This window comes from Prosopis cineraria, unplaced genomic scaffold, assembly GCF_029017545.1.
Source record: "Prosopis cineraria cultivar Desert tree isolate PC_DT_omini unplaced genomic scaffold, ASM2901754v1 PC3, whole genome shotgun sequence".
In the NCBI taxonomy this organism is placed as follows: Eukaryota; Viridiplantae; Streptophyta; class Magnoliopsida; order Fabales; family Fabaceae; genus Prosopis; species Prosopis cineraria.
The window spans coordinates 31,430,374-31,502,462 of NW_026555334.1; the positions used below are offsets into that span (position 1 = coordinate 31,430,374).

The window sequence follows — 72,089 nt, forward strand, 5'->3', positions numbered from 1 at the left end:
GTAGAGAATTAAATCCACGTTGTAAAGCTCATATTCGAGTTCATGGCTTGCCCGAATTGTATATGTACCTATTGTCCTACTTGTTCAATGAGAGACTATCCTACTGGTTCAATGAAAGATTCGAACCTAGCTAGCTAACCATTGGTTCAATAAAGAAGCTAGTTTAGGGAGAATGACATTCCATAGTGTGAGAAAATAGGGAAAATCGTGTTTCACAAGTGAGTTAGTAATCCTCTCACAAGTGTTTATGTTAGGAAAATCTCAAATTATAGACTATCCCATTGTGTTATAGCCCATAATTTCATGTTATAGGAATAAGGAGGGATATAAGGGAAGTATGATCATGAATATAGTGAGTAAAGGCACATGGTTGTTTATATTGTGACCCTAATGATGATAATCATGAATTGAGTCTTAATCACTTTTGAATATATGTCACTTGATTGTGTGAAAAACTCTCCTCTATATGAAAGTTGTTAAAAAGCATTACTTCCCAAATATTTGCTATTATGTCTGAAAATATGAATTTATACTCCTAAACGTTTTATATGGTCTGGATAATTGACTATATTTGCCACTTGCATTTAAATTAATTGACATGCATGAGTATAAGTTAGTTAGACCTTGATTACTGAGTAGTTGTACTCACCCCACTATCTTCAATATTATAGGGAATAACTTAAGAGGATTAGATAAGGAAAGCAACAAGAGGCTTAAGACTATGATCCTATGTAGTTGGCTTCTTTATTTTTGAGTTATTCTGTGTATCTGACAATTGAAATTGCTAACTAGGAGTAATTCATTTTTTATTCTTACTTGCATTATGTGTTTATGAATTATAAGTGTATTTTAAGCCTTAAAGAGTGAGTTTGTGAAGTATGATATTTGTGATAAGACCAAAATATTAATTCAAGTGCGAGTTGGGCATATTATATGTTGACTATGAAATATTTGTTGAAAAGTGATTTGAACTCCCCCTTGTATATTTTTGAGATTAAAGGGTTGAGTAATAAAATTATGATCTATAAGTATTTATGAGATGTGGTGTGTTGCATGAGTTAGTTTTAGTGTTTTGCATGTGGTCTAAGTGGTGTTAATGGCTATTGGCTTTTGGTGATTAAGTTTGACACTTAGTTTTGAAAAAAAATATTGAAAAGTGTAAGTTTTGAAAAGAGTGTTTGAATTTTGATTGTGTAACAATTTAATTATGAAACTAAAGCTATTAGTTAGAGCTCAGAAAGAGCTTTCCTTAAACACCTAATTCGCGTCAATTAGACGTCGGATAGAGGATTAGGGCGCATCAAAAGTTGCCCTAAAAGTTATCAAATTGACAGCAAAATTTGTTATCACAAATCGTGTAAATGCACTTAGCGCATGGCACAGGTGCAAACACATTGCAGCGCATGTTCAACGAGCTGCAGCACACGCCTTAAAATTTTGCAGAATTATTTTGCTTTCAAATTCTTTTGCATCTACACTCCAATTGAAATGATCACATGCTTTTACATGATTGTGAACTTCAATTTGTTTATTTTAAAGACTTTAAAAATGATTTTAGTTTTTGTAAACTTGGAATCCCAACTTTCCTACCTAATTGCAACTTGGTGTTGTGTTAATAATCTTAATCCAATCTCTTTATTAATGGAGAATTGGAGTTAATCAAGGTTAAAAGGAGGAAGATATTATGCATTTGACATTTGAAAAGTACTTCTTAGCTTTTCAAATGTTTAGAGTTGTTTGAAAATTTTTCAGTGGAGTAAAATAACTTTTGAAATGTGGATTGAAAAAGGGTTGGAACAATGTTTTGAAAACTGAATCGATTAATGAATTGAAAAAGTTTGTGGTTCATGGTTCACATAGTCTAATCAATTGAATGGAATGGTCGAACTGGTAATACAATAATTAAATAAAAATATTATATATATATATATATATATGATAAAAATGACAATAAAATCCTTTTAAATTATGTAAATAACATTTTGGTCTCTCAAAATGTCATAATTTTCTTGAAATTTTTGAAGACTTTTTTGTCATTAAGGAATTAATGTGAATGATTAAATTGTCCTTAGTTCAAACTTATAAATTACTGTTGAATTCTTGCGATTTAAAAAAAAGTTATGAATCTTAGAATAAAACTTGTCAATGGTATGATAATTGCTACACTCGAGGAGTATCAAGATTTCAAATGTGAACTTATGAATTGTTGTTGAATTCTTACGATTTTAAGAAGAAAAGTTATAAATTTTAAAACAAAATTTATGAATGATAATTGATATTTAAATTAAGAGCAATTTGATCATTTACATCAGTTTTTAAATAATGGAAAAGTTTGTAGAAACTTTAAAAAAATTATGGCATTTTTAAAGATTAAAATATCATTTATATAATTTAAAGAGATTTTATTATTCTTTTTTTTTATATATATATATATATTTATAATATGTGTATATATATATATATTTAGTAGATTCATGTAACATGTGTGTGTGTTTAATAATTTATTTAATAATAAAAAATCTGGTCATTGGATAATAGACGCTAGGTCTTCAACTTTTATCACTTTCCATGAATTAAAAGGAGACGTGCAAGGGTTAAAAAGGTAAGAAGGTCAAGATTCTTAAATTTATTATAATATATTTTTAATTTGCCCTGACCCTTACGGAAAAGAGTCCCCCGCGAAGGATGTTTCTTCCTCCAGGTTGCCGTCGTTGAGCGAAGGATGTTTCTTTCTCTCCTGTGATGTCCGACTCTTCCATTTTCGGTGATAAGCTTTCATCATTTTTTCAACGTTTATCAGTAAGTTATTTTTCCCTTAATACATAAAAAATCTTCCTCCTCTCCCTGCATATATCTTCCTCATTCTCCTTCTCATCAAAGCTCCGTCTTCTCTTCTCTCTCACAAAAGACAAAAAACAAAAAAAAAATTACAAGAACTGTCCGGTCTGCGTTCCGATCTAATAGCAGTTGTTTTGGCCTATTCCAGACTCAATATGATCTAATCCGGTTCATCACAGGAACTCTTTTTTGAAGAGAATTAGATCGTTGCCTGGCCAATCGGCAATTCAACTAGTCAGATCGTCAAGTCTGGTTCAATTTTTAAAAGTAAATGAGAGTTGAATTTAAAATGTCAAATGAAAATTGAAACTTTTAACGAGGGATCTACTTTTATAAATGGTCATATCACCTTTTTTATGTTTCTCTCTCTTTTTTATTTTTGCACGACAAGCTCTGCTCTCCTTGTATTTTTTTTTTTTCTCCCCTCATCTCTACTCCTCTTTTTGAAGTATAGTTTTAAGCGTGATTTCTAATATATAAGTAAATATAATTTATAATTTAATTTGAGATTAAATTATATATTTTAAATTGAATCGGTAATCATATTAATATTTAATATTAATGAATGTCAAATTATTTACTGCATAATTTTTTTAATATATTAAACTCTATATTTTTTATTCTTATGATTTAACTTATTAAATTTTATGTTATGCTAAAAATTTTACATTTTTAAAACATTTATAATATACTATTATATTTGTATAATAAAAATTATAAATAATCATAAATTAATATTTTTTTATTATTGTATATTTAAAAGTTTATTTTAAAAAGTACAAATCATCATTAATTTAAATAAATTTAATTTAATAAAATTAATTTTTTATAAAAATATATTCAAATACAAATCTTGTTACAACACTGACTTTTATCAAATAAACTTTTAATAAATAAATTTTTAATAAATTAAAAATCAAACATACGCTTAATTTCTTTAATGACGTCTCTTCTCACTTCATTGTTCTTTCATTTTATTTATTTATTTATTTATTTTTTACCAAAATCGTTCTCTAACGTCACAAACCATAGAAAACCAAAACTCGCTCCCCCACAAACACTACCTCACATGAAGGAAGTTCAAGGAAACTTGAAGAGAAAGAGACGGAGAAGGTGAAAAGAATTAATTTGTTTATTTGTATGTATTTTTGAATCAACATTTAAACAAAGAAAAAAGTATAGTAGTTAAGATAAGATTTGAGACAAAGTAGGGGAAAGAGAATACATGAATAGACTATTCAACTTTCCTAACTTGTCCTAAGAAGAATTTCTATCTTAACATCTTTGAACAGGGTATATAAATTCATAATATCCTCTAAGCTAAGAAGTTTAAAAAACAGAAAATTCTTGAGCTTTCTCTAAGTACAATGTTGCTTATTTCGTATAAATAAAGTCCAATGTTAATTAAATTTGAGAATCTTAGGGTCCAAATTCATTCAAGTCTACAATCCATTAACTTTTGTCGAAGATTTTCCAGAAGCGCTGTGTTGGAGATTTAAGATTAACAAAATCTGTTCTCTTATGAAGAAAATGAAAATCATGAAATATTAGGACTCTGCAAAGAAGCATGCGTGATCACTTTTCTAACTATATCTGAGACATGTATTTCCTCGAAAATATGATTTTTTGCAATTCAATGAAGCGAGGCCACCCTGCTCTTGGCGAAGCCTCGTTAAAAGTAATTCATCTACTTTGTATACAGAAAGATTGACTTTTATTCTCAATTTCTTACTGTTGAAGGTTTCAGAGTTTAGGATCCACCTTACTTTTTGATAAGCTTGAGGGGGTGATGAGGTGGAAGTTTGTTGATGCGCTTGAGGTTGTTCCTGCAATTCTAGATTACCTGCAAGACTGTTAGTATCTGTCTAATCATAAATATCCATTGTTGGTCCTCCATGGCTTTATAGCCACCCCGGTAAACAATGAAGTCCTTTAGATGGTGTACTTCATCTGATCTGAGATAAATTGTTGCTGCAAACCAAACTACCTTAACAAAAGAGCAGTTACGAAAGACATGATTGGGAGTCTCTCCTTGTTGATCGAAATGATAAGGGTTAGAAGCTCGTAGACGATGTCTCTAGAGAATGTTCGATGCTGGAATAGCTTGATCAAGGACCTTCCATGCCAAGTGAATAATTCTTTGAGATAGCAGCACTTTCCAAAGAAAGGCCTAGACTTCAGAGGAAATCTGGATGGATTCTGTTGATTTCATGAGGCATAAACTGGGTAAGAGACTTTTATATCTTGAGACCAAATTAACTGATCTTGCAAAGAAGGACGAATATAAAATCTCTTGTTAGAGCTGGTTTATATAAATATTGAGAATTAAGTCTTTATTCCAAGCAGTTATGTTGATTCCGTGAGGCATAGAAAAAACTCATTTTTTTGTTGAATTAAAACGTAACTGTAGCACTCAAAAATGCTACACGGACGGCACGTAAATGGAGGTTCCGGCCTTCAGGATGGAAACCGGCTGAAAGGAAGTCACCACGAACATTTTGAAGAAAATCTTAAAACTAATTAAAGGAGGTAAGGATAGTCTACAAAATCAGAAAATAGGTTAAGGAGTCGATTGAATGTGGAGAAGGTGTTAGGCACCCCATAACCCTCGTTCATGAGAACGATTACCTAAAGTTTGTTGTACAGAATTAATATGATTTTAAAGTTATTTTAATTATCCCTTTCTTATTCATGTGTTTGATAAAAATGATAATAATTAAGTGAGAAATATTTATTTATTAACAAGGGAGAACTTAACTCAGAATTAGACTCTAAGGTCTACGTACCCTGTGATGAAGATTAAAGTTCACGTAGTTTGAGTTTGAAAATTATTGGTGAAAATATTTTTTGAAGAGAAATTAATTAGAAATAATTCACTATTTTATAAATAAAATAATTTTTAAAATTTTGATATATATGTTTTAAATTACAAAAAATAATTTAATTTTAATTATTTTCTTAATTTTTGAATTTTCAAAATAAAGAAAAGAAAAGAGTTTAAAAATATTTTTTTATGATTGAGAATTTAACCGCTATACCTACAGAACCTTATTAGTTCATACGGTAATGCAATTGCTCTAAATATTTGTGAAGATTCTAAAATCTTACATAATAAAAGAATTTAACAACTTAATTTATTTATTTATATTCTTATATATATTTTTAAGTATTAATAATAATTTTTTTAGCATGTATGTACATATACACTTTTTCAAAAAATATTATCATTATACCTGTAAAGCCTTATTGACTTATACAGTAATATGATTATCCTAAATATCTATGGAGATTCCAATATATCACACAATAAAAGATTAAATAATATACACTTAAGTACATTTTTAATTTAATTAATTTAATATATAATTTATATATATTTTAAAAACTTAATTGTTATATCTGTAGAGTTTTATTGACTCATATGATAACATGATTATTTTAGAATTCTACGGAGATTGAAAAATCTTACATGACTAAAAGATATAATCGATAAATATGATTACAATTTAAATACATTAATTTGATTAATTAATTTTTTCTAAATTGTGTATTATATCATTATTTACAAAAATTATTTATTTATTTATTAAATTTCATTTTTTTATTTTTATATTTTTTGGTTATTTTTTAATGAATTGAAAGAAATAAAATTCTAACCAACAAAAGATTATCTAGGTTAAAATAAAATTAAACCTATTAATTAAGGATTTTTTATTTTGAAAATATAATTCTAAAAAGGTTAATTTCATTTTTGTATTTTTATATATTTTTTGGTTGAATTTATTATTATTTTTATTAAATGTAAAAATATGCTCGGATAAAATACAGTGTTCATATTTATTATCTTTGTGATATGGTGTTAAAGTCAACGACGCCCCATTGTGTGCATTGAGAGAAATCATAGTTTGTATTGTGCGTTAAAACATCTTTAGCCAAGTAATTCTACCACTGCAGGTGAGCTTAAGGCCAATGAGAGTGTACATTAGTCTAAGATGAGATTATGGTTTTGTGTTGGGGTGATTTGGTGGTTCGGTTGGTAGAGATCATGTTAGCATGTTATGTGAGATGATGAGATATTGTTTAAGATAACATGAAATCCTATGTGATTGATGAGAAGTTGAAAATGAAATGAAATATGTGATATAAGTGCTATTTTTTGAGGTTTTAATGATATACTATATTTACTTCCATATTATCACATGTGATAATCAATAGAAATAAGTTATTCTGTTATTAAAATTTTTATCTCATCCTATGGTTACATGTTTACAGAACCGAGAAGTGATTAGGGCAAGGAAAGAGATTTTGGTTTGGCTTGAGTTGTGAAGCCATGCACTCTAAGTTTGTATAATGAATTGAACTAAGATTGTATATATATTTGTAAATGAATTGTCATAAGATTGCATGCATGTTTCAAATTAAGATTTTGGGGAATCTAGCCCAATTATGTATATATGTGTTGGTTGAACCAAGGGGCTATGATTTGTGAATCTTGAGTTGAAATGGTTGTTTGTGTTGGTGAATTCTTAGCCAAGAGACAAATTATGATGAAATGAGTAATTTGAGGCTAAGAATGTATTGTGAATATAATTGTATATGAATGTGTTGAGAAATAGTCAAGTGGGCTAAGTTATGTCAAGAAATGGCAAAATGTGTAAAGTTAATGAATTGTGAAAATTGGCCGTAGAAGGGTTAAATTTGATATATGAGTATGGTTGTGTTTAATTATGGTCAATCAGGTGTATTAGATCTTTTTGGACTTGATTCAAGGCCTATATGGTCTAATGAGAGAAAGGAATTGATTTGAGCACTTAGGTACATAAAATTTTTAGAAAAAGTCACTTAGGTACATAAAATTTTTAGAAAAAGTGACTTTTGCACCTATATCTCTAAATTTTGATCAAACTATTAGATCATATTCAGACTTATCTCATTAGTTAGTATATGAGCTAAGCTTCGTGTGGGCGCTTGAATCACTCTAATCGGATGTCGTATGTGAAAACAGTGCATATCAAAAGTTCATCATTTTTACTGTCAAAATAATAGTAGAAAATCAGACAAGCGCACCACAGCACGTGGTGTCACATGCCGCAGTGCATGACACAAAAAGGGTGAGCGTGTGGCTCTATGCTATATGCCAGGATGCACGGACTACACACCTCAACACATAGACCATTTGTCAATTTTATTTTATGATAAAATGCATGCCATTGGGATAGGAATACTAGTGGGTTATGTCCACTACATATTAAAGGAGTGTATGATTTGCTTCTGCTGTATATTTTTCTGATTGTATTGTGAATTGAATGATTTTACAAAATAAGTCTTCAGCCAAAGCTTTTGAAATGAAATTTGATTATTATGATTGATGTAAGGCAGTGGTAACACTTGGATATAAGAGAAGGTTACACATGTTCAGTTCCTTTTGATCCATGAGGTATTTTAAGCTCTTTATGGTCACTGTAGACCTCAAATTCTAATCATGTAAATAGTACCTCTAGATTTTCAAAGCAAACACCACTGCTGCTAATTCCATGTCATGAGTGGGATAATTTTCTTCACGGGGCCTTAATTGTTGGGGGGGCATAAGCAACCACTCGTCCTCTCTGCATTAACACACATCCAAGCCCCTTCAAGGAGGCATCAGTGTATATAGTATAAGATTGGGTAGGATTTGGGATCACTAGTACTGGAGTAGTTTTCAACTTGTTCTTCAAGTCCTAGAATGCTATCTCACATTTATCATTCCATATAAACAGTTCGTCATTCCTAGTTAGTTTGGGTAATGGCATAGCAATTTAGGAAAAGCCTTGAATAAATCACCAGCAATAGCTAGCTAAACCTAAAAAGCTTCTTATCTCAGTGATATTCTGCGGTCTCTCCTACTTGGTTATTGCCTTGATTTTACTTGGGTTTACTACCACACCTTTTATTGATACAATATGTTCCAAAAATCTAACCTCATGGAATTTAAATTCATACTTCGATAACTTTGCATAAAGCTTAGTTTCCTTAGAACTAGAGCCGGTAATTCGGGCGGGCTGGGCTCATTCGGATCAGCTTAAAGAATCTTACTTACTCTAAAAAGCCCATATAGCCAAGCCTAGCCCTAACATTTTCAGGCTTCGGGCTTATTTGGGCTGGCCTAAATACCTAAAAGTTTTTTAAAAAATATTTTTTCTTTATTTTTTAATCAATGTTAATTTTTAAATAATTTTATTAAGCATGAAATATTATTTTAACTTGAAAGGAATAAAAAAAATAATAACTTATTAACTTTGTAGTTAAGTACTTAAGTAGCTCTGTTATTATTTTGTTATATTTTATGTAATTTATTCATGAATGTTTCCTTTATTTATAAATTAATATCTTATTTATTTAAATATTGCCCTTATCATGGTTATATAAAATTCAACGACAGTTAAACCACTAATTTAAAATCATTACCCTAATTAGCTTAAAGTTTTTAATAACTATTGAATAAATTGTACTTTTTGTTTTTAAGAATATAAGAAAAATAGCCATCATTATATTATATAAAAAATCATTTAATTATGGGTAAAACAATATTGTTTTTAAATTTTTTTCTTTAACATTTTATATTGTTTAAGCCTTATATAGTATATACAAAGGGTATTTACTTTAATTCATTCTTAATTTTTAACCAAGTCTAGCATGGATGATAATTAAATGATTACTTAAAAATATTATTTTATTTATTATGTTTGTTTAGTAGTAAAGTTAGGAATTCATACATGCCCAAATTTTATTTTTAAAATTATTTTTAATTTAAAATTAATTATTTTATTTTATAAAAAAATATAAATATAATTTTTTGGACAAGAAAATGGTGTATATGACTTAACTTTTATTTTGAAAAAATTGAGTCTTAAAATATAAAAATTAATATTAAAATATATTTTAATTATTATTTTGAGATATTTTATTTAATTAAAAATAATAAAAATAAGAAAATATAAATATTTTTATTTTTTTAAAATAACTATAGTAATACACTCAAATATATGATATTTTAGAATAAAATGATATAAAACTTTAAAAATAATTAATATTTATTATATTATATATTTTTTAAAAAATTTATTTTTTCCTATTCGAGTATTCAGGCCAAGCCCGAACCCGATCGGGCTTGGCCCCCGAATTTTCTTAGGCCTATTCGAGCTGCCCGAATAGGCCCAAATAATAAAAAATTATTATTTTTTTCAAGCTTGGGTCTAAATTTCTCGTGTGAGTTCGGGTTGGCCCCGTCGGGCTTGGCCTAAATTATCGGCTCTATTTAAAACTTGTAGTACAACTCTAAGATACTCCTTATGCTCCTCCTTATTTTTAGAATAAATGAGGATATCATCTATAAAAATCACTACAAACGTATCTAGATATGGCTTGACAATCTAATTCATATAGTCCATAAAGATTGCAGATACATTAGTAAGCCCAAACAGCATTACCAAGAACTCATAATGTTCATATTTGGTCCTAAATGTAGTTTTTGACACATCTTATGCCCTAACCCTTAATTGATGATATCCGGACTGTAGATCAATCTTAGAAAATACCACTGTACCAGTCAATTAATCAAGCAAGTCATCAATTCATGGTAGAGGGTATTTGTTCTTAATTGTGACCTATTAAGCTGTCTATAATCAATGCACAACCTCAAACTACCATCTTTCTTCTTAACGAATAGTAGCAAGGACCTTTAAGGAGACATACTCGATCTAGTGAATCCTTTCTTTATCAACTTCTCAATTTTCTTTTCAACTTAGCCAATTTTGAGGGTGACATTCGATAAAGATTCTTAGAGATGGGCTCCATCCCAGGTGTCGAATCAATGGATAACTTTACTTCCTATTCTGGTGGCAAGTCGATTATATCCTTGGGAAAAACATCTAAGAATTCTTGTACCACATCAATTAATTCCAAACCTTCTTCCCCATCCACATTAATAAAAACACAATAGCAAATCCCAACACCCTCTTTTAATACACCTATCTGCCTGAGCAGCTGATAGTAATTGGGGTCCATTAGATGTAACTACTAAAGCAATGAATACAAACAGGGACATGAATTTCTTTTTATAATCCAAAATGGCATTATTCATCGAAAGCCAATCCATTCCAATAATTAAATCAATACCTCTTATGGGCAGATAAATTAAATCTATGGTAGAAGTTCTATTCTCAAACTCTACCACATAATTCAAACAAGATTTTGATATCATAACAACAGTATCAAACAGTGTAGAAACTCTCATATCATAAGGCAGATCATACACATTCAAGTTAAATTTCTCCATACAATCATGTGACACAAAAGAATAGGTTGCCCTAGAATCAAACAAAGAAATAAAGCCATGCCCATTAAGTTTTAAATTACCTCAGATTAAGTTCGGGGAGGCATCGGCCTCTTACTAAGACATAGCAAAGACTTGCCCAAGAATAGTGGATTTAGCCTCACTAGCTACCCTAGATCCTTCTTCACAATATTGAGAGATGCAGCTTGGCTTCCCACACTTGAAACAAATGAAACACTGACCTTGATGGAACCTCCCTGTACTTAGCACACTTTTGACTATTGGCAGTGTTAATTGTAGGGATTGTGGAACATCTCTACAAGCTCTGGCCTTTATTTTGACTATTACCTTATCCACACAATACCCATTTCTCTGTCCTCATCATCTCCCTGTCCAAGTGAACCTCGATCTACTACTGGAGCTACTAGAATACCTAAGCCTCTTATTGATTTCACTTATAGGCCTCATGAACTGATTAAGCTTGAAAAAGGTCTCCTTTTTTTGAGCTATCTCCTCCTCTCTCTTCCTTCAGGCTACAATATCCAATTGTTACACATCTCCTCTATGGTGTAAATCTCTAGAAGAGCTCAAGTAGTCCTCAATTCTAGTCTTGCCTTCTCTAACAGCATAGTTACTTTCGAGTGAGAGTCATATACCCCATTTGTATACTGTAATAGCTCAATAAAACAAGCTATAAAATCTTCCTCATTCATATTTCCCTACTATAAGGCATAGAACTCGGCCTCTTTTCAGCTCTTAAAGCAATTGGAAAGTAGTACTTGAAGAACTGCTCCTTAAACTTCTCCCAAGTCACAACTGTAATACCCTACATATTTTTAAACAATTATCACAATCATGGTAAAAAAGTATCTACTGTGGTAAACAAAAATCAACTCCTTAAATTGTCATTTTCAAAATTTATGATCCCATGCATTTATAAAATGAAAACAAGTTTGAAAGGCCTACATGATCCCACTTAAAATTGAAAACATGACAAACAAAATATAATGGGAAAAAAATAGAAATAGTTACACATTTCAAAATCTTATAACCGCCTAATAACCTTTTCAAATAACATAAAATTAATTTTTGTTGTCACTCATATACATCTACAATCAAAGTTGGGTTACAGCCACCCAACACAATTTATATAGAGAAAATCAACATAAATTTATCTAATATTTGGCTTTAGTTTACGCAACATAATATCATTATAAAATTATCCTTTCATATGTCATTTAGGCCAAAATATCATTCTCCCATCTTTATACTCCTTACAATTACGAACCAAAACCAACATTCATAGATAGACCAATTGATCAAACTCAACAAACCAGCCAAAACATATAGCCCAATTACATACTTTTCTCAAAATATTCAATATTATCAAGTATCATCAATGCCTAAATAAATAAATAAAATATTTATCAACAATGCATATTTATAGTCATCCCAAAATATATAATATGCAAAAACTATTTAAAGAGGCACAGTCACAACCATAAATCTATATGTTCAATAAATAACAAAGCCCTAACATTGGTAATAATGCATTATAAAAATCATAAATCCGAACTTAAAGAGAGGAAGTAGTTCCATAGCACTATGCCTTAAGGCTTTTCCAAATGCTACACACTTGACGCTTTTCCTGAAAATTATTTACTATTCAATGAGACTCAAAAGTCTCAATAATCAATGCCAACTTATGATAGTGATACAAACAGTTAAATGTGTGCTTGTTAAGTGGAAAAACAACAATTATTTAATTCGAACAAAAATACAAGAAATATTGTGATGCATGAAAAATAACTATCCTTATTTTCCTCCATTAACGTAAAGCCATAGCCTTTACTCGATGCTAAATTACCTTAACCTGAGCTCTTACAAGTCACCTATTAAGCCTTTAATAGGGGTGTACCATGACACAACAATAAGTCTCCCAACACCTCTCATAAAAATTAAATAATGACATATTAATATTGTACAATTATACAACATTACAACTTTTACAATTTACTTATTTTTAATAATATTATAATATAACATCCCGTTGTCAAAAATATTTAAAAATACATATTTACCATTCCATAATTTTTTTCATGAATATAACAAAATAATTTTTCAATAACAATTCACAAATTTTCTTAATAATTATACAAATAATATGAAGCAACACTAATGACAAGCATTGTTACCTCATGACTTTTTTTAATAAATTATTCCTCACAATTTCTTTTCCACCACAATATTCATCAACAACATAATTTATAAATAATATATTATTTATAAATATTAATTTTAATTATTAAAACTAATAAAATAACTCTAATAATAAAATTAGAGAATATAACATAATTTTTAATCCTATATTAATACAAATATAAAGTTAGTACCCTCAAGTAGAATTTCTAACTCCTCTTTTAGTTATTAATAAACACTAAAAGCTAAAATCAACCTCTAAATCAATTTCTGTTATCAAAATTTTCCTTTTTATTTTATAAATTCGTATATAATAATATCCAAAAATTAAAAATTTAGTCTCAAGTCTAGAATTATCATTCTATAGCCATAATAATCTATTTTTCATCCTAAATAATTATCTAAATCTCAATAAATCAACATATATTTTTAGATTTAATAAAAATCTATCCATAGAAGTCTAGAGTTTAACTCATAAGCGTCAAATTCAAATCCCATCAATAAATCTATACTCTAGAATGTTTATTATACTATTAATAACCTCAACCATCACATTTATTCGTCATAAATTCATCTCTCTTTCAAACTTTAGATTTTTCACAATCACAAAATCAAAAAATAAAGAGAAAGGATGACTAAGTAAATTTTTTAAACACTTATCTAATCTTAAAAAATTTAAAATCTCATTTAAAATATTTTATTATGGAGTTTTGAATCAAATAATCCTCACCGTCTTGTGAGCACTCTGTTTTACTTTTGCTCCTCTATCGCACACTAATAGCAAATGGAAGCAGGAAGGGAAAATGAAAAGGAAAAGTGTGGTTTTAACAAAAAAATGTGGGCCCTACGTTCTCTGTCCCTCTTCTTACTTTTCTTTTTTTTTTTTTTCTTTTTTAATTCATATCTATACACTTGCACGCACAAACGGGCATAGCTTCGTTTCCCAATTTAATTTTTTAATTCTTTCTCCCCCTTTTTTAATAACAATAATAATAGCAATAATTATTATTATATTTTTTTAAGAATCTTAACATAGAATTTTTATCTTAAATTAGTTTAATAATTATCTCCTAAATAGTTTTCTTACCTCTAAATATTTTTTAAAATTTCTATTAACTTAAATTAACTAATAAAATTTAAATTGAGATGTTATAACAACCCTATCCTTAGCTGGACAAATGCCATCCCACCATTTCTTGGCTGCCTTTTGCAACATTACTCAGCCATCATCACTCTTTGTTTAGAAGTACAAACTATGAACTAAGGGGAAGTCCAAGAACATTATTTTCTTTACCAGTCATAATCATATCTCCCTTCTCTCAAATATCACAACAAGAAACATGATTAATAAATATATTAGAGTTAGTATAATCTAAATAAGTCCTAATATATAGGGAAGTGCATGTGTTATATAGTTGCCATGACTACTAAGTGAAATTTTTAATATGCTATCATGCCATAAAATACATATCTCTGATACAAAAAATGTAATAGACCTGATTTTTATCATAAAATTTTTACAAAAGGAAACCTTCCCCCTTTTCCTTTATAAATAAATATTTTTTAAAAAATATATCTGTCCAAACAAAAAAACAAATTAACAATCACCACCGAGCTTAAGGCAAATGAAGCCCAATAAATAATTTGCAGCAAGTCCAGGGTTGAACAACAGTTAATAGATATCATCAATTCTACTAAACACACATTTTTTTATACCATTACTATGTACAATCCAAAATAAATGGGCTTGTCCTAATAGAAAAATACGGTCTAGATTGACATGTTTAAAAGTTATCTAGCTAAAACAAAATGATTAAGAAGTTCTAGTCAAATAACTTATAACAATTATTTAAAATAAAATTTACATAGCGTTCCTAGGCCATGTCAACTATAATTACAAAAAAAAAACCAGAAAACCACATGTCAAGTCAAGAGAAGCAAGCCCAACTCACTTATTCAGTGCCCTTCCTATAACTCCACTTGACTACTCACATAAGAAATGATAAGAAGTAACATGTGAGATCAAAATTTCAGTAATAGTTGGTTATTCTAACATATACCAACATAATTTTTGAAACCAGTTCCCAAATATATCTATAGAAATACATATGTATTTCACAATCAATACACAAAACAGGGAATGCAAGATTCACAATTATATAATAATTTCTAAATCAATATCAAATTGAAACAACAGTGATACATTTTCTAACTTCACTCTTATGACTCTTAACTCCCTTATTACTGCTAGTCTAAGTTTATACCCGGTCGAATGTACATTGCTAACAGAATAGGACTCCCTTCCTTGAAAAAGATATGCCTATCATCTTAAAATGTCAAAAACATTGGGAACTACAAGAAAAAGGGCAATCACTGCGCATATAGTGGAGGCAAACCACGCAACATAAATATTCAATCATCAATCCCAAACAAATAGTCACATTACTAGAAATCTTTATTACCTCTTTTGTGTCACATAAAACAATGTTACATTCCACAATAAAGTCACACAAGTATTAACATATATTTATATATACAATAATAAAAACTAGTATCTTAATATATGAAAGGATATTTGAATGTTACCTCTTTTTCAAGCTATAATTAATTTAGATGTGTAGGAAACTTCTTAACCACAATAATAGATTAATATATGATATCAAATTATATAAATACCATTAGATATACATACATACATACATACATATTATAATTTGTCAATTAATTATAAAATTCAACTAAACTTTTTAAATTTATAACAATATCCTTCCAATCTAAATTCCTCCGATAAAAATTCAAAATTAAATTAAATTAACTTATCTAAATCCCAAAAACACAATTTAATTAATATAAATATACTATACATTAGAAATCACAAATTTTATAGCTAAAACCTTAATTTTAAATTCTCAAATTAGTTAATAGAATAAATCTAAATTAATAAAATTTAAGTACTAATTTATCTTTGCTAATTTATAGTTATTGTTGTTGAAAGTCAATATTACTCAAAGTTTTAACCTTAAAATTTTTGCTACTTATCAAAATATTACTATAATTAGAAAGCTCTAGATAAATAGAAAAATATTTATAAAAGAAGTTTTGGGAATAAAAATAATTTTGAGTATAAAATCTTACCTCAAAATCCCTTCAAACCCTTATCCTTACTCATTTCCTTCTCTCTCTCTCTCTCTCTCACAACTTTTACATACTCCCCTCCACCGCCTCTGCTTCTCATTCATTATTATTATTATTATGTTATAACTTAACATTTAAGTTAACAAGCCTTAACCTTTTTTATTAGTTCCATTTTCTAAAAACATATCTTAACATAAAATTATATTTTAAGTTAAACTAAAAAATTTTCTAATTGATTTATTTATCTTCAAACATTCTTTCTATTTTCTATTAATTCTAATTAACTCTAAAAATTAAATGAGAATGTTACAGCCTTCTTCTCCATGACTTCATCATCCTGTTTGATGAGATCTCTGGCTATGGCTCCTTCTGGGAGGCATCATAGGTAGGCTTCAAGAGAAGATGTTGATAGTGATGAAGTTCTCTCTCTCCTCCTCTTTTAGGCATGCATGCATCTTCTTGAGACTTACCCTTGCTCCATCATGATCTTTGCAGATAATCATAGAGTTTGAAGTATTAGGAAGGAAAAAATTGCCAATAATAATCATGAGTATTGAAACTTGCTACCACAGCTGAAGACGAGGCAAGGAGCGAGAATAACAGGCTGAAGTAAATAGATATGGTGATGCAAACTCCAAGTGCTCTGGGTGAGAACTTGCTACCATTTATACCTATATTCAAATGAGGAGATAGTCAGTAAGCAATTTGGAGAGGGAGGGTGAGAGACAGAGGGAATGAAGGGGAGAAAGAGGGGGAGAGAGGAGAGAGAAGGAGAAATATAAAAAAGTTATTTGAGGTCCACGAGGAATATTTTATAATAAAAAAATAAAAAATCATATGTGGAACCCACATTATGGCTTTGTGTTAGGTAAGTTAATCTTAAAGAGATAGGGTAGTAATTTTTTTAAAGTTGAGAAATATAAATGACCCATAATTTAATTTAAAGTCATTCATAACTTTTTGTATATACTTTAGGGACTTTTTTTTACCATTAACCCTATACTTTTTAAATTTATTTTTTTAAAACAAAAATATAAATTTTAAAAAATGCCTTTCATTTAAGGGAGAATGGCATTAAGGGCCCTAAAAAGTAAGAATTTTACAGATAAGGCCTAATAGATTTTAAAATTATTTTAAGGGCCTAAAGGCCTCATTTGTAATTATTTTTTTTTGGTGAAATGACTAATTTGCCCCTTCTATAACCAGCTTCTTCTTCCTCCGTTTTTCCTCCCTCATCCTTCTCTCTCTTCCTCTTTCAACATTGATACAATAACCAAATTCATTTTCCCCCCATCATGCTTCTTTATTCTCTCTCTTCTTCTTCCTCCTTCTTCCTTCTTTCTCTTATTTGAAGCTTTTTCGTTCAACAGGTATGAGTGGGCGATTCACTTTTATCCAGATGGGTATGGAGAAGATGATTAGGCGTGCCTCTGATTACATTCCTCTCACGCCAACCAGGTTCTTGAAACGATTCGCTATAGTGTGGAAAGAATGGATCAAGTGCTGTATCTGCCATTATCAATTTTATTTTGTCAAAAAAGATATAAAAAGAGTTTGAGCCATATTAGCTTTATCTAACCATGATGTATGCATTCACGTTCATTTAATGAAAATAAGTTATTATTTGTGGACTTTTTGTTGTTTCTGATGCATATTTTTTTGCAACTGATATAAATGTTTTGGTGTAGATGTTGTTTATGAAATTTATGTTGTTATTTATGGAGTTTACGTTGTGCAATGCAATTAACTTGTGCGGATATTTATGTGTATCATAACAACAATGTATTATAAATATATGGATATTGTGTTGTTAGTAAATGGATACTTTCATGTTATATATGGACCTTTTGTTCTTCATTAACTTGAGAAACTTTTTCAAATATTCAATTTAATCACACAAATCATGAGAAATAGATAGACATTGTGTTGTTAATAAATGGACCTTGTCATGTTATATACAGACTTTTTATTTTTCATAAACTTGAGAAACTTTTTGTTAAGTCTAACCAATTGATAAACTGGACACACATGAACTTTCAATTGAGAATATATGAACCTTAAGTTGTGCATTGAGGATATTGTGTTGTGCATTGTTTTCTTACATCTGCATTTTGTCAAGCCTAGCCTACTAATAAAGTAGAATTTTATGGACTTTTAGTTGAGAATAAATGAATCTAATATTATGCATAATGGATGTTGTTATGTATTTTTTGCCTATTTGTGCATTTTGTTAAGTCTAGCCTACTGATAAAGTATAATCGTATGAATTTTTAGTTGAGAATATATAAACCTTAAGTTGTACATAAAAAATATTGTGTTGTGCATTGTTTGTTTACATCTGCATTTTGTCAAGCCTAACCTACTAATAAAGTAGAATCTTATAGACTTTTAGTTAAGAATAAATGAACCTTATATTGTACATAATGAATATTGTGTTATGCATTGTTTTCCTATTTATGCATTTTGTTAAGCCTAACCTACTGATAAAGTAAAATCGTATGGACTTTTAGTTGAGAATATATGAACTTTATGTTGTGCATAGAGGATATTATATTATACATTATTTGCTTACTTCTGCATTTTGTCAAGCCTAGCCTATTGATAAAGTAGAATCTTATGAACTTTTAGTTGAGAATAAATGAACCTTATATTGTGCATAATGGATATTGTGTTATGCATTGTTTGCCTATTTGTGCATTTTATTAAGCCTAGCCTACTGATAAAGTAGAATCGCATGGACTTTTAGTTGAGAATATATGAACCTTATGTTATGCATTGTGAATATTGTGTTGTACATTATTTGCTTACTTGTGCATTTTGCCAAGCCTAGCTTACTGATAAAGTAAAATCTTATAGACTTTTAGTTGAGAATAAATGAACCTTATATTGTGTATAATGAATATTGTATCATGCATTATTTGCCTAACTTCAGTATTTTGTTAAGCTTAGCATAATGATAAATTAAAATTACATGGACTTTCAGGTGAAAATATATCACAAACTTTTTTTCTTACAACTGTCTTTGACTAACCCTCCTCTTGAGAGGCCACGAACAAAGAGGATAGAGTCTTCCAAGATAAGAAGATTTATTATTGTTCAAGATGTGAGAAGGCTGAACACAGTCGCAAGACATACAAGAATCCTAACCCAACATGAGAAGTGGTTACATTATACTTCTTTGGTGTATACAAGCAACTATAATTATGTATATAAAAGAATTTTTAAATAATATTTTTTGAGTAAGTGGGAATCACAAATATTTTTTGTTTATATATGTAGAAGCAACTGTTAGATATTTTAGATATAGTGGCTAACTTTTTGTATATATCAGACTTGAAATATTATATCAAATTTCATATGGGTACTTGTTTTAGTACCCAGGCTAATACTAATATGAAATTATTCATATATGATGTAATTGTCCTTCTTAATATTAGAAATGCATAGACTTTCTGTTGAGTATGCGTGGACATTGTCTTATGCATAGTGGATGTTGTGTCGTGCATGCTCTGCCTAATGCCATTTTGTTATAGCCTAAGCTAGTGAAATATTAAAAATGTATGAATTTTTTGTTAGAACATGTGGACATCGTATTATGTATAGTGGATATTATGTCATATATGGTTTGCCTAATCATTTTTGCTAAAGCTAAGGCTAGTGAAATACTTGAAATGCATAGACTTTTTACTGAAATGCGTGAACATTATCTTGTGCATAATGGATGTTATATCGTGCATAGTCTATTTCATTGTTTTGAGAGTTCACGCAGGTTCTGAATTCAAATCAAACAAAGGGCAAAATCATACTTTTGATCTCAAGAAAATTAACAATAAGGGCTTTAAGGCCTGCAGAGAAATATCAGATTCATTTAGGCCCAAATCATGTGAAAACTCTTAATGTCATTAAAGTCTGTTTTTAAGGCCCTTAATGCCATTCCTCCTTCATTTAATACTCTATAAAAGGATATTAAAGAGAGAGTATAATAGAAAGGGTAATATTGTAAAACTTTTATTAATGAAACTTTATTTTTGTCAAATTGTTTTATATTTTGAAATGTTGAATTATTTTTCTCCAAATTTTTTTATAGTTTCACACGGAGGGAGTAAAATGTATTATTACTGGTAAATTAATTATTAATCACTTAATGAAATTTTAATAAAAAATCGTGCGCATTTTTTAAAAGATTTGGATTTGGAAGATTTTACCATATAATTAAAAAAGGATGGAACAAAAAAATAAAGAATTTAAATTTAGGGAACGGCTTAAGTATATTTACTTAATGAGTGTATCAATAATTTAATTTAATCAAATGGCTGTTAATTATTTTATCATATAAAACTCAAAAAATACTAAATTTCAAATTTTGGGAAGGTTTATCGTAAACAAAGAGCACTCTAATTAAATTGATTGTTTTGAATTTTTTTAAAAATATATTTCAATACTTTTTAAATATTAATAAAATTCATTAATTATTACTATTGCTACTTCTAATCTTCTATTACTATTTACTATTAACAGTAAATACTGTCTGCCAAAAATAAATGGCTGTGTCTCACTCTCGCTCACCTAAGACCGCGATCTCCCTCCCAATTCATAGTCTGTGGGCTTCTATCTTCTTCGACCTCTTGGTTCTGTCTGTCACTTACAATGCCGTCTTGATTAGTTTCATGTCTCTTCCCACCAAACGCTCCAACCCCGCCAACACTTCTGACTCCATCGCCTCTAGCAGCTCCGTCGCTGCCTTCCCCGTCACCCTCTCACCCCTGATGAAGAAGGCCAAGTCACAGGCCGTCGCTTGTTCTCTCGACAACAAGAATGGCCTCCACAACCACCACCAGGGCTTAGCTGCTTCCGACGACCTGGTTTTCGACCCCTCCTCTTTGGGCCTCGATGAGGATCTCAAGACCGACGATCCCACTGCCCTCCCCAGTGCGCGTGGGATCATGGCCGCCAATTTGTCCCGGAAGAAAGCTACGCCTCCTCAACCCCCAAAAAAGCTCCTTATCAAGCTTCATAAAGGTAGGATTCCATTTCTTTCTTTCAGGCCTGTGTTACTTCCACCATTTCTCTCTAAATTTTCCGTTTTGGATGCTCAATTAGTTGAGCAATTTAATCCAATTCTATATCTTTTACTTATCGAGGGTTTAGTGGGTGTGGCTATGTATTGAATATTAATGGCATTTTGCTTCTTTAATTGTAACTCCTTCAGAATTTTGACCAGTACATCATTGTAATCTGTTGTAGGGGCTGTACGCTATTAAGTTTTAGATGTTTATTCCACAGGGAGGGGGGATTATGTGGATGGTTTATGCAATTTTCTGTATGGAATTACGATTAAGTCTTATTAGAGTGTAAATTTCAATTAAAGGCTTATTTTTCAATGGAAATGAGCTGCCTGTGTGGCATTCTAGGGCAGAGCTCGTTGTTGTCATAGCCCTTGGATATGGAAGTTAGTCCTTGCCACTTGCAGTACTGTGGCCATGGATATAGCATGGATGCTATCTTAGTTATTATTGCGTTGGAAACTCATCACAAAGGATCATCTGTGTTAATTTGTCAATTGTAACTTCTTACTTTTAGCTCGTACGTTCAACTTCTTCTGGTCTGTAATGAGCTATGACACTTTTGTTTACTTTAGCTTCACAAGATTTATCTTTCATTCCTGTCGTCACCAGATTAAAGTTAAAGAATAACATAAATTTGCTCAGTTGTTTGTTCCATTTTCTGCATTGTAGCTATATTAGCTAAACAAAACTTCCATCTACAATTTTGAAAATGAAAAACAATTATTGCTCCATAGCGGTGCTATGTTGAATGCTTTTCATATTTATTTATGCTGACCAAGGATTTCTTTTTCGTAAAGCATAATATTTGTTTTATACCTTTTAACATTGATATACTGTTTAATGGATGCCGCCATTTGAGCCTTTCTTAACCTTTTGATGTTACGATTACTGCTCATCACAACTTGCAATGATAATTCTGGTCTCTCCAGCCATTATTTATCTTAACTGTGTCTCTACTGATAGATTACTCCTATGATTCCATCTGCTTCAAGTGTTTCATTGTGTCTGAATTAATGATGTTCAGTTGACCCACAATTAATCTCTTGCTGTTAAATATTTTATGTTGTGAGATATTTGTCAATAGCTTCCTTCAATGTTCTGTGCTCAAACAGTATGATCTTCATGTTTGTCTTGTGATTGCACTAAACATGTCAATAAAGCATGTAATCTAACAAAGCAATAGCCTTAGTACTTCTAACTTTTTTTGTTCCTCTGAGATTTCCTTTTAATTTTATTAGTTTCGGTATGTTTTTTAAATGCATTAACGGCAGTGTTGTTAACAATTTGAAACGTTTATCCTTATTCATTATTCAAACTTTCTGTTTTCCTTGTAAAGCTAAACCAACCCTACCTCCGAATTTTGAGGAGCATACATGGGCTAAGTTGAAGTCAGCCATTTGTGCTATATTCTTGAAGCAACCTGATTCTTGTGACTTAGAGAACCTTTATCAGGTAATCTAAAAAATAATCTTTTTTATTCTTTGTGTTTATACTTTATATGATTAACTTAACTAGGTGAATATTCATCATGCAATAGCTCATTAGAGTTTCATGGAAAACACATAATATTTGTGTATAGGCTGTGAATGATCTTTGCCTTCATAAAATGGGGGGAAGTCTCTATCAACGAATTGAAAAGGAATGTGAATCACACATATCTGCTGCACTCCAGTCTTTGGTTGGCCAAAGCCCAGACTTGGGTGTTTTTCTATCTCTAGTAGAGAGATGTTGGCAGGACCTTTGTGACCAAATGCTGATGATTCGTGGTATAGCCTTGTATTTGGATAGGACATATGTGAAGCAAACAACAAATGTACGCTCATTATGGGACATGGGCTTGCAACTCTTCCGCAAACATCTTTCATTGTCTTTAGAAGTAGAGCACAAAACTGTCACTGGCGTTCTACGAATGATTGAGAGTGAAAGGTAAACCTGCTTTTTGCATGTTCATCCTTGTTTTCATGCATACATGCATAAATATGCTCATTATTATTTTACTTTTTTAAAATATATCTGGAGCTTATGGAATATATTGAGTAAGCCACTTAATAAGAATAATTTGTGAATGATGTTTTGGTTAATTGTTTATCTATATAATGATGTGTGAAAATAGGCAAGGGTTAGGGGCTAGATTGAGGTATTCCATTACATTTGACTAACCTTCTTACCTTCTCTGTCTAGAAGTCTATTCAGTGGTTGATAAGTTTCCTCCTTGCTAGTATTTCTTATGTATATTTTTTTTTCCACTATCTTGCTTGCAATTTTTCATATGGGTTGGGAATAAAGGTTTTATTAATATGGGTAATTTTTTTTGGCCATTCATCAGTGTGTGAATAAGGCAACTGGGTTCTTCAGTTCTTCAATACGCTATGCAGCTCACTTTCTTCAGTTTTCCCCCCGGTTTTTCAGATTAGGTGAAGCAGTGGATAGAACTCTTCTGAAACATCTTTTGAAGATGTTTACTGCTCTGGGAACTTATGCAGAAAGCTTTGAGAAGCCATTCCTTGAAGCTACATCTGAATTTTATGCTGCTGAAGGAGTGAAATACATGCAGCAATCAGATGTTCCAGACTACTTGAAGCATGTTGAGGTTTTTTTCCTCCTACTCACTTGTGTTTTTTTCTTAGCATTAGGTTATGACCTTGCTACATCCTTCCTTTAGTAATTCCTGAATAAATGCATCATGCCATGTCTTGACAGAATGTTATCTGACCGGTTTTTCTCCCCTTTCATGTTCATTGCTATCCCATGTCTCATGATGTTTTTTTTTTTTTTCTGATGGGGTATGTTGCATACCATTGTTGTAGACTAGATTGCATGAAGAAAACGAGAGGTGCTTGATCTACTTAGATGCAAGTACTAGGAAGCCCTTAATAGCAACAGCTGAAAAGCAACTTCTTCAACGTCATATTCCTGCCATTCTTGATAAGGTGCTGTCTAACACTGACTTTTGGGTTATCTTTTTGGGTGAAATCTCTTCTGCAATGACATGTACTTTTTTCCTATAACTTTCAAGTATTTATTTTCTTTGAAATTTACAGGGTTTTATGATGCTTATGGATGCCAATCGTATAGAAGACCTGCAGAGGATGTACTCACTCTTTTCAAGGGTTAATGCACTTGAATCACTAAGACAGGCATTGAGTTCATACATCAAGAGAACTGGGCAGGGAATTGTAATGGATGAGGAGAAAGACAAAGATATGGTTTCTTCCATTCTGGACTTTAAGGTTTCTCTAGACAAAATATTGGAAGAAAGCTTTTTCAAGAATGAAGCATTCTGTAACACGATTAAAGATTCATTTGAGCATCTTATCAATCTTCGTCAGGTACTTTCCATATTCTCTGTTGTCTTCTCTTGTTCTCTTATTGGTTATTCCATCGCCATTTGGAAAGCTTCTGCTGATATAAATTTTAGTTCTGCTTAGTTGGAGCAGCTCTCTTTTTTCTTAGTCTTTCCTTCCTTAGGTCCTCAGTTCCCACTAAGATACTTATGATGCTTATTGCCAAAATTCCCCCTTTTCTGTTCGAAACCATATAATTCAGTGTAGCTGCTGTAGTAGAGCGAAGCAGCAGTGTTATGAGATGTGCTTACTAATATCTACCATAAGCGAAAGAGGAAATGATATCTGAAACCTTGAAAAATCATCAAACCTGAATTATACCTCATAAATTTGAAGGAAATCAAAAGAGGGAACACAGCTGTGTTGAAATATTAAGAAGAAATTTGGGATGAAGACCAAAAATTGAACTTGATGAGAAGTTCCTGGTTTGAATATGTCCTTTATGATTTCAAGCGAGGAATAAAAAAAAAGGTAAATAACTTTCTGTTCAGCCCCAAAAGTAAATTGCTGTGTACATATTTTCAGTGTCCGTTTTGCGGTGTTTTTATGGGTTTTTGTTGTGTTTTGTGTTATTTTCACTTAGCTAAGGTCGATTTATCATTAGTCCCTCTAATGTCACAAGCCCATTGGCTGGGTCTAACAAAAGACTAAAATGTGTGAAAATTCTGTGTTTTCAATGTTGCTGCTTTTAGTTAATGTTTTCCACATGAGGTGGTTGCGATGGTGGCACCATATTAACCTGCTGCCTTACTTTGCAGGATTCAAAGTGGATGGGCTCTAGGCCACCCCTCCGTAGCACCACAGTTCATTTCTAGTGTTAGAATATTTCAAAGCTATATCATGCCTCTATTTTGCATTTAGGGAGAATAGTTATTGGATATGGCTTGTCATTAGAATTTCTTTGACCAAGTTGCTTAAATTACCACCTTAATACTTCATCGTTAGACTTTCTTGCAACGTGTTCATGGGACTACACTCAAGAGCTTGTTGTATGAAGGGACTTGTGAACATAATTTAAATGAACCTTTTGAATGTGATTCTTTGACGTGCATTTTTTGTTTTTATTTGGGTGTGATAGCCTTGCACTAATGGAGTTATGCTTTTGTCCATGACAGAACCGACCAGCAGAGTTGATTGCTAAGTTTTTGGATGAGAAGCTTCGTGCAGGTAACAAGGGTACTTCTGAAGAGGAATTGGAGGGTACACTTGATAGAGTTTTGGTTTTGTTCAGGTTCATTCAGGTATGTTCATTGCTAACCTGTTTGAGTGACAAACTTTTATTCCTTGTGTTTTGTGATTGATATCATTTACTTCTGTTAAGATTTCTCTCTATTCTTATACTGGGAATTGCTTGACTTCATTGCTGCTTAAGGGCAAGGACGTTTTTGAAGCATTCTATAAGAAAGATCTTGCAAAGAGACTGCTTTTAGGAAAAAGCGCTTCTATTGATGCAGAAAAATCTATGATCTCTAAGGTTAAGAATTTCTCCTTATTGTGATTTTTCTTGTGGATAGATAGTTCTGTGGCCACATTTATTTATTTATTTTTGACCGGCACGTGTAGTATTATCGATTAGTTATCTATTGATAATGCAGTTGAAGACTGAGTGTGGTAGCCAGTTTACAAACAAATTGGAAGGAATGTTCAAGGTATCTATTTTTGTTTGAATCATTTCTTAATTCAAATGTCTTATTCAAATTCTGCCTCAAGTTATCTAATGTATATGTGTATCTTTTTCCTTCAATAACAGCTTCTTAAGTTTCTTATGTCTATGCATTCTTGATAAGAACTGGATAGCAATCTACTCTTTACCGGCCTCAAATTATTCTTCTCTTATTCTTTAGTTAACATGGAATTCAAGCTGGGAGAAGAATTTAAGAAAGTTTAATATCACCCTACACTAAACTTAGATCAGTGGAATATAAGCAGGTTGGAAATTTCACCCTTTCCTTGTAAGGGGAGGTTAGAGAATCAATACAGAAATCATACAAATTGTTTGATTATTTTATACTGAAAACTGGTCATGGTCTGTTCTGCTATCTGAAGCATCAACTAGAGAGAAGAGCCCTGGCAGCTTGTCTTCTACCTTGAATTGAGTATCAACCTATGATTAATCAAAGCAGAACCAATTCAGTTAGTGTTTGAAGATGAAAACCTTTGCCTCGTAGCTGGATGTTGAAAACTACTCACGTATCTGTTGCCAGTGTTTTAGTTCATGCTATTGTTTCCACAATCTTCGTTGCTGAGCTATTTTCATTGGCTGTCGTTATATTTGCCTGTCAGTTGTATTTCTACTGTTGTTTTTCCTTCATGAGCGGCTGCATCATTATCAATTGTTCAACTCTTTTTGTTTGTGTGGTAAATCAAGAATATACAACATTTATCTCCATTAAAGGAAGGCATAGATAGTCAAAGATGTGATTTTGTAAATATTCTGTTTTTATTTCCTCTTTGTGCATGTCCCCTAAACTACAAATAAATACCGAGACAAATGTTATTTCTTATCATGTAAAAGACCATAATACAATTTTGACCAACTACTTTGATAGGCTACTGGATGATTATTGGATTATCATTATTAGCAATAACACTAGTTATTAATAAAAATAAATAAATTGTTTTATATCTTATTAAAACATTAACATTTTAATATTTAATAATTTTACCTGTGTCATTGCCAAAAATGATAATCCGATAATCACCTTGTAGTTGGCTGAAGTGACTGGTCAAAATGGTATTTTGGTCTTTTATATAGATAAGAAATAACATTAATTTCTTGAAATTCATTTATAATTTAAGGGATTTTAATTGATGTTAATTTTCTTATAGGGTCCTTTGATGTAATTTTTGGGATTCTTTTTCGTAATCTTCTAGGTCAACTAACTATCAAACTTAAACTTTTTTATGGTAGAGGCAAAGTTGCACCATTTTTAAATGTTAAAGGGGGACATTGCATCATAAAAAAATTTAAGATACCAAATGTTTCTGTGTGAATAGTTGAAGGGCAAAAATACTCTTTAATTCAAAAATATTTGGTTATCTTTCTATGATAAATGTGCATTTATCTTGAGATCTTTTGTTAGGTTTTATAGATTTGCATAACTACTTTGTGAATGCCAAGGATCTGAGTAGCTTCTGTAACTAAGGTGGCCTGTATCCTAAACTTACAAATTCTCCAAATTTGTCTAATTCAGGACATTGAATTGTCAAAAGAGATAAATGAGTCCTTCAAACAGTCATCCCAGGCGAGGACAAAACTTCCATCAGGAATTGAAATGAGTGTTCATGTCTTAACAACAGGGTAAGCTTTGTGTCTCTCTTTTCTTATCTGTAACCTTCATTAGCTTCTGCAGGCTTCATTTTTGTAAGGGGACTAATTGGTGCTTTTGAATGAGTGCAGGTACTGGCCAACGTATCCACCCATGGATGTTAGGCTTCCTCATGAATTAAATGTGTACCAGGTTCATCAAAAGCATGAATGACTGCTCTTTTTTTATCTTTTGGCCGTCTTGATACTTTTGAGTGGCATCCCTGATCTTGCCCTTTCCCTCTTCCCTTTATCTTTACCAGGATATATTCAAAGAGTTCTATCTAAGCAAATACAGTGGAAGGCGTCTGATGTGGCAAAATTCATTGGGTCACTGTGTCTTAAAGGCTGAGTTTCCTAAAGGAAAAAAGGAATTGGCTGTCTCTTTATTTCAGGTGGGCTTTTTGAAACCAAAATTCAGAAGTTCATGTTCCCACCTATCTTGTATTTCACACTACTCTTTTATTGGTTCTGCATACCTCGCTTTGTTCAGTTTACACATTATGGTTTGTTTTGTGTGATGTGCTACAGACTGTTGTCTTAATGCTATTCAATGATGCTGAGAGACTAAGCTTTCAAGATATCAAGGATGCTACTGGAATTGAGGACAAGGAGCTGAGAAGGACCCTGCAATCCCTGGCTTGTGGAAAAGTTCGCGTCCTGCAAAAAGTGTGTGCCCATTTGTGGAATCATTTATTTGTAATTGTGGTCTCTATATCTCCTAATGCAAATTCCTTTGATGAACGTGCAACAGCTACCCAAAGGGAGAGATGTGGAGGATGATGACTCGTTTGTTTTTAATGATGCATTTACAGCTCCTCTTTATCGTATAAAGGTACCAGCACTTCTATAGAACTTTAGGGATCAGAAATCAAGATAAATGAATATCAAGCTTCCATTTACGTTTCAAAGCAGTGGGGTTTAGTGCGTTCATAAAGATTCAAGGTTTATCTCATAATGCATTTTAATTATCTTAACTTGTTACAAAGTATTGTTTAAAGCTTTTTGTGTCTTGGAATACAGGTGAATGCAATTCAGATGAAGGAAACAGTGGAGGAGAACACCAGCACCACAGAGAGGGTTTTCCAAGATCGTCAGTATCAGGTGAATAGTCTTTTTTCTTTCTGTCATGTGCATTATTTAGCACGGACGTTGCACCTGTTGTTCTCTGTGAGCCCACATTCTTTTTTAGGGGTTTTGAAATAGAAAACATTAAAGTCATCGAATGGATGTTAACTTGCCAACTAGCCAGGGCACTGTGTGCCGCGTATATGTAACGTGTATTGAACACATAGAAACTAAGCAGCCTGTGATCTTCTGTAACGGAGTTAATTCTTGCTAGTGTGGTTCATCGCACACTCAAGTTATACAATGATTGGATAACATTCCAACTTGGCAGGTTTCTGGTATACCTTGTGTGTGTCATATTATGGAAAGTGATAGCCTAACATTTTTGCCTTGTTGGCATGGTTTGTTGCAGATTGATGCAGCCATCGTGAGGATAATGAAGACAAGGAAGGTGCTGAGCCACACCCTTCTCATCACTGAACTCTTCCAGCAGGTAAATTCATATATCTTTAATTCATTTCACTTAGTATTCCTGTCAATCCTCGAGTAGTTCCATGTTATGAAAACGTTATCCCTTATCTTGAGAGAAATGAAATATACGGAGTCAACCCTGATAGTATTGTGAAATGGTTTTAGTGTGTGATTAAAAATACAAGTGATCATGGATGAAGAAGGTTCTCTATCCTGTTGTGACAAGCATAGTGGTTACTGATACTGGACTTATTTTTGTTGAACAGCTAAAATTTCCAATAAAACCAACTGATTTGAAGAAACGGATTGAAAGCCTCATTGATAGGGAGTATCTAGAGAGGGACAAGAACAACTCTCAGATATACAATTATCTCGCGTAGTGTCGTTTGCTCGACGAAACTCGTGAAAATTCTTCTTTGTAAATGACATGGGAGAGGTTTGATGTTAAATCTCGTCATATGTACAGTAACTAGTATCCTCCTCGCCCGCCTCGATTTTCTTTTTCATTTGCTGACTACAGTACTGTATTTGTAAAGCATATTCACGCCTTCAAAATTATTCCACAAGATGGCATCAGCACTTGAAAAATTGGCAGCCTCTGTTATCCCTTCTTTATGCTATTGCAAAATTGGCACTTTGACGAGGTGACCATCGTTTGTCCTCTTTATGATTAAGAGAATTTGGTGGGTTAGATTTTTTTTTTTTTTTTTGAAATCTCCAGAGTATAGAATTCAGTTTAAATAATAAATTAGATGTTAGAGCTACCTGCTAAAAAAAATTCCGGAAACCTCTGGCAATGTTCTTCCATTGATGTTTGTTGGATGATCACATGCATCCGTCTGTGAAGATGATTGTTGAGCAGGTTTTTTCTTTAGCTTCTTAGGCTTTATATAAATGTCACTTAGTTGTCGTTTGATATAAGGCATGAGAAACTTTTTTGGGGTAGCACAATTGACTGTCATCTACATTAATACTTCAAGAGTTAATTAGTTGACTAGATGTGGCTTAGATACATAGGATTAAGTCTGAATTAACTTGAATTGTCCTATAGAAAAAAGTGGTCTCAATTGAATTATATTAGTTATGACTTGTAATAAATAAAAAAGATTAAATTTTTTCATTAAAAGTTTTACACTATTTTTATTGTATTTTATTTTATAGCGTATATCAGACAAATATGTAACACTTTATTACAATAATAAGTTTTATCCAACTAAAAAATATGTAACACTTTATTATTTATTTAATTTGTGGTTTAAGTTGAACCTCTGAAGCTGTTAGCACCTTTGACTGAATAAAAAGAATAGCAACTTCCCGCCAGTGTAGAATTTTAAAAATGAATCTCATCATCTATATAAATAGCATAATTTATTATAACATTATTTTTTTTATATTTGATATTTTCCAGTATCTATCACGATTGTATTCCCATCTCTATTTTCAGATTTATTCCTATCATAACTTTTTTCCTCTTAACCAAACCAGGCCTTGATTAATTTACTGGGCAAGAATTTAAATCCCATTTAACTGTTAAGACAAAAATAGAATACAACAACAACAACAACAACAACAACAAGCCTTTATCCCACTAGGTGGGGTCGGCTACATGGATTGCAAGATGCCATTGTGCTCTATTATTTATCAAGCTTTTAGGAATATTATTAATTAACAGATCGCGTTCAATAACTTCCAAAAGTGTTCTCTTAGGCCTTCCTCTACCTCTCTTAACCGGACTCAAAGTTATATGTTCTACTCTTCTCACTGGCGCCTCCCTTGGTCTTCTTTGTACATGCCCAAACCATCTCAATCGATTTTCTACCATTTTTTTCTCAATAGGTGTCACCTTCACTTTTTCGCGTATGTGCTTATTTCGAATTTTATCTTTACATGTATGCCCGCACATCCATCATAACATTCTCATCTCTGCTACTCCAACTTTATGCTCTTACTGTCCCGTTAGAGCTCAGCATTCACTATTATATAACGTTGCCGGTCTGATAGCAGTGCGATAAAACTTTCCTTTAAGTTTATTAGGCACTTTACGGTCGCAAATAACTCCTTTAGCTTTTCTCTAATTAAACCACCCTGCCTGAATTCTATGTGAAATATCTCCACTGATTTAGCCATCATTTTGAATAATGGCTCCCAAATATCTAAACTTTTTCACTTGAGGTATAATTTGATCTCCCAATTTCACTTCCAAATTATTGTCGAATAGTCATTTACCAAATTTACAATATAAATATTCCGTCTTACTTCTACTCAGACGAAAACCTTTCGACTCCAATGTCCTCCTCCATAACTCAAGTTTGCAATTAACCTCTTCTCTTGTATCTGCTATAAGAACTATATCATCCGCGAAGAGCATACATTTCGAAATTTTCCCTTGAATATGTTTCGTCAAAACATTTAAGATCAAGTTGAACAAATAAGGACTCAGAGATGATCCCTGATGTAGTCCAATCTTTATAGGAAAATCTTTGTTTGACCACTAGGCATTCTTATACTAGTTTTTACCCCTCATACATATCTTGTATGGCTTTAATATAAGCAATCCGTACTCCCTTTTTTCTAACGCTTTCCAAAGCACTTCTTTGGTATACGGTCATAAGCTTTTTCCAATCAATAAAAACCATGTGTAGATCTTTATCTTTACAACGATACTTTTTCATTAATCCCCTTAGTAGATAAATCGCCTCTGTAGTTGATCTACCTGGCATAAAACCAAACTGATTCTCAGAAATACTTGTCTCCAATCTCAACCTGTGCTCAATTACTTTCTCCCACAATTTCATTGTGTGGCTCATGAGCTTAATCCCTCTATAGTTAGTACAATTCTGAATATCTCCTTTATTTTTATAAATAGGAATTAATATACTTCTCCTCCACTCATCAGGCATTTTCTTGGACCGTAAAATCACATTAAATAACTTAGTTAACCATCTCACCCCTTCTTCACCTAAACATTTCCACGCTTCGATAGATATACAGTCAGGTCCGTTGACTCTATCATTTGCCATTTTCTTAAGAGCATCATTTACCTTCTTATCACGTATTATTCGATAGAATGACAAATTTTGTTCTCCTTCACCAGTTACTAAATCCTCCAAGTTACTAGATGAATCCTCTCCATCATTGAAAAGTTTAGAAAAGTAAGTCTCCCATCTATTTTTAATTTCATCATCTGTAACTAAAGTTCTTCCCTCTTCATCCTTAATACACCTTACCTGTTCTAGATCTCTTGATTTTCTTTCCCTACTCTTGGCAATCTTATAAATATTTCGCTCTCCTTCCTTCGTCTCAAAGCTCTTATAAAATTCTTCAAAAGCTTTAGAACGAGCTTCACCCACAGCTCTCTTAGTTTCCTTCTTAGCCATACGGTACCTCTCCCAATTTTCCTCATTGTTACACAAATGTATGGCTTTAAAACAGTTCTTCTTATACTTGATTTTGTCCTGCACACTATTATTCCACCACCAAGACTCCTTATCTCTCGGACCAGAACCTTTTGATTCTCCCAAAACTACTTTTGCAACCTCCCGTATCTTTTTAGCCATATCCTCCCACATGATGTTAGCACTTCCTTGAGATTCCCAAATTCCTTTATCCAAAAGATTTCGCTTGAAAATATCTTGCTTCTCACCTTTTAATTGCCACCACTAATCCTTGGTGCTACTACTTGTCGACGTTTTTGGATTTTACTCATAATACACACATCAAGGACTAGGACCCTATGTTGTGTCGTTACAGCATCTCCGGGGATCACCTTGCAATTTTTACAAAGTCTTCTATCTGTGTTCCTAACCAAAAGAAAATCAATCTGTGACCTTGAGGCTCCACTTTTGTAAGTGATGAGATGCTCATCTCTCTTCTTGAAACAAGTGTTGGCAATTTTAAAATCATACGCCAATGAGAAATCAAAAAGAGTTTGTCCTTCATTGTTTGGCTCTCCAAAACCAAAACCACCATGCACCCTCTCATACTGACCAGCTTCCCTCCCAACATGCCCATTAAAGTCTCCTCCAATAAAAATCTTTTCACTTTGTGGTATGTGTCGAATCAACCCCTCCAGATCCTCCCAAAATAATTCCTTAAGACTGGCTTCTGTTTCGACTTGCGGCGCATAAGCGCTAACAATATTAATAGTCTCACGTCCAATTATCATTTTTAAAGAAATAATTCTATCTCCAATTCTGCTAACTTTACAACGTTCTTCTTCCACTCCTTATCTATAATGATGCCTACTCTATTGCGTGCACTTACTTTTCCTGTATACCAAAGTTTGAAACCTTGAATATCCTTAACTTCTTCTCCATGCCATTTTGTTTCTTGCAGGCAAAGGATATTGATTTTCCTTTGAATCATAACCCCGATAACCTCTACAGATTTACAATTCAATGTCCCAACATTTCAAGTACCAAATCTAATTTTGCTCTCATGGACTAACTTCTTTAGCCGCGTGCGTCCAGAATGACGCGGTAGCCCTTGCTCATTTAACATTACATCCGGGCGCCGATGCAGCGGCTCTAACTCACTTATCACTGTACTCGAGCCATGCAGCGCGTTACTTACGGGCAACGACCTAGCATTAACATTATAACGTCTATTGTCCATGTTCATGATAGATTCAACAAAGTTTTATATTGGCTTGATGGCCTAACACAACCCTCCTCCTTTACCCGAGCTTGAAATCAGCTATAAACATAGGCGGAGTTTAAGACAAAAATAGAATGAATTGAAAAAATAAAAAAAAAATAGATAAACCATATTTATTAAAGAAAATGATAATTTAGTACATAAAATTAGAAATCATAAAATTATATAGTATAATATATGCAAATTTATTTTATCATACAGAAGAAGATAATTTAATTATTTTAATTTTTTCAATTAATTTCATTAACATCTGGCGACCAAAAGGCCACTAAGTTTATGGGGAAGGTGCAGGGATCTCTCGGCTGATATGTATTGTCTATGGACAACTGCAGGTATATCAAAATAATTTTTTATAAGCTCGAGAATTTGAACAAAAAACGTTAAATTCTTCAATTTTCTCTTTCCATGTATTGGTTTATATTTTGGCTCTCCTTCGGTCCTTACCACTGATGTGAATCATAGCTTGATTGCTGAGCTATTCAAATCAGGGTTGGCTTCATACAACAACGAAATCCTCATTCAGTTACCTTATATTAATGATAATTTTCAAATTCAAATCCAAAATTCAATGCCATCAATCAATTCACGCACAGAAAACAGAAATTACAATTAAGCCTATCGTTGCTTTCAAAAGAGAGAGAGATGAAAGAAAGAAAGAACCATGTAGATTGATGGGTAAAGAGTCAGGTCCCAAAAACAAAAAACAAAAAGAAAAAGAAAAAATAGTAGATGTATAAAGAGAATCACTAAGGCTCAGACGGATTTGGCGGCGGAGGCGGCGGGGGAAGAAATGGAATCGGGATCGGAAGTGTTGGAGTTGAGAGGAGCGCGAATGGAGGAGGAAGGGAGGTCGTCGTCGGGATCGTAATCAGGATTGAGATTGCGATCGATGGCTTCACGACCTTTGTCGAGGCAGGATTTGCAGGCGATCTCGATGGTGATCCAACCCAGAATCACTCCGGCTATTGCTATCACTGCCGTCGTCACTGCACCCATCCCTCTCTTTCTGTCTCTTTCTGCGGGAACAAGAAATCTCGGAGCAATCTTCTGATCTTCATTCATTCCATTGTTCACCTTAAGAATCAGGTAATGGGCCGCTTAGTTGGGCCTTTCAAGGGGTTTCATTTGATTCTCGATTCCATTTAGGCTTAGCGAGGCTTTGATTTCGTTTGAGCTTTTCTTCAATCACAAGATTTGGGCCATTATCACCCTTTGACCACTGAGAAATATTGCATAGTTCCGAAGATCTTTGAAGCTCCGATTCTTCTGACTTACTGCCTCCGGTTTTGTATTATCAGAGCAACTATTATTTTTGACTTATATTTTTTATAAACAAATTCACTTATTCTAATAAACATTTATTATACATTTTTTTATAATTTATATTAAAAAAATAATTAATGTATGATTATATTAATTAATAAAGAGCATTTTAGTTCACTCTTTTTTTTTAAATATAATTATTACATTTAATCAACTGTCTTAAATTATGTAATACAATTTCCGCCCACCCCCCGCCCCGGTTTCCTCCCTAAATATAAAAGACGAGGGAATACATTTCTACCAAGTGGCCCCAATGGTGAATAGGATTTTGTGAAGCCGACAAAATATCATCTCAACCTTCCAGATCCAATACTTGTGACCTGAGAAGGAAATGTGTGTCACCGTCAGTGGGGTTCAAAGCATCTCTCATCAATCCTTACAATTCCCTGTCTGTTTGCATGCAAAGTGCCAACGTTATCTCGCGCGTGTGTGTAACGCAATTTTACAATTTTTATACTGTTATTATCAAATTTTTGGATCAAGAGATGATAAATTTATGAATATAGCAGGTATATATTTTTTACAAACAACAATGGATTTTTAATAAAATTATATATATTATGTTATTATTTTCGTTCATTTTGTTATTGATGAATCATACCCAAGTCTTCGTTGAAATTGTACAAATATTCCTTATATTTTTATATTATACAATCTAATCTAGTTTAAAATAATTGAACTAAAATGCTCCTTAAAACCAGCATATATTATATCCAGATCAATCATCCAAATACACGCGAATTAAAATAAAAATAATAATTGATCGGTTCGTTGGCCATTAGGAAGCCAGACTTAGGCAACTAGCAAATGAACTGATTGACATCATTTCAAAAGGTCAAAAATTTTCCTTCTGAAAAGGACAATGGGACCTCTCCTCTCAGAGGAGTGACATTCAAGCAAATAAATCTCCCCCACAACTGAAACTTCACTATCATCAAATAATTAATTTAGAGTCTCAATCTTTTCTCATCCATTCATGACTACCCTATCTTCCGCAATGGAAAAGAAAAACTCATTTCAACGGCTAAACCACTTCATAATTTGCCACACCCACTTCTGCATCTGCTTTGGCTGCCCATTCAAGCAAAATATTTCTTCAACTGAAGCACTTCTAGTACGTTCACTGTATACCTTTCAAATATTTATAACAAGGTTTATAGGAAGCCACTCAGATGACAGAATTTCATATTCTCTCGCAATCCTCATGCCTTTCAATAAAAAAAAAATGAAGTCTTGAATCAATTGTTGAAACACAGTATGGCACCGCAAATCCACAATGTTAGGCATAAGCCATCCCTCAAACAGCATCTAGCCAATGTGGGCAACAGGAACAACATTTACATAATTCCATAGATTCACCTCAGATGCCTACCCCGCCATGAATATCAATCAGGCTGTAGAATTTCCAGAAGGATGCCACCCAAGTAAACCACACAATAATATATGTTTGCCTACAAGAGTCAATTCGGATAGCTGCTAAATTACTTTTGTGGTTAACAGAGGTTATTAAGGTTCAATACATAGTGAAAAATATAGTGTGATGTTTCCCGAGTTTAGGCCACCTCAGAAGAATCTTCTCTAGGTCTAAGGAAAATGTGGTAAATAGCCATGAGCAAAGGGATTTGAACATGCAGGTGGTGCTCAGTTAATTAAGGGGAAACCATAAAAGATATTTACTTCTAAACTTTCAAATGCAAGAGTTGCTTGGATCCTAGACAAATCATAACTTGCAATGTCAATATGGTCTATAATTCCAATCAGCTTTGAGTTTGAGCCTTTTATACAGCATAATTTTCATTTAGCTATTGTATAACATGAAATAGAGCAGCATGACAAGTAAAGAGAAGGACAAGAGAGTAGGCTTGCATATGCAACACAGATTGCATGCAATCTTTAAACAACATGAAACAATAAATGGTCCATAAATGGTATATACATATTTAATTTGTATATGTGTATAGCCATGAAAAATGGGCAGGTGAACAACGGGCATCTTTTATGTATTTGAATCATTCACCACTGGCAACAAAAAACGAAAATAATTTATACATCATGGCCATAATTAAAAACATCAATCATCAAGCAATTTGATTTTCTTGCCTGAATTGCAAATCAGTTTACGAGGACTGTATAAATTAACACAGGTTTCATGGCTTGAATTAACACAGAAGGGTTTCTCCGCATGGTATTTTGCACAGTTTGAGATTCCAATCACAGTAATTAGAACCTTGGGAGCAGAGTTTGCAGCCAAGTGGAACAATAAGTGGTTCACAATCATGCTACCGAGAACATTCATCAAGGTGAAAGAGATTAATGCACTAACAATTTTAACAATACTACATGTCAATACCAGCTAAAAGCATGTTCTTACTCTACCACCTCAACTTTCAGACCTTTGCCATTTATATATAAATTTCTCTTCAACAACACTTGCAGTACAACGTTGGAAAACAATGGAAAGCTAAGCAAACAGAACCTGAGAGCTTGAAGGAGTTAAATAAGACAAACTTTCTGGCGCATCAATTACATTCCATTGAACACTGAAGCCCCGTTTTTTCGAACAACTTTCTTCTGGTTTCAGTCTTGAGATACGACCAACTGCAATGTGAAGATTTTTACCCACGACATAAATATGGCAATCACAAGCATTCACAGCAAAAGGTTTGCATATTTGCTCAGGCAAAGGGGGGCCTTCTATGGCTTCCCAAGTATCGTTTTCCATGTCATATACCTTAAGCTTCATTCTTTCAAGCTCTGAAACAACAAATAAGTGCCCATAAAGCACCACACTTGATCCAGTCCATCCTTCTCTAAGTCCAACAGCCATATTTTCCCAGTTATTAGCTCTTGGATCGTAGACCTGCCCCCTAGGAGAGACATAAAAAGGCCATAACCAACCCTCTGTCACGAGAAGCTTTCCATTAAGAACTGCAGCATCGTAAGATGCCATATTTGTTCCCATGCTGGCAATAGAGTACCAATTACCATTGTGAGGGTCCAAAACCTCAGCAGAATCAAGCTCAAAAAGATCAGTGCTGTTTCCCCCTGCTACGTAAATCATCCCATCAATCACTGCACTTGCAAAAAATGACCTAGCAGTAATCATCCGATTCATGAAAGTCCAACGATTTTTCTGCACCTCATATTTCAACGCCAGGTCAAGAGGACAATCCACATCAGAGACCATACCGCCACATACAAACAAAGTGCCCTCATGAGGAATTGAGATACACCTAAAACCATGGGGACAAACCTTATCCTTACAAGGCATTGAAGGTATAGTGTGCCAAGAAAAGTGGGTAAGGTCAAGAGCCTGCCACGTGATTTTTCCAGTGCATTTGTGGTAGGCACAGACAAAAAGCCAAGGGTCTTTCAATCCCAATTGCTTCCTGTGAGTAAAAAACTTCTCTTTACTACCAAATAGAAGATGCCACTTTTTGCAGACAGCTCTACAAGCAGAGTGACTCTCTACAGGAAGGCGGACAAGACAGTTAAGCGCAACATCATCAGGAAGGCCTGGAATTAGGGGTTCTCCTATAACAGACAAATCTAACTCTCGTGAAGAATTAGACAGAGAAGATTGGGCCACAGCTAGTCTAAACTTTGGGGATAGTGTCACTTGAGGATCCCCAAGCTTGTGCACTGGCACCTGTTGAGATGACAATCTTACACGCTGCATCTTTCTTTCAGGAGAAGATACTTGAACCGTTGAGAGACACTAAGATAATACTTTCTCAAGCATGAAATTTATGATATATATTATGTTCTAAAACTATACCCAATTTTTAATCCAGTAGGAAGAGTCTATCCAAGTTCTGTTAAATTGATTCAGTCAGATTTGTCGTAGAGTCCCAAATCATATACTAGCATGAAGAAAGGAACGAATTCTCCCTCAAATATAATCTAAATGCTGGTAGAATGCAACTCGCAGAAAATTCCCCTTCTCAAACATCCCCCACGAAACTCAAACAAGAGATATTGTATCAAAAGCCAGCAGCCCCATCACCACTTGAGCTAATGAAGATTTTAACCTGGGAATCAAAAGCAAAAAGTTGTAGCAGTAGATATAGAGTTGCAATTTGCAGATAGCAAATTCACAAAATCCTAGGAAAGAACAGTTTAATCAGTTCAAAATCTCAGCTATATAGTGAAAATAAACAAGCGAACGAGGGGAAAAAAAATAAATAAAAGCCAAAGCCTATTGAAGTTTCTATAGCAGGCTTTGGGGATTGATCATTAAAAGAAAGGCAGTCCAGAAATTGCATGTTTCCAGTGACAATAAAGCCACACCAATACGTAGGGAAATTAAAAAAAAATTAGAAAGGAAAATGAATTGAGGTGAATGAAGCAAGGAGCTTACAGGCAAGAAACTGTCGAACTGATAACTGATTGAGCACAGATAGATTCGAAGACGGGGGTGACGGACTTCGAGTCTTGAGATGAGATGAGATTCAAGACTAGTTTTGCATACATATACAGGAGGAGGCGGTGACGAGTATCAATATCATTATTCTTTCCTATCAATGAAAGATTTGATTATTCTGTAGCTAACACAACTACACAAGGACGCCGGTACTCAGATTCATGCAAAGCCACGCGCTTTTGGGTTAGCCATGGCACGCTTTCGTATATAAAAATTAAAAGTCCCACAATTCAACTGTTCAAGTGCTGCCCGTGGCTACACGCGCTGCGAATTCAGACCGCAGCCACTATACATTATTCATTCATTTTCTTTATTTCATCGCTTAAGATCTGAGAAGGAAGATGACAGGCTAAAAAAGATGAAGTACTTAAACGTGTAATTAAAGCAAATTAACATAATTAGTAGATAATCAAGGATAAATGGGAATTATGGGAAAAGAGCTTATCATGAACTAGACAGAAGCTTGAGGAACAAAACAAGCAAATTCTGGTGAGGAATGAATAGTTGGATTCCATGTGCTTTTTCGATTCGATCGGAAATGGGACCACCATCGCTATAGTTGTAAAGAAATAGTTTTTTCCCCTGTAACATCTGCTCCTGAGCCTTGACAAAATTGGCATTTTCTTTAGATTTATGTGTTGACAATCTAGATTCGTCTCTCGATTTACATTTGTTCAATTATTTCTCGTAAATGTTTTTATTTAACGCTTTATTCTCAAATATTTGTGCCTTTCACAAAAAACTAGAGTATCATTGTCACGGTATTGAAGCTCCTTTTTTTTTTTAATGTGTTGATCAATCTCTTTATTATTGGAGCTCCTTTTTTTTTATATGTCAGCTTTAACTTGATTAATCTCTTCATCTTTATTAAGTCGACCAAATCTTTAAAATATAAACAAAGAAATCAAAATATTTAGAACTCATGAAAGAATAAAAAATTTAAATTTAAGAATTTGAGAGCTTTATTATTTATTGTTTTGTTTTATTATTACAAATGAAGGGTGAGAGGTGCTTATAAACTTTCTCTTTATTTTAAAATTTTCTCGCATCTTTTATAAATAGTAAGTATGACTCCAATCCTATGATGTTCATTCATTTTCCAAATATTTTATAAAAATATTTACAGAAATGTATATAGATATTTACAAGGATATTTTTAATGACTATTTTCAAGATATGTGTGTGAAATATTTTAAAATATCCTAAAATATATTAGAATATTTTAAACATCTCCACATTTATCTATAAGTTTTAAATATTTTTAAACTGTTTTAAATGCTTCTAAAATATTTTGAAACATACTAAATTTTTTTTGAATATCTTGAACTCTCTTAAAATTCTTTACATTGTTCTAAATATCTCCAAAAACACTTTATTCTTGCAAGTTGTTCTCTTTCTGGCCACAGGTTGTGACACACCGCGCATTATACATCATAATTAGTATACAAAATATAAGCAACTATGGAGTTTTTAAGCTATCAAAAATAACGCAAGTCATTTTGGGATACGTGTGGGTGTATTTTATCCTAATCAAATAAGAAATAAGTATAGCAATGAGGCAAAGGATTTGAATTATTGGTAAATGATTATTGGCCGACTTTTTAATCATCTAGCGTCCCTCAATTCTCAAACCTGTAATTTTGAATATTTCTTTCAATATTTTTATAATTATAAAATTTCTTCTCTCTTGTTTCTTATTTGCGCTTTTTTGGTTCCTTTCCATTAAAGTTTCTTAATCTTGTTCAATTGAAGCAGCGATCTCGAAATATCTTTAGTCGGATTGCATCCAATAATTAAAAGTGCAATTAAAGTGACAACAACTAAAAAATCCACTGTTGGATTGGATTTTTTTTAATTTCATTATCAATCCAAAAAAACAGGGTCATGTCACCGTATTGATTGTATTTGTAATGTGCCTTTTAAGTTTCAGCTAAGCTTTCAAGCATTCCTGTTGTTGCATCGCATCATTAAAAAAAAAAAAAAATAGTAATACATCTGTGGAATGACAAGCACATTACACCACTAAACATCACGAACCAATTATTAAATAAAATGTTGACAATTTGAGGTAAAAATTTACGATATTTCACATATGGCTTCTACTGAACTCATTTTGCATGAATTTTTTCGCTTGTAAGATTTTTTTTTTTATTTCAATCCAACATCCCATCAAAATTTTGAAAATGATGGTGTATAATGAGTGTAAGTTTAATCTAATAGGAAAAAATTATGTATAGGTCTTGTGAAACAAACTTATTTACTAATAAATCTCACAAAATTCAAAAACCATGACCAGATCCCTTAAGAATTTAAAATTAGGCTGCAAAGATAATAACACTTTTATCAAACATATGTTACATCAATCAAATAATTAATTTATAATTATTTTATTAGAAATTTATAATTATAATTTTAACTTTTTATAACTATAAATTCACATATTAATAATTAAATAATCATATGCTATTAACAAAATCTAATATTAATTATTTACAACTACTTTATTAGTAATTTATAACTATAATTTTAAATTTTTATAATTGTAACTTCATATATTTAATAGTTAAAATAATTAGTTTAATTATTTGATATATAAACTTATAATTATAAAAAATTAAAGCCATAGTTATAAATTATTTCATTGATATAATATATATATATATATATATATATGTTTAATATGAGTATTATTGTCTTTTTATTTCAATTTCAAATAACACTCAATCCCAAAGGACTTAATTATGATTTTTAAATTTTATAAAATTTATTTATAAATAAATTTATTTTATGGGACCTATATATAATTTTTTCATATAATAATCCGCAGTCCCCTCAAGTGGTGAAATTGATTCCCCAAATGTTGGGCCTGACGTCACCTCCAGCCGTGAGTTTATTGGGCACCGATGTGGTATTGGATGTCGCATTGGGTCAAGGAGTTAAAGAAATCGAAAAGTTGTCTCATTCAACTAATAGATCCAATGAATTTGGCCCAAAATTTAATGGGTCTAATGACCCAAAAACAAACGGGCCTTATTTGATTGGTCCAATAGTCCACTGGGTGTTGCGAACCTAATCCTCAACCACGAGTTCTGACTCGGCTTTCCAATTTCAGTTGCTAAATTAAATAAAAAATATCCGACCAAGATATAAATAAATAAAAATATGCAAGCACGAACTTGAAGCCATGACTTCAAGGTAAATGGAAAATTTTAAGTATGTAAACATTAAAAGATTGAGATTGGTGGGTTTTCACGGGATAAGATTCAACTGTACTTACATCTCAAATTCAACGGCCAATACCTATTAAGTTAGTTATACGTTTTGACAAATATGAGAACTGAGAGGTAATCGATTTTTTTTATTTAAAGTGAAAACTACGAAGGTGATATTATACCAAACTCTTTGGATTCAAATTCCATGAGGATTCAGAAATTTCAAAAGTATATACCATTGACCCATTAGCAACATTTTTGAGTTGTTCATCGGTACATAATATATATCTTGAACTTGCTTTAACTTTCACGCAAATGAACACACACACACACACCCACTAAGCCTCTTGATTGCTTTGCCTTCCGTATCCGCAAAATGAATATACGAAATGACAACCTTTAGCCACAGTAGAGTTATAAGACACGACCACACATTGTGATTATCGAACTGAGCCAATTTCTAAGTGTTGGTACTTTTATGTCACTAAGCTGAAAATGGAGCTAGTTCCCTTTTCAATGATATCGTTATTCAGATATTGCCCAGAAACTAACAATTTTTTTTTTGTAAATTTATACATGGTTTTGACGAACAAATTATTAATTAAGAGATAGCCCTTCTTCTAATTACCAAAAAGCTCCAAATCAGTGCAATTATTTGTTGCCTTTCACGTTCGGCCACACGTACACACAGACCTACAAAAATAACTCCAATTGTCCTGCATGCTGCAGCTCAGTCCCATCAAGTGCTCAAGATTTTTCTCGGGATCGATTGCTTCGAGATTATATTTCTTACTGTAATCATCAGAAAAAATAAAATAATTAAGCAGATATACAATATACATCAAAGATTAAGCCCCAAGGCCAACGTTTAAAGGTTAAAAGTTCTATCAGGCAATTAAAACTCATTAATTTTGGTATATGTATTGCATACATACAATATATAGTAGTCTAGCTTCAGTTCTATCTCACTCGATGTTTCTATTGACGTAAACGACTCTAAAACCAGTATTTGATTACTATATTATGTTTATGTTGCCACCCTTAGTAAAGAACAGAATATTTTCCCAAGAGTATATATTCCAATCCTTAAGTAGCAATACTTTTGTTTAAACTATACATGTTTTGAAGTCCATGTCTCGCATGAAATTTAAATTGAGCCCCCCCTGGGTAACTATTACACACACACGAATAGCTGGACGAGTGACGAACGAGAATGATAATCTTACGTACATAATTCTAAAATGCTTCTTAGAATATTTGTAATCCAAAACAACAAAAAAAGTACTGTAATTTGTGCATCGGTGATTGATATATAGTACTGAAAGATCAGAATACCAGAAAGTTCATGATATAGATTCAATTTGTTAAAGAAGAAAAAGAAGACTGACTTGATTATGAAATACTACAGGGTTATGAAATACTACAGGGTAGTATGTGAAAGTAATAGTTTATTAGATGTAATAAAACATGACTTTAGTGATGATCAGTGGATGACACTGTTTAACTTTTTGAACTATGGAGGCCGGTGGATGGGGACATGATCAGAAGGGAATGGCTTTCTGTGGTTTTTGTTGTGTCTGCCATTTATGCTGTGCTGCATAAAGCCCTTGACTCACAATGTTTGGTTTTGGTGTCAACATCACCTCTCCTTTTTGCACAAAGCGCATTTACAAATGAAAGATTAGATATTATTTTATTTTTAGCTGAAAAGCAGTTTTTGCTATTGCTTTCTTATCTATTTTCTCCAAGTACCTCTATTAGCGATGTTATTTTGTTCTTTGAAGCGGGTATATACTTATTGTGTTTTACTCTTTTATTTTATTTTTTTACATATTCTCTTTTTAATTTTCTCTTACCTACTTCATACATTTTGGTTCTGCATCCATATTGTATAAATGCATGCCATGATTACGACGTCGCACCCACTATCTTATAAGACTTTGGACATGCACCTAAATTTATTCTGAACATGCTCTCACAATTCTCAAGACAGCAAGTCTGGTTCATGTACCAGGACAATAAAAATGCCTTCGAATGATAATGCTTGACCAAGGGGTGGAAAAGGCAAAAGAATTCTCTTAAAGCAACTCGCGAGACTCTGTGAATTAGTTGGAGAAGAACTACATATACTTCAACTTAGGAATTACGTGCAAACTTTAAATGAAGGTTATCTCTATCACACACACACGCTTTTCCAAAAATGAAGGCACGATGAAGGAAAGGACATATATACTGCAATCTGATTCTAATCATAAATACAATAAATTAGCAATAATGAACTCCTAGATTAATTGAAAAAATAGGCTGAGTTTCCACCACGTCGTAAAAGTCGCTCGTCTTTGGAGACAGAATTGAATAACCAACCACCTCAAACTTGTCGTCGCATGTTTGCACACCATGTGCAAGCCAAACACAATATCTCAACCCAAATCCCTTCCCTTCGTATCTCTTTTTTTCACATTTCTACTGCAGACAAACTCTCCCGGAAATCTGATTCTCTCGTATTTTTGTTGGGTTCATTTGGTGTATGCATAAAGTATTAGTAGAGCCCCAGAATGCAAGCACAGTGAAAAAGTTCGGAAGAGCTTCAGTTTCAAAGAGAAATCATGAGAGCGCAAAGAAAGATGGAAAAAAAAAAAGGGAATCAAAAGACAAAAAAGGAGAAAGAGGTCTCACCATACTTTCCACTATGGAAAACATGTTTCTTCCACGGAAATTGAAGATTAAACCAACTGGTGGCTCCTTATTAGGTCCAAAAAATCAGTTATAGGGAATTTCACGCAATTGTTTAGACCTTTTATCATTTTATGGTTTGTTGTATCCCTTCAGGCCATTCATTAAAAATAATTTATCTAGCTTATGAGAACTTTTTCTTTTCTCAAGGTCATTAATTTAATATTTCACATTCTTTTTCCTTTCAATCAACAAAATAGTCCTCTCGTTGAATATAAAATAACAGTTCATCATATATAGACTAGACTAGTTGATACAAGGATTAATGAATAGCTCATGTTGCCATTCACGGATGATATGAATGTGCCTACAGGTGTCTAGACATGTTTTAGGGGTTCAAAGCACATGGGTAAATCCTATCATAATTTAACTTTTATTGGTATAGTCTCATAAGCGCTAACTAGTATACTAATAATAATGGGAACTTCATCTCGTTGAAAGGGATAGTTTTGATTATGAACATTTGAGAGGCTTTATCTTTGAAAGATCAGTTAAGAAAATATTGATTTCAAGATGCTATTTTGTCCCTGCAATCCTTGTTGAATCCTTCCAAGCTGACAGTAGATTAGCATGGAGATGGAAATATAGGAGGCCATGTGCATGTGACATCTTATAATAACTTTGTTCATATGTTATCATTTTAATTCAAGGCGTTAAAGAAAGTGATGTTTATTGTTCTCTAATTTATAATTCACATATCAAATTATGTATTCAAGCCTAGACCTTGAAGAGATAAAGTATACTTTTTCCCTTGGAATAAAAATTATTCCTATGAAAATCCAAGTAAAATTAATATGAACCACGTTAGTTGCATTATTCCCAATATCCACACATTATGCACATTGGAGATGAGGAGGAAATGGTAGAATTCTACAGAACAATAATGGATGATCTTGAAAGATGGAAACTTGGAAGCGTTTATTAAGTCGCATAGTGCGTTTTTCCCACGTGATCTTCCAATTGTATCATCATGTGCATCAAGAAAGAATCGATTGCGTGTAAGCTAAGCTCACTGAGATATTATTGGCGAAACAAAAAGTAGACCTAGTTTACCATATTATTTATAGTCTATTCAATTAAAATACTCCAAATAATTAATAGAATTTTGTGTGACATTTTTTTAACTGATGTATTTTTATAAAAAAATAAAAATTTAATTTCTTATTTTTTCTCTCACTGTTATCATTAATATCAAAATCAATTTATATTTAATACAATTAAAATATTATATTTTTATTAGACAAATTATAAATAATGTGGTGTACTGGCCTATCTAAGAATTTTTCTTCCTATTTAACAAACTAGAATTGTTGCTACTCCATGTCATTCAACTAGCCGCACTTCAAATTGTTACACTTGACCGTTTGCAATAAGACCAACCGATGGATCAACCATCTATGACTAAACAAACTGAAATCAGAGAAACTAATAAACTTAATAACTCTTATCCGACTAACTAGTGGTTACCAAAATCGATGGCTCGAATATGCTTCACAAGTCTGAGTGTTCGAAGAAGAGAAGAAAGAGAAGCTTGAGAAAAAAGTCTGTAAAGAAAACCCTGATTGGGAATCTATATGGTTTTGGGATAGAAGCGTAATAGAGGGGAAAGTGGCATCGTCATTTGTCTGCAAATATAGAGGCTTTTTTTGCGGTTTGTCACATCCATTCAAATCAATCAGAGAGACTTGAGAGGCTGAGAAGTCATAATTGTGGAAGGCAAGTGGGTTGCATTATTTGTCCCACGATGCCGTACTCACACAGAATGGGTTTAAAGGATGTTGGGCAGGTGAAACATATATATACGAGAATAGAATAGAAAGCATGCATTGGTTAACTCAATTGTGTATTATCCATTTTGGTGTATCGAGGTTCGAGCAAGTTAAAACCCAATGACTCATAATTTATGAAGCACCGATGCTTTAAAAATGTAAATGTATCAGTATCAGATATGATATTTATAGAACACTTCATTATATGTATTTTATATTCTAACATTTTATATTATAATTTTTATTAATAATTTTTTATTATATCATTAAAAAATTTAAAAAAAATACTTAATATTTTGATTGATGGTTGTAAATATCATTGTATTACTTAAAAAATTCTTGTTTAAAAATTAAAGTACCTATACCTATATCATAAAATATTAAAATATATATTATAAATATTCTCCCACTTGTATTTTAAAATTTTAAAAATTTTTTATATCACTGTATCATGTTATATCTTATTAGATACTCGCACTAGTATATATACAATCTAGCTCATAATGCCCCTTTTGTCTGATCTGTGCATGACTTTGGAAACAAGCTGGTCGATGATGGCGAGAGGCTACCAAACATTGGCTCTCCCTCTTGCGCAGAGGGTCTACACTACAACTTGTTCATAATACACTTCATTTGTGACTAATTAACTTCTCTCTAATGGATAAATCGTCTGGGGTCGTCCTTAAGTGCTTGCAATTTTCTAAAGTAACACCAATAGGGTTCGACATTTGATGGTGCTGAAAGTTTATAATTGGATATTTGTTAACTCGGTCTTAAACGGAATGAAGCCACTTTTGTGTGAAACAAGAAGCTAGAGCATAAAAAAGTTTGCAGCTCTGATGCATGTTACTGTATTCTAGCAATCTAAAAAGTTAATTACGTAAAGCTAGCTTATAATAATAACTGACTATTCTAGATTTTTTTGAGCTTTGAGAGTAACCATTCTCTTGTATTATTTATCTTCTTGTTTTATACTATGTTAGGAGTGAGTTCATCATACACAAGGGCATAATATATATTGAGAGAGGGAGAAGGATATTTAAAAGCAGAGAGAAGCAATTAATCATCGATGAGACCGGGACGGAAATGGAAGGGAAACCAAAATATGAGAGAATAAAAATGCAAGCAAGTAGAGAGTTTTGCAATCTGCTTCCGAGTTACGATATTCAATAATCAAATAATTGAGAATAAGTCATGCATTAACTTCTAGGGTTCGCACCCGTTTTGGCCCATGAGTATAATGTTATGAAGATTCCACAGGTCACACGTGAAAGAAAAAATTTTATTTCCAGAGTTCCTTGTTTTCCTTGTTCCAATGCTCATCATTCTTTGAAGTATAAACTCAACATTATTCCCATTTTGAATTTCTAGAAATAAACTGTACCCCTCTCTTATTTTGGTTGACCACGTGCATCCATCGCGGCCCCTTGTAGAACTAAACAATATGCTATAACAAGACATGTTATTTTTTGGGTGGTTAACATAACTATCAAGTTAGGATAAGCCATCACTTAGCATGTGTTTGGTTCTGCAGCAGAAACATGAGAAATATTACTTCCTCAGAAACCAAGAAAACGCGGTTTCCATTGCGGAAACAAACACACCATTAGGGATTATAAACTTGCATTCACCACTGGATCAAATCAAATGTCAAAAGACCCATACACAGATTAGACGACAAGAAATCTCTTCGTGCGGATCAGGGTTAATTAACCACCAATGTAAGACTTTGTGTGAGGAGGATTTGATTTGAACTAACACTTATGATTAAGGGGTAAGTTTTTGACAAATCCTTCAACCACTCTTGTGATATGTGATGGTTGCTATCATGAGGAAACGACATGTAGGGTAGAGATGCATTGACCTAAAAATTTAATGAGCCCACTGAGAAAAACTCTATGGAGTTGGACTTACTATGATTTGATTTTTGTTTTTACAATTTTTAAAAAAGATTGAATTTCTTATGAGTAAATTGTCGTTCTACATGACTTTATTCTATATATAAAATTATTAATTCTTTCATAGATTATATTGAGCAACTTTGGTCAGAAAATTATTAGAAGATCAACCAAAGCCAAAATACAAATTTCGAGTTAGACGGTAATAATCCGACATCCGCAAGCAGTTAAGCACCCAGAGTTAAAGGCAAAAATCACCATCACCATTAATGTCGCCCAAACTGACCCTTCTTTCATTTTCGTAAGCAGGGGGCAAAAACATAATCTTATTTGCCGCCCCACACCACATCCCAAGGTTTGCAATAATATGTAGAAATTACCATGCACGAACACAGATTTTTTTTCTTTCCCCTCGAAGAAAAAAAATCTGTCTAGGGAAGACAGATCCGCAGATTAATTAAATAAAGTTACAAAGGTTTAGGTTGCTCTGACATACTGTGCACTATGAATCTTGATTAAATAGTATATGATGATATCTTAAGGATTATGGCTGGAAACATGCATATGGGTGTGATAAGAAATTACATCTGAACTTGATGGAATTTGCGCGGGTCATTTTTAAAGAAACAGAGGCAGAAAAGAAATATCTGTTAGTACACATGATTTTCATTTTCTTTTTTGACTTCTGGGACACAAACAACACCGGCACGAACAAACAACTTTTTTAAGGAAAAATAAAGCATAAAAGGTTGAGTAATTCTCCATAAAATGATTGGTACTGGATAATATCTTAATAATCAGAGAGAAGGGAGAATCCAGAGGAAGGCAACCCATTGGAAAGAAGTGAGATATATTCACATGAAAATCTCCATCGGCTGGAAAATGACAGTGCATGTGGACAGATTGGGAAAGGAAGCAATCTGTGAGATTACCCGCCACGATTATTATACTTGAAGTATCTACACAGTGTTAGATATTTATGGAAAATGCATGCGTACGATTAACATTTTCTCTTTTTATCAAATTATCAATATATATATATATATATAGTCGCTTCCTCGCTATATGATAAGTCAATGAGATTTTTAGATTCCAACAATTTTTGATATTGGATATACGAATAATTAGTAGCAAACAAAACTCGCTATCATTCTCAGAAAACTTTCTTAATTGATATTTCTTTTCCCCTTTTTTCCAACGGATATGCATGTTGATCGCTGAGAATAATGTCCGTTTTAATGAGTTTGGGTCCCCAACATATTCCAAGCTATGCAATTTGCAGACACTTTCATTACAGGTATATATCTTATTAGCATCAACGAAATTGACCATTACGTACAAATTCAAATCAGAAGATAGGTCTAGAGCTTCAAAATCATCTGCAAAGGTGAGGTTAATTTCCACTCAAACACAGAGCAATGACAAAATGAGTTCAACTAGACCTTCGTTCAACATATTTGCTGCTACATCTTAATAGCTGGGCAGTGTATGATTAATTGATTGCATGAACATGACCCGTATATCCATGTTGGCGCAACTCATATTCTTTGTCTAAGCTTGGAATTGGTTATGAAGAAACATGTTGCAGAACTCAGTTAATGAGTTAAAACTTGTTATTGTTGTATATGACCTATAAGAACGTGCTTTAATTTATAGCTATATATAGCACCATATAGGTTGAAACAAGAAGTGAATAAGATGATTTGGATGGAATAATCAAATCTTGACCATATATGAATGTGTCTGTGGGGAGAGGCGGTTTGTGTGTTTGCAATAGAAACTTGAAGAAATGAAGCTGATATATGAGCGGGAAGCCAGTAAGGATGAGGCATCGCTGTCAAGCTTGTTTGCCCGGTGGGCCGTGACAGTGGCTCCGATGGCTTCGTGTTTGGATGGCGCCGAGAAGCATCCGTGGCAACCTCACTACGCTCCAAAATGCCACTCCAATGAGCCATCCCTCCATGCAATTCGCATTTATTAGTGGGCGTCAACCTTTCACTTCGTCCTTCGGGGACCCCACAAACAAATTATTATATTCATTCATTTCTCTATTCAAACTCACTCTGCTATTTACATCTCATCATTATATATTACAGAGTTTAAACTTTTACCTGTATAAACCTCGCCCACCCCTTATATATAATCTGCTTTCATAACGTAAGAGACATTTACTGTTATAAATAAAAGGGATTCGGTCTACTAAATTACACACACACACACACACACGGTGTTGCTTCTGCTGCGATAAGTTTTGTTCCCTCTAAGAGTCATTTTTCATGCTGGTTACTATCAGTATTGTCCTTGTTATCAAAATTTTTGGGATATAACGCAAAATATGCTATTGGATATTGACAAGCAATCCCGATGGAGACGTCCCGCAAATGGCTTCTTGACATGTTCCAAGGGTCACATTGTCTGTGACAGAAACTCTTGAATTAATTTCACAAAGTTTCTGATCTTCTGGTATTGCGACGATCAAATATCACAAGAATTAATTCAATGCTTCGCAACTAGGGTTGTGTAGCTGTTCTTATAATGTTAGTGACTCAAGAGGTGGAAACATTACGAAAATTGGATAGAATGGAGAGGAAGATAAGTGATAAGAAATCAGAGGCACGCATTAATTAATGAAAACGAATATGATCAACGGAGCCACGTGCTTATTGTTACACACAAATGTGGAGGACTCTGGAATTCACAATCTGTACAACTATACCTTGGAAGGCAAACTTGAGCTGACGGCAAAAAAATATGGATATGGACGTTGATATGTAAAGCTAAGCATTATTTCTATCGCCATGGTCTACAAGTGAGTGTGTTGTGAATCTGACTTCGCTTCTCTTGTGGCACTGATTAGTAGTGATGTGACAAAGATTCGTGGCTCTAAACTGTCTTGGTTTCATCCCCTTGCAGATCCCACCGTACAGAGGAATCAACCAAATAACAAAATAAATATAATAGATGTGTGTTCAGAGTGTGGGAGCCAATGGAATTAGAGTGAGTGAGTGTTGGCTTTGACCCTTAACTATGGCCTGTACTTGCTTGTCATGTACAATATCTTGTGGGTGTGATGGTGTCTCTCTCGCTTTGCTTGACTATTAAATAATCTTATTGGGTCCACTTGAGTCACTGACTGGTATATATGCGTTACTAGTTAATTTTCAGAGTTTGTAATTAGAAAATTGCGCCTACTATCGCTGTAGCGGCAGTACGTAGGCAGTGAATAGAGTGACTGGGTCACTTGTTTTGGTCTTACTTCAATTGTCTTGGCTTGACTGGGACATACTATGCTTCATTTGACCTTAAGGACACTAGCTAGCTCCTCTCTCCTAATTGTCTGCCTCTCACCCTGCGCGGAAGGGTATGTTCTCGTCGTAATTATGAAGATTAAATCAAATCAAATCAGTATGAAATTAATCAACTAATCATAAGATTATTACGAAACCCTCATTAGTATTGTTCCAGTCAATTATAAACTCATTGAGAATATAGCAAGCAAATTAAATACCAATTTTAGAATTAATTACAAATTAGTTCTTACTTTTTAAGAATTTAAATTAAATTACAGCATTTCGATTTTAGCATAAAAATTAAAATATTTTATGAACCATATATACTTAATTCATTTCACATAAATATGATGTGATATATAAAATATCTCGATTATTTTTATTTTTATATTATTTTATATTTATATTTTTTTAAAAAAATACATATAATTATTTTACGCAATGTATGTGAAATGTAGTTTTAAATCAGTATGGCTCGTAAAAGAGTGATGATAGAAGTCGAATTCTGGATCCCTTCCCCGTCCAAGAAGATCCCCTTTCCACCAATGCACCACGTGGTCTTCCCTTACGTGTATCATGAGGTCGAACCACGTACATACCAAAGGAATTTAAAAAAAAAAAATGGGATGAAGAAAACGGAAAATAAAAAAGAAAAAGAAGAAAAGGAAAAGGCTCGCCCTTCTACGAGCCCCAACTCTATTTATACCCGGTTGATCTCCCTCCCTTTCTTCCTCAAACCACCCATTCACCTCTCTCTCTCTCTCTCTCTCTCTCTCTCTCTCTCTGTGACAAAACAAACCAACAAACAGAACTTCTCTTGCATTCCAGTCTGAGACGGCCTAGAACCTCCATGATCATGGCGAGAGCAACCCCAAGCTCCGGTTCTACATGGGCTAAACCTCAAATTCCTCCTCAGTTGTCATCGTCTTCTTCATCACTTGTGGACTTGGGCTTTCCCATCAAGTCCATCTCCTTCAACAAGAAGCCCATCATTCCAAGAAGAGCAAATGTTCAGTGCGCTTTAAACTCTCCTTCCATATATCATCCCTTCTCCAATCAAACCTATCCCCAACCAGTAATCCCCAACGATAATAACCATGCAGCTCCTGCTACTAATCCCAATACTGACCAATTTCCTCCTTGGAATCCCTTACAGAAAGCCGCATCAATGGCCTTCGACTTGGTCGAAAGCGCTTTACTCTCACGCGAGCTCCAATACCCGCTCCCCAAAACTGCCGACCCACGCGTTCAGATATCGGGAAACTTCGCTCCCGTCCCGGAACAGCCAGTCCAACACTCCCTCCCCGTCGTCGGGGCCATTCCTGATTGCGTTGCTGGGGTCTATCTCCGAAATGGCGCCAACCCCTTGTTTGAACCCGTCGCGGGCCACCATTTCTTCGACGGTGACGGCATGGTTCACGCCGTTGCCATCAATGGCGGCGAAGCCAGTTACGCCTGCCGCTTCACCGAAACGGAGAGACTGGTTCAAGAACGCAAGCTCGGCCGTCCGATGTTTCCTAAAGCCATTGGCGAGCTCCACGGGCATTCGGGTATTGCTCGACTGCTTCTCTTCTACGCCAGAGGACTCTTCGGCCTCGTCGACCACCATCACGGCACCGGAGTTGCCAACGCTGGCTTAGTATACTTCAATGGTCGCCTTCTTGCCATGTCGGAAGATGACCTCCCTTACCAAGTTCGAATAACTCCCTCAGGTGACCTCCACACAGTTGGCCGTTACAGTTTCGACGACCAGCTCAAATCCAACATGATTGCTCACCCCAAGGTCGACCCGGAATCCGGCGAGCTCTTTGCTCTCAGCTACGACGTTATTTCGAAGCCGTACCTCAGGTACTTCCGATTCTCAGCAGACGGCCAGAAATCACCGGACGTGGAAATCCCCTTACCGGTCCCGACAATGATGCACGACTTCGCAATCACGGAGAATTTCGTGGTCATACCGGACCAGCAAGTAGTCTTCAAGCTCCAAGAGATGGTCACCGGCGGGTCCCCGGTAATCTACGACAAGAAGAAGAAATCGCGTTTTGGAATTCTTGCGAAGAATGCCCGGAACGCCTCCGACATCACATGGGTGGAGTCGCCCGACACTTTCTGTTTCCATCTTTGGAATGCCTGGGAGGAACCCGAAACGAACGAGATCGTGGTTATCGGGTCGTGCATGACGCCACCGGACTCGATTTTCAACGAATGCGACCAGAATTTGGAAAGCGTACTGTCGGAAATCAGACTGAACTTGAGCACGGGTAAGTCCACGCGCCGCCCCATAATCTCGGAATCAATGAACTTGGAAGCGGGTATGGTGAACCGGAACCGACTCGGGAGGAAAACCCGGTACGCATATCTCGCCATTGCAGAGCCGTGGCCGAAGGTGTCGGGCTTTGCGAAGGTAGACCTGTCAACAGGGGAGGTGAATAAGTACTACTACGGCGACAGAAGATACGGCGGGGAGCCATTTTTCTTGCCGAAAAGCAGAGACGGGGAGGAAGATGAGGGGTACATTATGGCATTCGTGCACGACGAGAGGACATGGAAGTCGGAGCTCCAGATTGTGAACGCCAAGGATTTGATGGCGGAGGCGACAGTGAAGTTGCCGTCACGGGTGCCTTATGGTTTTCATGGGACATTTGTGGACGCCAAGGATTTGGCAAGGCAGGCATAATTCTGGGGTCCCGACTGCATTTGTCAAAAGTTAGTGGGTCCGTAATTCTGTTTTCTATATAATTTCAAGTTTGGAGTGGAAAAGGAGGATTTTATTTTTACCGGAGGGATGAGCAGAGAGACAAGTCCCCGGATTCTCCTGGAATAGAAGATAGACCCCAGAACTAAGATTTTGTTTTTATTTGGTTTTGTGCTTCTTCTTTTTTCTTGGGATATGTATGTTGGGAGCCAGTTTGTAGCTTTTCCTCTGTAGGTAAATCTAGCTCAGCTGGTTTCTGCTTTCCTTGCTACCTTTGATCCACTTGTATCTACACGTCATGAATCCTATGTTTTAAGTTCTGTTTCTTTTGTGCCATATTTTTTTTTTATTAAGTGCAATTTTCTCTGCTTAACAATTTAATACCCCCAATCTAATTGTCCATATATATATATATATATAGATATTAAAAATATTTGAATTCTGATACATCCACTTATACCTCAGTAGTCGGTGCTGTATCTTTACATTACATATAAACTAGTTTAAAGTTCAATTTATTGACGCAACATAAATTGGTGAAAAATCAAGTGTATATATATTTCAGAACAATATAATATATATAATTTCATCCAAAAAATAAGGTCTACGGTATACAAATTTTTTTTTTTTGTGATACTGTATTGGTTACATGCATTATAATTAGAGTAAAATATTATGACTTCCTCTCCTTTCCAAAAAAAAAATATTATAACTTTTCCTTTATTTTAATTTAATCATAGGTATATTCCCTCTATTTTAAAAATATGTACGAACTTCTTTTAAAATTAATAATTACTAAACGCAAACCTTCCTCTTACTTTCAGGTCAAAAAAAAAAAAAACTTCCTCTTACTTTTAAATTCCCATATGCCCTAATATTGACTGACCATTGAATAACATATATTTTTGATCGGAATACCTTTTTTTTAAATATAAAAGTTATCTAAAAATTATTTTAAGTCATCCAATGAAATTAACAGATATATTTTTACATTTTTACTCATATTTAAAATTTTTAATTATACAAACTTATTTATTTATTATTTTGAAAAATTAATTGAATAAATATTTTTAGAATTTTTAATAAAATATTATTAACAGTGTTAAAAATGAAAAAAAAAATCTATCTGGCTAAAGAAAAAATCTCTATAATTTAAATAAAAACATAAAAGAGATCATTATATTTTACTCTTTATGAACCTTGTTCCAACTTTTGAGGATGGCGGTTGACAAGTATGGATCAGCGCGTCTTTCTTGCGTCCATCACTGTACTCTCCGTGATGGGAGAGACTGATAATGTACCTTAGTTGTCACATCAAAGTTTATCATCTTATTTCGCGCCATCAGAATGCTTAATTTTCCAATTTATTATTTTTCAAAATGATAATAGAATTGTAGAAATATATTTTCTAGTCAAAAAAAAAAAAAACTATTTATATTTAAAACATTTTAATTAAATTTTATTTTTTAATGAAGTAATTATTTATTTTTTAACTAAATTTATTTTTTTATATTTATTTTATTAAATATCTTAAAATAAATAATAAAATTATTATCAATAGAAACACTTATAAAAAATAATAATATATTTTGAAAGATTAAAAAGTCTTATATTTTTAAATATCTAACTCTTTAAAAAATATTTTATATTTTTAAATAAAAAAATATATTTAGAGATAATAAACTGAATGAAATGAAATTGTCGTTAGTAAAACATACATGTGGGGGGTGATCAACGGGTTGGGTTTTATATTTACTTTTATACTACTTTTCGTGTCTAATATTCCTTCTGTTTTTATTTGTTAAAGAAATTATTTTTTTATTTATATTTTTATAAATAAAATTACATATCTCAATAAATATTTATTATAAATTTTTAAATTATTTTTATAATTTATATTAACAATAAACAATTAATACATGCTTATATTAACTAATACAAGGTATTTTAGTTTAATTTTTTATTTTTAAAAATAATTATTATAGTTAACCAATTTTTCTTAAACTATGTAATATATTTTTTCTTTATATAGAAACAATGAGAGTATAAGGCAACAATACCTATTTTTACACAAACAAATGAAATTGATTAAATATGGTCATACTTAAGGGTGAGCAAAACAAAACAAAATTGATCACACCAAACTTATCCAATAAAAATCAAATGAAACCAATCATTACTAAGGCTTGATTTGGCTTTATAAATTTAAAAACCAATGATTTGGTTAAAGTTTTAACTTTTTTTATTTGAAACTTTAACCAAACCTAAACCATACCTTTCATATTTTTAAAAATATTTTTTCATGATTAATAATAAACTATAAGTTCTCTTTTTATTTTAACTCCAACTAAAGTAGAACCAACCCCAAAATACTTTAATGCTATGTTTGGATGTATAAGGATTTGAATTTAGATTTGAATTTGAGCCAAATAAATTATTTGGATAATTAAAAATGTTTGGTTTGAATTTGAGTCCTCAATCTCTATATAATTTAAAATTCTTTCTACACCTTTATTATTTTAAACCCTACCTCAATTTTTGTGTAATTTGATTGGCCCGTTAGTGGTGCTGAACAAGACTAGATTGCCAAGAGCGACTAGGATAAGATTGCCACCATCGTTGACTAAGACCGAGTCATAGTCATCAATCGGGACCGAATAGCCAACTTCCATTAGGACTGAACCATCAGCGTTAATTAGGACCATATGACAAACTTTTGAAATCGAACTGTCGCACCAACAGGGACTAGAGTTTAAGCCATTACCAAGACCAAATGATGACCAAACTACTAGCATTGACCGGTCTTTTATCTTAAACTTATCCAATCTTAGCTGGTGTTAGCAATCCTATCCTAGTCAATATTAGAGGTCCTGTCTGGTCAATGCAAGTAGTCAATCTCAATAGAAGTTAGTCATTCGATTACGATCTTTACCTACACTCTAATCCCGATCAATGCCGACAGCTAATCTTGGTAGAAGTTGAAACATCCCAAGAATTGAAACTTAGGTTGTACCCTAGTCATTAGGAAAAAAAAAGGACCAATTGAAAGGTTGAGTATTCTTTAGGATAGGGTAGTAAGCAGTAACACTGGATTTAGAGGTTGTGAGGAAGGAAGTGTTTAGAAAAAAGAAGTCAAAGGAGTCGTATCTAGTAACTTGCCTAGGCAAGTGAGTGCACTCGCTAAGGCAAGAATTGATCAACTTGCTAAGGCAAGTGTTATCTCGTCAGGGATGAGCAGTATAATTCAAGAAATTATAAATACACACGTTAAAAAACACATTTTAGACATGGTGAAACACTTTATAGTGTGCAAAAAACCCTAAAGCTCTGCTAAGATTTCATGATTTGCAACCGAAAGGGTATACTCTAAAGGCCAAATACGCCAAAAGTAAGTCTCCTAGATCAAATTCATGCCTTCTACTCTTCTGATCTTAGGATCTGATGATGAAAATTTGTCCTAGGTTATATCTCAAATTTGAATTATTGAGGGTTAATTATCTAAGTCTCAAAAAGAGTTTTAATTAATTCGTTGATTATATTAAACCCGTCTATAGATGGAAATAGCATTAGAGAGCGCTTAGGTTTAAGTACTATAGAACTCAAGGATAAAGAGATTAAGACATTCGATCTCCTAAAAGTTCAAGGTAACTAGGAGCATGCTATGTTATATATTATAATCTATAATATTACCTGGTAGATTAATTATGCTATTTTACCAATCACAATGAAATTTGAATCTAAGTTATGAAATATGATTTTGAACGGTAATATATCATTCTGTATGACTCTATGAGTATCATCTGTATGTGTAAAGCATGTTTATATCTCTTAGGAAATGTGTTATAATATGAATTGTTATATAAGAAGTCTATGAATCATGGAATATCAGAAGTGATGTAAATAAATGAACTCTAGGATACGATATTGCTATAGGATAAAACTGCATCTCTACATTTGATTATCTGAATGCATGCATAAATTTAGGAGTTCACCTGTTACAAGAATAGTTGTAATTATGAAAAATCCATAGTATATTAGTATGTCCTACTAAGGTCTCACCCCAATAGTGATTCACACGTGCGCGCATGCACACACACACTCACACACACACATATTGAAATGTGTGCTTAGTTTCACTGCTTAGATTGGCAGTGTTAGTTAGGAACTTACTCAGTTTTACTACTTAGATTAGCATTATTGGTCGGAGTATGATGACACATTAAGGTTTAGTAAGGGGAATCTATGGTCCAAACTTAAGTGAGAATGCCTTTGGCCGAGCAATCCTCATGTTTTGCAGAGCAAGTCTGGCTCAGTTATATGAATTGTAGCTATAGTTAATTGTTCATGGGTTCAGTCAGAGGGAATAAAGAGGTTATAAAGGAGAATTTAGCATGCATGACTATGAATAACTATTTATGAGTTATTGTGGAAAAAAATGTTTGATATGTATTTTGATAAATGGTTTGTATGTGGTTTTAAGCTATACTTATTGTTATATGCTATTTGTTACTACTATTGTATATGATATTTTAAGTATCTTGATTACTGAGATTTTGTATAAAATATCACCCTTTACATCTTATTTTTCTAGAAGGGGAGCAAGGCAAGGAGGAGGTTAAAGCCTCAAGAACTGAGTACTAGAGTAGTTCTATACTCTGGTAAATGTTTGTAATGTATTCAAATATCAATTTTGCCACTATGGGAACTTAGAAGTATGTTTAAATTATTATAGAATATTTTATTCTAGTACTTGTGATAATAAGTTTAGAATATTTTATTCTAAATCTTGTGGTAATAAGTTTAATTGGTATTTTTATGACCATGAGTAAGTATTTATTTACTTTGACATGTATAGTTGAGTTCTGGCTCCTCTATATTGTCAAACTCTAGTTGATTTAGGAAGTATGCTTGGAAAGTTAAGAAAAGAAAATTATATAAATACTATGGGATTATGATATGTGTAGAAATGATTGTTAATATTTATGGACAATTATATTAATGTTTATAACTTGTTCTAGCTAGATTTGTCATAATTAAAGGTTAACCAATTAATTAATTGTAAATCAATTAAGCCTAGTTATGAAGTAATCATGGTGTGGATGGTTTTTAAGGAAAAGTTATGTAGTGGTAGGCAGTAGTGACTTTGGTCATTATAAAAGTTAGTCATTTAGTCTTGGTCTTTGCCTACACTTAAGTCCCATCAATGCTGATAGTTTGGTCTCGATTTTTGCCTGCAGTGATCCTAATCGGTGCTGATGGTTCGATCTTAATAGAAGTTGGTTGTCTAGTCTCGATCTTCCCCTACACTCCTGTCCCAATTGATGCCAACAATTCGGTCTTGATAGAAGTTAGCTATCCAGTCCCACTCATCGCTTGCACTTGGGTCCTAGTGGACGCTAGTTGTCTTATCTCGATTGCCATTGGCGATCAATCCCTAATTGGTGCTAACAATTCGATTTTAATGGAAGTCAGCCGTTTGGTCCCATAATGAGTTTTATGTGGATAAAATCCTCATACAGATAAGTTTTATACCAAATCAAAGCCATTACCTGGATTATGTTATAAGCTTTATGTGAACACTTAAATCACTTAATTTAAATATTTATAAAAAAAGTTATGCTCATTTAAAATTTATCGTCACTGTTCATGCAATCATTTTGCTGATGCAGCACCATGTGGCGCGACACATGCATGTGCTATCACAACAAAGAAGGGACCTTCCTCTTTGTGTCATATGTCATGACACAGGACACAAGTTTTAAAAATTGCCCCTATAAAGTTTTTTAATTTCTGAAATGATTCTTAAGGATACTTTTACCCTTAATAGGCTTTTTTTTGGATGAAATAGCTAGCCTCCTGCAAACTATGCTTCAACATTATTTTAGTTCTATTTCAATTTGTTGGTTTTGAAATACTCATTTTGAATGGGATCAAATTTGGTACACCTTTGTTGATTTAGTAAATTCCTAAATTACCACAATAGTTCTATTTTATCATGGTGATTTCTTTTTATTATGGTAACTCCTTTTTTATCATGATAGTTGACTCCAAAATTATTCTCTATTCATGGGGGGTTTTTTTTTTTGTCATGGTAAACTTTTATAAATTATTTTGACTTTTAGTTACCATAATATATTCTTTTATACCATATGTTAGGATTTTAAATTGATAACTTGTCCTCTTTCTACCATGACAAATCCTTTGTTACCATGGTAATATTTTCAGAATGTTTTTAATTTTTTCTACCATGATAAACTTCATTCTACCATAATAAGTGTTAAAATTAAGTTTTTTTAGATAATTGCTTTAATTGATTAAATAAATTGGCCTAAAAATTTAGGATGTTTATAGACATCTAAACAATTTATAATCAAATTTAACTCATATTACTTACAAATGCATGTGCCTCTTGTTTATTGATAATGAAGTTTGAATATTTTTATTCTAAATATGATGTTCATTATTCATAATAAAAAGTAAAAAATTTGACTTAAAATTAGAATATGAAAGAAAAAGAGAATAAAAAATTATACTTAACCTTAATATATAATTTTATAGTTAAAAAAATATTATTACTTAATTCATGTATAAATTAAACCGAACTACCACTTAAAAACCAAACCAATCAATCTTAATTAATAAAAAATTGATTAGTGTCATTTTTGTGTACAAACTTATTGGCTTGATTTGGTACATATTTTGACTAAAAAAACCAAATCATAACTTTGATCACCCTTATAAACTTAGTAATTTTGTAGCAAAATATCTTTTTAATATTTATCTTGAATGGTTAAGTTTCTTCTAATTAATTCCTAATTTATCTCTCGTACTGTGATTAATGAAGGGAATTAAAAAAAATCAATGACGAAATGATGACTTGAATTTTGGAAAATATTATAATAAGTTCCTTATATTTGGAGTCAATATACTTCCACATACATTATTCAATATAAGAAGTTCCTTATATCACGTGCTAGAAATTAACGTGACAGTGACCCTTCATATCATCTTTCTTGGTTGAAGTAACCAATTTTCCCACTGCGTACAGAGAGCTGAAAGGTTACGAATAAATTGCTCTTAGAACTTCATCACAAACTTTAACTTATTTATTAAATAAATTATTCCTTTAATTTTAAAAAACTGTGATTTAATTTTTTTGTATTATTAAAAAAATTTAATTTTAACCTTTTCTTGATCAAAAAATGACATAAAAAATTATTAAAAGAGCCAACAAATTATAATAAATGACCAAAAAATTATACAAAATGATCCAAAAAATTACAAAAAAGGATTAAGAATTATATAAAAAATCCAAAAAAATTATAGAAATTGACCATCTATAATTTTTGAAGTTATTTTTTGTCATTTTTTAGTCAATTAATAATTAAAGTTAACTTTTATTATGGTAAGAATTAGATTGCATCATTTTTAAAAAGTTAAAGAAATAATTTACATAATAAATAAATTTAGGATTTGTAGTGCTAGTATACCTAAAGTTTAGAAGTAATTTACTCATTTACCTTTAAAAATGTATGAGAATTATTTATAGCTGTGGATATAATTCAGACTTTCGAGCTATCAATTTAAGTCTTGTAATTTTCTCGGGTCAGGATTAAAAATAAAAAATTATACATAAAAAGACTTAAATCCTTATGAAAACAAGTTTTGGCTTAAGTTCGGGTAAGTACATTTAAACCATGTATTTTTTGTTTAGTTAGTATGTAATTAGAATTGTTAAAAATTGTAGACAATAGAAATAGCATGGATGGGATTGTTTGATGTATTTTAATTTTTTAATTAATATATAAAAATAACTCAATTTATTAAATTATATATTAAAATAATAAAAGAATTAAATTGAAACTAAAAAATATTCGAGCTTACCTCGAATCCAATCAACAACAAGTAGGATTAAATACGATCAGTTTGCGATACGCATACACGTTGAATTATTTGAGTCCCTTTGATGATTAGAATTGAATTGGACAACATGCTTACAAGCTAGTAAAGATTCCCTCTGATATATTCATGTGGATTTAAATTAACTAAAATTGAAATTGATGAATTTAAATGAATTTTTTATTTTTTTATAAAATATTTTTTCTTTTCCTTTAAAAACATTATATAAATTCACTAATATCAAAATTCAGAGGATTTAAATCCTACTGACCTCACCAGACAAAGGAGGGAGTAGTTGGAAGGCATCCAAGGATGACGCTCTTCGCTCTTGCAAGGCACAATAATTAGACAGAGGGCATGCGTCCTAGATAGCTGCTCCGATTAGAAGCATATGAAACAAATGACAGTTGAATTTTATTAAAGTAAATAATATTATATATTATATTATTATATTATAAACTTAATTTCTTCTAATTTGCCGCAGAATGAATACGGGCCATAACTTTGCAAAAGTTGTATGGGGACATTTGACAGTTACTTGATTAGCGATATGGTCAGAGAAGACAACGGATGGAAAATGTGGATCCCACTTGCTTCTTATCGCAGGTTGTTTTTTTTCGATCTCCCTTGTTTTTCTTTTCCTACAAAGTCAAGTCCACTTCGGACATGGACCCCAGTAAAAGTCCTTCTTCTTCTTTTCTTTCTTTCTTTCTTTTTTAAAAACTGCCTCGTCATTCTCGTGCCTTTTTATTTTTTTCTTTTCAGGTAAATGCTTTTTTTTTAGTTGAGTCTTTTCAGTTTTCAAGGACCGTTTATTCATTTATTTGCTGATAGTAGATACTATTTGATCACAAACTATTATTTACCACTTTTTCCACGTTATCTTCCCCAGGTTACAAGACTAGAACGCTGACTTTTTCGACTTTATTGCATTATTTGTTGGTGGTTGATGCTATGAATGGTGCTATAGAAATTGTGAAGATGACCTAAACAGAATATTTTGAAATAATAGAGGTTATTCGGCCAAAAAAAAAAAGAAATAATAGATGTTATTATTACTATTACTGTTAAACCGCCTTTGTTTTCCATTGCGAGCTGCCTAGTTTGATATAGGAGTGAAGGTCATGAAAGTGATTTTCATACCAACCTTCCGGATTCGAATCTTTACAACCATATATGTATGTGCCCCTATGTATGATTCAAATATAATTTCTGGCGACTAATTTAAAAATATAATAAAGCTGACACTTAAAGATATACTCTTATAGTTTTAAAAAGATGCATTTGGCCAAAACAAAAACAAAAAACAAAAGACAGAAGCAATTTATGTAATTTTGACAATATTTGATGGTAACTTACGTAATTGGTTTTTTTTTTCATTCAGAAGTAACACATATATGATTTTTTACAAATTTTTTTTTTGAGACAATCTAATTCTATTAACTATACAATAACACATTCATTACACGCACTTGCACGCTTGAACTCTCTTTTTTTTTATACTTATAAGTATTTTTTTATTGAAGGAAATTATTTTAAAATATAGCTGAGTATTAAATGTGGATAATTTTTTAACAGAGACTTATACCTTAATTTCATCATGTTGTGAGAAGCTAATCAATTTTATTAAATCTAACCTCATTAATACGTGCTTAAATTTTTTTCTCATTTGGCTTCACTCTTCAGCTTTGACTGGACTTGCATAGAATAAGTGAATAATCTCTTGAGCACTGGGTCTTGGCTTTACCATTTTAATAATATTAAACTATATATGAAAATTAGATAAGGAAGAATCAATTAAATAACTCTCTCCAGCCTCCCAGATTTTTTAATTGCATTTTTTAGTGCAGTTTTCAGGAAAATGCCTCATAGCTAATAATACTACATACATATACATATATATATATATAGATATATATCAATTCGTTGAAGAAGGTTTCCATTGGAAGCCGCTTTTTCGCAATAAGGGAGCCGATAGTGTCTTCTCGCATCCACAGGACATTGATATCGCTCTGTAGCCGTCGGATTAGAGCTCGCTCTATGGATCTACTCGTTCTCTTTCTTTTTGGTTTGATTAGGATTATTTGTTAGACAGATTGCTTCATTCTGTCTATTGGATATTTATATATCCAAACAATCTGATTGTTGCAGGTATACTATTAAACAAAATAAAAAAGAAGGGGGTGTAATTTTGTGATTTGATCGAGGGTATTTTGGAGATTTTACATTTTCCAGTTTATTTCATTTCAACGCATCAATTGACCCTCTTTATCATATCATATCAAACATCATTTTAATAAATTACATTTTTCTTGGCCCAAAAAAAAAAAATACAGACCCATTTGGTTACAAGAATCTTGACCCATAAAATGGTAATCATGTTTTCATTCCTATTTCACCCATATTTGGTTGCTTGTAAGAGACATGTAATGGTCTCTTACTAGAGAATGGGTTACCATATTTTTAAGAATGGAAAAATTTTTGAAAAATGAGAGGAATCACATTACCCATCTTAAATCCAATATGTTTTATCAAAATGTCCCTGTTAATCACACCCACCTTTTATTTTTAATTTTATTTATTATTTTCTCTTTACAATATTTTTAATCTTTAAAAAATATTTTTTAAAATTTTTTTTAATTTAGTAAATTTTTAAATTTAATTCCCTGTGTATCATATTTATATGTCTTTCTTAATTTTTACTTTTACCAAGTAAAATTTAAATTTAAAACAATTTTTTTGAAGCACATTAATATATTTATGCTTGTAGGTCTGTATAAATCTCTGAAAAAACTTTTCATGGAAAAAAAAAGACAAATACATTAAGATAAGAAAAGGTGGTTGTTACCTCATTATGGTAAGGGTATTATGATCTTTATATTTTAATTTACATTTAAAAAAAATATAAATAACTCTATTCTTTTCTACCTACTTAAGTATTCTACCAAACAAATTTATAATCATGATCATTCCATTCTTTTCGTTACCTCCTTTTCAGGAACCAAAGGTGACCTGCATCTTTCCTTTTCCATGTGCAGGTTCCTTCCCTTTCTATAGTCGGTTCCATTCAAATACACTCTTTCAACAAGCAGGCCCTAATCCGGAAGTTCATGAAGTAAAAATTAATCAATGGTGAAATATATGCAACGTAGCGAAAGTGAACTATAAAATGTGAAAATAATGTGGAGCAGATACTAGGGTGATTGCATGGGTTGGATTAATTGTGATTTACTCCTTTAATTTTCTCATCAGGTGTTTAATTTTCCCCTTAAATTTAATTTATCATTTTCCCAATTGGGTTGTCCATATGTATCAACATATAGGTTTTGTTATATATCCTCTTAAATTTTTAGTTTCATTTTTTTTATAGAAGTCACCTTAATTTTTTTTTTTGGTTCTGATTCCTAAAAAAGTCCTATACACTATTCCTTGTACAAAGAAATGACTGGATGCATTTTAATTGGTAATAAAAACAACCAAGAAGCATCCAAAGCTCTTATTCATGAGAAAGTATATATAATATGAGAATGACTTCATTTATTAATCTGTAAATACTTTTGTAAATCCTGATAAACCCTAATGATTCTACTAGTCAAAACTGCTTTTATATTTTTCTAAAAAAAAAAAAGTTAGATGGGATATGACGACATTGACGGCACTGGAGAAATAAGCTTGAAGCATAGATATTTGGTAAGGTAGGTATGTATAATATAGATGTACGAGTGGACACTAATAAACTTTTTAACTTAACATTAGAAAGCGACCAGAGACAAGGGCATTACAAGATTAAGTGGTCATCTTCTGTGGCTTGCATTTGTCTGCCATATATGATTCTATCTCACGTATAGATGCTCTCTGACACTAATAAAGCTTTCGAAATGGATGTTTTGGTTTTGACCCACTCTTTTTCCACTCTCAAGTCGACGTATATAACACCCCCACGTCCGTGCTTCTCCTGTAAGAACTTGGCATTCACCAATTTCCCTTTCACCAACAATCATTCACACACCTTCTGGATTTTGATTTTGACTCCTCCGTATATCATAACGCAGAATGTTGTCTATAGCACTACTACAAACATAGTTTTTAGTCAATTATTTATTACAACGTTTCTTGATGAGAATAAGTGCCACCAAATAGTGGGACGTAGTTTAAAGGTCGATGCTACCCACACGTATATGATTCATATTTCTAGAAAGTGCCAATGACATGTGGAATCCAAAATATATATTTCTGAATTGCCATAAAAGATGATGATGAACCGGACTTTCTGTTCATGCATCTGGACTGCCAGGCTGTTCACAGCACTGGGTTTAGACCATGAATGAAAAGGAAATATCAAAAGAGAAACGCCCTTTTAAGTTTCATAACGTATGGTGCGATCGAAATGGTATGAGAGATGTTAATTTATTAGGTGGAGAAACCAGATAGTGCTATTTTTTTTTTTTTTTTTGTATGGTAGCTAAGTGCTACTTTCAACTTAGGAGTACGTGCAAGCTTCAAAAAGAAATTGAAATTGCTGTACATGCAAACGGATCAGAGTTTTGTAGGTCCATGTTGAACACGCACACAAATATCAAGAGGCTTTGGTTCAATTAGTCGATAGGGTTAAATCAACTTTTAATATCCTGTGATCTTAATTTCCAAACCCAGTAAATATGCAATTGCATGAATAAATATGCCTAAGACATTTTGGCAAGCACACTTTTTCAAACTTGGATTTATACTGTGAAGACTGTGGTGTCTGTGTGTTCATTTGTCTGAATGAACTTGACCCTCTTTTCGACAATGCATGCACACTAGTGAGAATCCAGAGAGCTTTGGAGAAAGAAAAAGTATATAAGAACAGAAAAGGAAGGTGATGATGAGAAAAAATTTTGCACAAAGACGAAACATTTTTTTTTCTTTCACGGCAGTTGCAACGTTACTATTGGCTTCTTTCGTTTAGCGGATTGGACGATCTTGGGTAGTTGGTAGTTTTCTTTTTCTTTCTTGTTTTTTTTTTCCTGATGCAAAAGGGTCAGTTAGGTCTTAGGGAATCTTTAAATTTTATTTTATATGTTTCTCTTTTGTGCCTATAAAAACATGAGTAGAAGAAAGTGAGAGGGCCACATGATTTGTACCCCAATACCCATATAGTAACATTTTTATATATGTCTTGCACCGCGAGAAAAATGGTTTGAAATCTACAGATCAGAAGAATAAGATACAAAATGCCAAGAAAAGTTCACTAGATTTTTCATTTTTAATAGCCAGCTCAAAATGGTTGATTTTGAATTACTCTCCACCAAATAGTAACATGCGGCCACAATATAGCACAATTATCATAAATCATTCTAATCAAATTTTAAATTTAATATAGCAATCTGTAATAGAAGTTTATGAGAAATCATATTATTCATAAATTAATCATGATTAGTGTGATATATCACTCATCAAATTCCATGCAAAGCATGAGAAAGTAGATATATATATATATATCATGATGATCATCGATCAATAATCCAATAAAACTAGATATGTTAATTCACAATTATATATAAGCATATCCAACTCAGAGCTACAAAAGAATACGCTTATATATCATCAACCTGCAGGATTCTCAACTTTAATCATTGGGAAAAATTGAATCGATTAACGAACGAGTGTGTGTGTTTGGATATTAAGAAAGCACTGGTGGGAGTTCCTTGTGACGTGCCAATTGCAATCAATTAGCAAGAAAACGTCCAGGAAAAAAAAAACTATAACTGTTTAGTTGTTAAATAAGTTAGAACTCATTATTATGATCATCAACGAACCAGTTAATTAATCATATGTAACTACAATGGACTCATTTTTTGGTTGATTTGAGTGCATGTCATGTGATTAATGGAAATTACATCATCAGTTGGTTATATTTTAAACTACAAGATAATGGACAACCCACTTGATCATATAATCAATCAACGCCAATTTCAAAACCCTTATCCTACTTATAGTGGTTACCGAATGGATCATTAGAATATGCTTTAATATTCAGGTCCAACTAATTGTCCAAGAGGAAATTAAGAAAATAGAATTAGAAAAAGAAGAAACAAGAGCACTGTGGATATATACAATAGAGAAGTCAAACCCAACATAGAAATCATAATTTGGATTTATTTATCGTCGGGATAGATATGAACTCCCACATCCATTACCCCATTGGCGTGTTTCGTCACAATCTAATCAAACACAATATAATGGTGAGATAAAATATTTTAAATACATGCATGATAATTATAATAAAAAATAAATCAATTATCAAAAGGCAGGTATAATTTATGCAAAAAGTCCTCTTGAATTTTTTAATTAAATAAAAATCAATGCACCGATTTCATATTTTCAGGAAATAAGTCTTTCATCTAATTATTTTGATAATGGCGTTAAGTTATTTTCCTTGTTAGGCCTTCTATGTGGAAGCGGGTCTCTAAACTAAAATTTTTAATATAGACAACTGAAAAATTAACAAATGAGTTGGCTCAGCTAAAAGAAAAGTTAAACAGAAATACTTTTCCTAATTTTAATATTTTAGGACAAATTTAAAAGTAGTTCAAACTTGACTGAAATTCTCTCCCACGAGTAGTGGTAGAAATTTATATTTTAAGTGAATCCCACCGCTTTCTATACCTTTTCCCCCACTGAAATGTGTAATTTTTATGAAAGGTTAGATTGAAGGGGTCCTTTTACAATTTTTTTTTTGATAAAATCCTTTCACATTTTTAATATGTTTGTTGAATTAATATTTATTTATATATAGTAATTTATTGTGTCCAACTCTTATTATCAGTGCTATATTTATGGAGAAATTCCTCTTTGATAACGAATTGAAAGTTGATTCAGTTTTACAAAATGTGATTCCTATGCCAATATATACGAGTTCAAATCTTATCGTTGATTTAAGGGCATTTTTTTTATATAAATGATTTTATAACTTACATTTATAAGTATTCTATGAATTATGAACCTTATCATGATGGACAAGTCCACTGAACTGAACTCATTATTTTTTTTAAAAAGGGAAAATATCGGTAATTAATAAGCTGTGTAACGTAGCTATACCCATGTGCCAACCGAGACCACTAATCAAAGCCAGTAATTTTCTTGCAGAGTGCAAGTGGATTATATTATTTTGGTAGAGGAATATGCAAATGGGGTTAATAAAAAAAGAGAAGTGAATTAAGAATGCATGTGGGGAGTCAAAAAATAAGACCAATGTTATAATGAGCAAGTTGGTGTGGCGTGTATATACACAAGACGTTTGTGATGGGCAAGTAGGATTGCCAATCTCCCTCAGTCCCTCAAAGCTGCAAGTAGATAGCTAGTTGATGATGTTGATCATATATGCACTTTACGACCAAGTCTCACAAATAATTAAACCTGTAATACAAAGTTGCATTTTTGTACGATAGGACCCACCGATGCTACATCAACAACTTGCTTTAACATTATCACCATCTTTGCAGGGACGGAACTACTTATGTGGTGAGTGGGGGCCAACTCTCCACCTCTTCCCATATATTTATATGGGTCTCTGAATATTTAACCTCATAAAAATTTTTAGAAAGGATAAAAGAAGCTTAGTATACGTAGATGCAATATATAATATACTTATATAATATTATTTCTATTGTTCTTATAAGATAGAGAGAGAATAATGTTTATCCTATTTGTAAGTTATATTATTAAAATTTTGATAATAATTTTTTCTTTTATCCTTCATTAGCAATTTATACAAGTACATACTCCTTTCATTTAAATATATAAGACACTTTTTAGGTTAGATGTTAAAAGATGCAAGATATTTTCAATTTTTAATGTGTAATTAATGAGTTTTTTTTTCTAAAAATACCTTTAATAAATAAACCACCAAACATTTACTTTTAAGTGAGATATCGAATTATATAAAAACAAACATTAAAAGATGATGCCAATTTAAAAATAATTAATTAACTTTTTAGAGGTATGATTCAATTAAATATGTATTATATTTTTTTAAAAAAAAATTGCCCTCCCCTACCATCAAGGCTGGTTCTGCCCCTATTCCTTGGAGTTAGGACTTAATTACCAGAAATTACAAGATTTTTCTTTTCGTTTTTTTTTTAACCCACTACTTCGCTCTCTTTTCTGAAAGCGGGTTAAAAATCATTTCTTTGTTTTAGTTCACTTATAATATATAGCTTCATAAAGCTAGTTAATGATTTTATCCTGCATCTTTGCATGAGATTAATCTTGCTCCGGATATTCAAGTCAGGTACCCGGATCTTCATGAATGTTTTTTTTTTTTGGTGGTTTTTTCTTACATTGTGAACATTTTTGTGTGGGCAAAGGTACATTTTTACTCTTAAAAAATTTTTCAAGAGGCACCTAGCATCCTAAACTAAATTATTTGTCAAAGCAATTTTGCCTTTAATGTAATTAAAATGAAACA

At 32.5% G+C, this 72,089-nt stretch overlaps 4 protein-coding genes across 6 annotated transcripts; 2 read left to right on the plus strand and 2 right to left on the minus strand.

Moving 5' to 3' along the window:
* Positions 1-21,053: 21,053 nt before the first annotated feature.
* LOC129306208 (cullin-4-like) lies at positions 21,054-30,390 on the plus strand. Its single transcript, XM_054946669.1, has 17 exons — positions 21,054-21,505; positions 22,889-23,004; positions 23,132-23,478; positions 23,962-24,142; positions 24,360-24,482; positions 24,594-24,881; positions 26,012-26,137; positions 26,269-26,370; positions 26,492-26,545; positions 28,091-28,197; positions 28,297-28,357; positions 28,467-28,598; positions 28,735-28,872; positions 28,958-29,038; positions 29,227-29,307; positions 29,684-29,764; positions 30,009-30,390. Exons 1-17 carry the CDS (start codon positions 21,154-21,156, stop codon positions 30,120-30,122), a joined length of 2,484 nt encoding a protein of 827 aa, XP_054802644.1. The 5' UTR covers positions 21,054-21,153; the 3' UTR covers positions 30,123-30,390.
* A 4,651-nt stretch (positions 30,391-35,041) lies between these two features.
* LOC129307464 (uncharacterized) lies at positions 35,042-35,640 on the minus strand. Its single transcript, XM_054948439.1, has one exon. It carries the CDS (start codon positions 35,458-35,460, stop codon positions 35,152-35,154), a length of 309 nt encoding a protein of 102 aa, XP_054804414.1. The 5' UTR covers positions 35,461-35,640; the 3' UTR covers positions 35,042-35,151.
* Positions 35,641-36,395: 755 nt separating this feature from the next.
* LOC129306646 (F-box/kelch-repeat protein At1g30090-like) lies at positions 36,396-40,422 on the minus strand. Of its 3 annotated transcripts, XR_008592241.1 has the most exons (4): positions 40,082-40,422; positions 38,453-39,752; positions 38,198-38,319; positions 36,396-37,172 (listed from the first exon to the last, which is right to left on the minus strand). XR_008592241.1 is itself a non-coding variant. In XM_054947334.1 (3 exons), the coding sequence occupies exons 2-3, from the start codon at positions 39,398-39,400 to the stop codon at positions 38,299-38,301; spliced, it is 969 nt and encodes a 322-aa protein (XP_054803309.1). In that variant the 5' UTR covers positions 39,401-39,752; positions 40,082-40,422; the 3' UTR covers positions 36,396-38,298. The 3 variants fall into 3 exon arrangements, 2 of the variants coding, with proteins under 2 accessions (XP_054803309.1, XP_054803308.1); XM_054947334.1 differs by having other exon boundaries at positions 36,396-38,319; XM_054947333.1 differs by having other exon boundaries at positions 38,198-39,752; positions 40,082-40,408.
* A 13,379-nt stretch (positions 40,423-53,801) lies between these two features.
* LOC129305254 (9-cis-epoxycarotenoid dioxygenase NCED2, chloroplastic-like) lies at positions 53,802-56,066 on the plus strand. Its single transcript, XM_054945260.1, has one exon. The coding sequence runs from the start codon at positions 53,897-53,899 to the stop codon at positions 55,721-55,723; it is 1,827 nt and encodes a 608-aa protein (XP_054801235.1). The 5' UTR covers positions 53,802-53,896; the 3' UTR covers positions 55,724-56,066.
* Positions 56,067-72,089: the final 16,023 nt, after the last annotated feature.

What these genes read in the sequence shown, in the direction of transcription:
- LOC129306208 (XM_054946669.1), top strand. Translation starts at nt 21,154, where the DNA reads ATGTCTCTTCCCACCAAACGCTCCAACCCCGCCAACACTTCTGACTCC. An exon ending in AATTGGAAGGAATGTTCAAG is followed by an intron (nt 26,546 to 28,090) that starts GTATCTATTTTT and finishes TGTCTAATTCAG; the next exon opens with GACATTGAATTGTCAAAAGA. An exon ending in TGGCTGTCTCTTTATTTCAG is followed by an intron (nt 28,599 to 28,734) that starts GTGGGCTTTTTG and finishes GATGTGCTACAG; the next exon opens with ACTGTTGTCTTAATGCTATT.
- LOC129307464 (XM_054948439.1), bottom strand. Translation starts at nt 35,460, where the DNA reads ATGAATGAAGATCAGAAGATTGCTCCGAGATTTCTTGTTCCCGCAGAA.
- LOC129306646 (XM_054947333.1), bottom strand. Translation starts at nt 39,400, where the DNA reads ATGCAGCGTGTAAGATTGTCATCTCAACAGGTGCCAGTGCACAAGCTT. An exon ending in TAACTCCTTCAAGCTCTCAG is followed by an intron (nt 37,173 to 38,197) that starts GTTCTGTTTGCT and finishes TGACTCTTGTAG; the next exon opens with GCAAACATATATTATTGTGT.
- LOC129305254 (XM_054945260.1), top strand. Translation starts at nt 53,897, where the DNA reads ATGATCATGGCGAGAGCAACCCCAAGCTCCGGTTCTACATGGGCTAAA.